At 36.9% G+C, this 71,509-nt stretch overlaps 5 protein-coding genes, 1 long non-coding RNA gene and 1 pseudogene across 6 annotated transcripts; 5 read left to right on the forward strand and 2 right to left on the reverse strand.

The window, feature by feature from the left end:
- The first annotated feature begins 4,658 nt into the window (after positions 1–4,658).
- Positions 4,659–10,504, forward strand: LOC122082516 (probable receptor-like protein kinase At1g49730). The gene is made up of 9 exons (XM_042650138.1): positions 4,659–5,082; positions 6,463–7,014; positions 7,961–8,245; positions 8,331–8,592; positions 8,666–8,718; positions 8,808–8,875; positions 9,006–9,095; positions 9,297–9,381; positions 9,468–10,504. The coding sequence occupies exons 1-9, from the start codon at positions 5,004–5,006 to the stop codon at positions 10,010–10,012; spliced, it is 2,019 nt and encodes a 672-aa protein (XP_042506072.1). The 5' UTR covers positions 4,659–5,003; the 3' UTR covers positions 10,013–10,504.
- A 4,620-nt stretch (positions 10,505–15,124) lies between these two features.
- On the forward strand, positions 15,125–17,034 carry LOC122082520. The gene is made up of 3 exons (XM_042650143.1): positions 15,125–15,954; positions 16,078–16,263; positions 16,420–17,034. The coding sequence occupies exons 1-3, from the start codon at positions 15,457–15,459 to the stop codon at positions 16,699–16,701; spliced, it is 966 nt and encodes a 321-aa protein (XP_042506077.1). The 5' UTR covers positions 15,125–15,456; the 3' UTR covers positions 16,702–17,034.
- A 4,456-nt stretch (positions 17,035–21,490) lies between these two features.
- LOC122082522 lies at positions 21,491–21,866 on the reverse strand. Its single transcript, XR_006141333.1, has 2 exons — positions 21,757–21,866; positions 21,491–21,663 (listed from the first exon to the last, which is right to left on the reverse strand). It is a non-coding gene; the product is annotated as an uncharacterized LOC122082522 (long non-coding RNA).
- Positions 21,867–24,339: 2,473 nt separating this feature from the next.
- Positions 24,340–25,262, forward strand: LOC122082521 (annotated as a pseudogene).
- Positions 25,263–30,837: 5,575 nt separating this feature from the next.
- Positions 30,838–32,334, reverse strand: LOC122082519 (mitogen-activated protein kinase kinase kinase 20-like). Its single transcript, XM_042650142.1, has one exon. It carries the CDS (start codon positions 32,235–32,237, stop codon positions 31,125–31,127), a length of 1,113 nt encoding a protein of 370 aa, XP_042506076.1. The 5' UTR covers positions 32,238–32,334; the 3' UTR covers positions 30,838–31,124.
- An 11,228-nt stretch (positions 32,335–43,562) lies between these two features.
- On the forward strand, positions 43,563–45,164 carry LOC122082189 (BOI-related E3 ubiquitin-protein ligase 1-like). Its single transcript, XM_042649666.1, has 4 exons — positions 43,563–43,798; positions 43,910–44,007; positions 44,107–44,417; positions 44,567–45,164. The coding sequence occupies exons 1-4, from the start codon at positions 43,563–43,565 to the stop codon at positions 45,092–45,094; spliced, it is 1,173 nt and encodes a 390-aa protein (XP_042505600.1). The 3' UTR covers positions 45,095–45,164.
- Positions 45,165–67,249: 22,085 nt separating this feature from the next.
- Positions 67,250–69,102, forward strand: LOC122081056 (heat stress transcription factor B-4-like). The gene is made up of 2 exons (XM_042648009.1): positions 67,250–67,719; positions 67,813–69,102. The coding sequence occupies exons 1-2, from the start codon at positions 67,471–67,473 to the stop codon at positions 68,662–68,664; spliced, it is 1,101 nt and encodes a 366-aa protein (XP_042503943.1). The 5' UTR covers positions 67,250–67,470; the 3' UTR covers positions 68,665–69,102.
- Positions 69,103–71,509: the final 2,407 nt, after the last annotated feature.

Raw genomic sequence — 71,509 nt, forward strand, 5'->3', positions numbered from 1 at the left:
AGATCTCCCAGAACTTCCATCCCAAGAATTCTGAATCTGAAGCATGTTTTTTAATAATTTTTTTATTTTTATGTTAAAAAAATAAAAGAGATTATTGAGCATGCCTAAGAGCTAGCAAACTCATTCAAAATTAGGAATAAGGTTTTTCATTTAGCTGGTGGTGAACTCTCTCTCTCTCTCTCTCTCTCTCTCTCTCTCTCTCTCTCTCTCTCTCTCTCTCTCTCTCTCTAAGTCCACCCTAGGCTGCTGGGGTTTAGTTCAAGCTTGGGTTCAACTTAGGTTCAAACCCGTCAAGTGTCAAGCTTAAGATGGGTTAAACATGACTTTGTTTTTATCAATGTTATGTTATTTTTAACATTTTTAAACATAAATATGTATTTTTTAATTCAATGTAAATCCCAATCGTAGCACAATATGTAGATTGAAAGCCTAATTTATATCTTTAAATTTCAAATGAGTTTCGGATGACTTCAAACTCACTGGGTCAAACTTGCACGAGTTTCGGATGAGTTCAAACACACTGAGTCAAACTTGCACCCTATTATAAACATATGAATCTATAATTTCAATTTATTAAAAAGGACCTATGATTTTCTTTTTTTAATGAACGCGTGAAGGCTAAGAACTTACATGGAGATCAGGAGCTTTAAAAAATCCTTTTTGAAAGATATATAAAATCTCCCACCCCCATCATCCAACACGGGAAGCTTTATAAAAATAATAATAAAAAAAAAAAGAAGCTCATTCTCTAAATACTTGTGATTTGGCAGTTTATTATGATAAATTAGGTGTACAATAAAAAAAATTCTTATAAGAATATAAAAAAAGTTTTAAGAAGTATTGAAACCTTGCAATGCCAAAATTGTGGTATGATTGAAATGATAGTTGGTCTATAAAGGATGTTTCAAATCTAACCCACGGACAGTTTGTTTTATATTCAATTCATCTGATTGACAAGTGGCAAGGGCAATTGAATAGTTCGAGATGGATTCTTTGCGGACACAAATTTGTGGGGAGGACATAAAATGTCGATGTGAATCTCACAACTTATATGTGAGATCGTGTTGGATGGAATCGGCACCCTATCGTCCTCGAGATTTTTATTTCCTCAATATATTTTCATATTTATTATAAGATTGAGGGATCGCTTTCCAATCATGTGGTTATTGTGTCAACATGTGGATCAATGAGAGAGTGCACGAAGGCATTGACCACTGATGGTAGGATAATTTTTTAAAGCTTGTGTCTGGGTGTAGGGGTACACAATTAGGTGAGTTCAAATCCTCTGCACGTGTGAATGTACGCCTATGTGCTGACACATGTTATTTTGTTTCCATAAATATCCTTTTCACCATTTAAATGATATTAAGTAGAACATGTGTTGGCATCTAAAGTGTGCGCTCAGGTGAATATACATACAGGAGATCTCAACTTTGACCAGGTGGTGTTTTTTTTTCTCTTATTTAAAAAAAATAGCCTTGCTTGATGTAACGACAGATGATTGCAAGAAGTTTGGCACCAAGCCAATTTTGTGGCTTTGGTTCAGTGTCTAGTGTGCCACATAAGATGGTGACTACTTATTGTCACCTCCCATCATGGTTTCAAGTATTGGTCTCGTATTGATCGTATCAGCTGTATCGGCTGTATTAGGTTGGTATCAATTGAGATTGATCCTCAATCCTTGATCGATTCGGATCGAGTATCCATATCGTTTTAGAGGTAAAATAGTAAAAAATTAATATTAAAAAAAAAAGAACAAAACCAACCAATCCAATTCAATCTAGATCTGCCGATATCGTCCCCTAAATCCATGCTTCCCATGGTTGCTAAGAGTATCATATCTTTTCTTACCAAAAAAAAGAGAAAAGAAGTATCACTTTCTTAATCAATTTTAATTAATGAATGTTTAGTTTCTTGCATTAAAAAAAAAATGATAAAGTGTATTTTGAAGAACCATCACCATTTGGGACTTACATGAAAGTATGAACTACCTATATTTAAGGTGAAAATTTTCCTTCAATCACAAATCTATAATCATTATTATTCTGAATGAGATCCTCTTCAGTCGCATTGGGTGTTTGACACGCATTCAATGGCTAGGAACCCCTTGGGATGTTCATCCATGTATTGAGATGCATATCCAAGTACTCCCAACGGTTTGATATGCATTAGACAATCAATACGCAAGTAAGAACTGAATCCTTATTCCCCTCTCTCAAATATTAGGTAAAAAAAACCATCTTATATTTAACTATCTATTTCTTAAGGATAAGACTCTCTAAGCCTAAAACGTATCTTACACATATACACACATTCTTATATTTAGTATTTTCTATTTTCTTAGATAAATAAATAAAAATAGGAATGCATGTAAGAATTGGAAAAAACCCTTTACCTCTTCTTTTTGTTTTTATTTATTTTTTTCCTTTTGCTTTTGTGAAAAAACTAACCTTTGCTTTTCAATTAGATTGTCTTTTCGCTTCCACCTTTAAAATTGGTAAGTCTTACTTTCCTCATCGGTATTGAAAATTAAGCGCATGCATATGTAAAGTTCAGTTTAAGAATAAAGTCGTCACACAACATAGAATATATTATGAGATTAGTCAAGCTAGGAGCATTGGAACACGAAATAGGAAGAATTGGATGTTACCCACCCCTTACATCACCCTTCCATGCACCAAAGTTACAATCTCCAATAACATATTTGTTGAATATTGTGGGAAGAGAGAAAGAGAGATAAGGGAGGTGTTAACGTGTGGCTCTTGTGTCTAGACATATGGCGGCGAAATGATTAATCCACCCTCATAAAATGAAATAAAACAACTCTATAGATGCTTTATCATGTGCTCCCATCAGGCCTCGAGACACGCACATAACCGCTTTCTTCATAATAATATAACATGAGTTTATAGTAATCAGAAAAAGAAAAAAAAAAAAACCTATAATGTATACTGGCCTTGGGATAGACCAAACTTAAATCCACAATCCAAAACACATTTGTTCCAAAATCTGGCTGGGATTTCTAAACCCTCCCCACCACCCCCACATCCCGAAAAAAAAAAAGGCAGGCTCCAGCCTGGTTTCAGGTTTTTCTAGGCCCAGATTGCTCCTAGTGGTGCCGTCTTCGATGTAAGGGAAGATGGAAAAAATAAAAAATAAAAATACAACAGTTATGGTGATCGAGATTATGAGTATATATATCGATTTTTCTCCTTAATTAATTTCAATATGTTTTTTATTGAATCACTTTTATGAGTAAAATAGGAAAAGAAAAGCAAAATAGAGGGTATATATTTACGATTTGTTAAATATAGGGCGGGCTTTATGTCATTTGTGTGTTCTAGAACTCCAAACCATTGTGTCGTTACTTGGTCAATAGATCAAAAAAACTTCTTCCATAATTGATTTATGGGTTTTTTTCTCTACAGTTTCACTTTTTTTTTTTTTATTATCATTTATTGATCTCCAAACATAGCCAAATAGGAAAACTTACAAAGAGGGTTGAAATATGCCATGTATTAGCCAGCTTAATTAGGCATTAAAATTCTAAACATATACCCTTAGGCTATGTTGTGTGAAAATTGTCTACAACATTTGCATCAATGCAATGAGCATTGAATGGTTGGGAGTTTCTTGAAGTGCGTGTCTAGATACTCTCGATCATTCGATACTCATCACACCTCATCTTTTACTGCAGAGGATGTGAACTCACCTATCTTAAGTTGTTAAAAAATGAGAAAAAAATAATAATTTAAGGAGAGAGATGGGCAATCATTTAAACAAAGGGTTCATCATAATTAATGGACAGCAATAAACTATAGGAAGTGAGATAAATGGTGGGCCACTTTGGATCTTGTTGACAAGGGCCACCAAATTTTGACTTATCCCATTAATTCTTATGCGGCCAAGCAACAACCAGCAGGGTCCATTGTTTCAGCAGCTTGGACGGGATCTACTGTGTCAAGGGATAGCAAATTATGTTACCAGTTTATTTCCAAAGTGTTACAAACCCACTGGGACAAGAACTTTCTTATGTCTAGCGGCGTAGTCATCTCCGTACTTAAATCGGATCATCAGATAGATTCGTTTCGCATGTTAGCTAGTTGTGGATGTATATGCTATGTAAGGCTTAACTATAAAGCATTGATATAAGCCATCCGATTTATTGTATTATTTATTGAGTGCTTAGTGGGTGCTAAGCACTGGGAATGAGTGCTCTCGTTTAATAGGTACTACACATTGTATCGACACAGTGAGTGACATCTCAGTTTCAACTTAAAAAAATTGTGTGTGCGCGCTCTTAATTGTAGGTGCAGTTAAAAATAGTGTCTTAAGTAAATACAAAACCTTTACCGACACTACTTTAGGGATGTAGGTAAATTATCGAATATCGTAAAAACCCTGTATTGTGAATGGTTGTTATTTGCATTTTATGTTGATTTTAGTAGCTTCTCAATTCTCATCCGGTTGTCTAGTCACTATAATAAATGAAGTAAAGAACCTTGTCGATGCCTTGGTACTACGTTTATTATTCAGATTCCAATCCAACGGTGAATCCCAGAAGCTGTGGGTCCCTAATTTGTATCCATTGCGTTTGCCTCTGCTATCGAGATAAATGAAGAAGGCTGTGCCAGGGGAAGCATGCTCCCTGGCTCCGATGGCTCCGACACCCAATTTAGCAAAGGCTTTGGCCTCTCTCTCTCTCTCTCTCTCTCTCTCTCTCTCTCTCTCTGTGTCTGGATACTCTATAGTCTCACATATTTTTGTCAGGTTGCCTTGTGTTTTCTGCAGGGTTTGGAAAACTTGAGACTTTCTTGAATGGACCCACCACTCACAGAGTCACAACTCTTATTGGGTACAGTACCACAGCTGTGTCCTCAGACCGGATTCTCTCGCACTAATTCAGGAGGAAGTGGGTTTGTATTCTGTAGCTACATCGGAGATGCTCCTCCTTTAGTTCTTCTCTTCAAGCCCTCTTAGCTCCTACTCTCTCTGCCTCGGCAATGGTGGTGCACGGAGGAGCTGTCGTGCTCTTGGGTTTTCTAGTTTTCCTCAAATTGCAGCAAATAGTGATGGGTGGAGGTTAGTTTTTCTCTTCTTCGTTCCTTTCGTTTTTAAGTTCTATTTTACTCTGTTTTTTTTTTTTTGGCTTTTAGAGGAAGCAAGGCTGTTACGGGATGGAAAAGAGGGAAAGAAATGGCTAAAATGTGCTAACCCCTGTAAACGTTAGCTATACGATTACTCATTTCTTTAGTTTAACCTCAGTTTGTTTAAGCGAATCAGTTACATTTTGGAATTGTTGGGCTTATTGTGGGAGGACATGGTGAAATTGGGGAATGGGTGTTGGTGGGTTGTTTGGCATTTTAGAAGTAAGTTCTTCAGACTATTTGTTCACTCTTAAACTAGGGAGAAAATTTTACTTTTCTATATATATATATATATATATTTATTTTTTTTCTTAAACTGTTGGGGTTTTGGCACTATCATTTGGTGGTGTAGTGAACCGAAAAGTGTCTTCTGTTGCATTTAGTTGTATATTAGAAGGGGAGTTCCCCGACTATTCTCTGATAATGTCTACTGGTTTCCTTTTCCGTTCAATGGGCGTTTAAGAACTTGTCTTTGTTTCCTGTATGTGGGTTTTGTGATGGAATATTGCTAATGAGGGTGAATTTGATTCTTGGTTTCTATTAGTTTGATTGTATACTTGTATGTTTGATTTCTTGGGATTGAGTTTAGCAGATCATCTGCTATTTCTTCACGTTTTGGCTTAAATTCAGTTCAACGATGTTTGACTCATTCTTTTTTTGAGCGTTTGCTGTCAAGATAAGATGGCTTATTAATATTTTGGTAATAAACCATTCTTCATCTACTTGCTAGTTCACAAGGATTCCTGGGCCGGGGTTCATGGTTCAATTTCACCCTTAAGTGGATACTTGGGACTCAATGTATATGACCAATGTCATTTAGACATATCCATGTTGCTCAGTTAATATATCCCCCCCACCCACCCAATAGTCGACAGGGGCTTTGCATAAAGGATATCAAGTATGTCAACCATACAAGAGAGGTGCTCAATCTAACACAGTGGAATACAATATGGGGGACTCGAGCTGGATCGGCAGCATATTATAGCATTCGGAAACATTGACTTTGGATTTGCATCTCATAAAGTGACATCTGTTAAATGCCGAAATGAAATTTTTTTTATGCAAGTATAATTGTGAATTTAATAAAACAAATAATCCAAAATCTACACAGATTTAAATGTTAAGAACTTTTCTTTAAACTGCGGAATGTCTCTCATAGGTGAATTTACTCATGATCTGACTGTTATTTAATGTGATCTTTACCTTAGGTTTTCTTTGTGTTCTGAATAGCTGCCGAGTCATCTATGTGGCAAGGCAATTCATTTTTGTTACATTGCTGTCTGACAAGAAATCTCTTTCTCTTCCATTTGTGCAGATTGCCCCCTGGACTTAAGTACATCAAATTTTACTTTGGCAGCTTCTGTGTGCTCTAAGAGTGATGACAGAGGGAAGTGCTGCCGTTATGTCAATGCCTTTGTTGCAGTTGCTATTGCTCGTTATGCCAATTTGACAAGCAACCTGGGGGTCCCTTCAGAGTTATCTGAGGTCTGCCTTCATTCCATATCTGGAACTCTAGAAATGCATGGTATCCCTCCAAATGCGACAGTTTTTTGTGCACTTGGTACTAAAATTCCAGTTAATTATGAGTGTGAGGGCCGGACAACTGTCTTGCAAATGCTGCAGTCTCCAAAGTTCGGTAATGTCACAGAGAATTGTAAGTTGCCACTTTCCGCGGAGAGTAGTTGTAGACGGTGCATAAATGCTGGAATTTTATACCTTCACCACCTGGTAGGAGCAGACAATAATATGACATTTGGTACCTGCCGGGATGCAACGTTTGCTGCACTTGCAAGTCAAGGTGACAATGAGTCTGCCATTGAAATGGCAAGCTGTTTCTTTGGACTTCAAGGGCTTGGTATTCCTTCAGGTAGGCTTATGTTGGAGGTTATGGGCCTATGGCTGGGAGTTTTTTATGGAAAACTGTAAGAATACTTAATATCCAAATAAATATCCGGTTTTTCCAACAAATCTATCGTTTTAAATCTTGAATGAGTATCATTTTTGGTTTTTGTGTGGTTTTCATCATAGTTGATTCCATTTCTTTATTGGTCTACTTATTCTAAGTGCTTCTGAAATTGAATTTTAATGGGATCCACCCATCGTCTGGGTTTTGTCTAACATTTTATTTATTAATAATTTGAATGGTTAATTATAAATTATTGATGTATAATGGAGCTTATGAACAAATCAGTTTTCATGCCTAGCTGTTACCTGGGAAAAATTAATTAAGTTGGCCCAAATTATTTGTTGCTCAAGTTGCACAAGAAACAATGTAACCCATGAAGTTCTAGTGGAACACATCTTCTATAATGAACGGAAGTCCAATGATTTCGGGAACTTTTTACTTGAGAAGTGTTTTTTAGTTGAAGATGACATTTCTTTGGCAACCAATGGCTCATTTTTGAAGTGGTCCTTGGTGAAAGAGCTTAACTCTAAAATCATTCATCTTCGTCTGAAGCCCAACCAATTGTCTCCTCACCAAGAATTTTTAGTAATTGCTTGTACACACCATAATGTACTGCTTCTTTTTGGTAATGTGTCCAATAAAATCGGGCAAATTTAAAAGATTCCTTAATTATCTGAAATAGTTTACAAGACACTTCAAATTGTGTTAGTTAATCATACTCATGAAGTACTATTGTCGCTTATTGGTTGAAATCTGTTAATTGAACAAAAAATCTTAGGATTTGGTTTTTACCGTCTTTGGTTTTTAGAGATGCTACATCTATTAATTTTCCTATGTTTTACTGTAGTTCAAATCTATGGTGATGATTTATTTTATTTTATCCTTTTTTGTTTAAATGGTATTTCAGAGCCATCCCCACCTTTACTCACACCAGAGGCTTCTCCAAGTACTGTACCTGCTGCTAGCCCCAGTCAGTCGTTAGTTAGAAGACGTTCAAAGGAACATCATCACACCAACCACCTCATGGTAATCCCAGGTGTAGGCAGTGCAGTGACTGTAGTGGCTGTTCTTCTGCTGATAATATTGATACTTCTCATTCGTAGAAAAAGCAAAGAGTTAGAGGATTCAGAAAGTCCTGACAAGACCTCATGTAAAGCTTTACCACATCGGCTGAGCCGAAAATTCCAGGAAGGTTGGGTCATTGAATTCTCTAAGGTCTATATGCTTTCTTGATCCTCGGATACATGAAGTTTCAAATCAGACCATACTGCATGCAGGTCCATCATCTATGTTCCAGAAGATCACCTATAAGGAAATAAAGAAGGCTACAGACAGTTTCAGTAGAGTCATAGGAAGAGGGGGCTTTGGTACTGTCTATAAGGCTCAGTTCTCTGATGGATTTGTGGCAGCAGTGAAGCGGATGAACAAAGTTTCGAAGCAAGGAGAGGATGACTTCTGCCGAGAGATGGAACTTCTTGGGAGGCTGCATCATCGTCATCTTGTGGCTCTAAGGGGCTTTTGTGTAGAAAAACATGAGAGGTAATTTTCTATTGTATTTCTTGCTGACCTGCATGCATGTGGCTATCTAACATTTCTTTCCCCCTTTGGGTAGATTTCTGATGTACGAGTACATGGAAAATGGAAGCTTAAAGGATCATCTTCATTGTATGAATCTCCAGCCTGTTACTCTGGTCCTTTTTTTCCTTCACTATCCTTTAATTTGTTCACTACCTAAGATCAATTCATTCTTTCAGCTCCTGGGAGAACTCCACTGAGTTGGCAAACAAGAATCCAGATTGCCATTGATGTGGCTAATGCTCTGGTAACCAATACATGTTGTCACTAGAACATGTTGATTAAAATTTGACAGCCTGAATCTTTTTGCTGAAACCCAGTTAACATGTTTTCTGGACTTTTTTCACTTGCTGCCCCATTTATGTTCTCTTGTGCAGGAATACCTACATTTTTATTGTGATCCTCCTCTCTGTCACAGAGATATAAAGTCCAGCAATATTTTACTGGATGAGAACTTTGTTGCAAAGGTATTGCACACAGTTTGGCTATAGATCAAATTTTGATCTTGTGTTCAGCTTTGAGGATTTATTGTTACTTCTAGTACTCGACTAATTCTTAATCCCAACTTATTGGGGTTGGCTGAACAATTCTGGTTCTGTCATAATACTATTAAAGCCCTACCCTACTTTTTTGTTTTATTTTTTGCCTTCCACTTGTACTATTTTTAGGTTGCAGACTTTGGCCTTGCGCATGCTTCAAAGAGTGGTACAATTACCTTTGAACCAGTGAACACTGATATACGGGGAACTCCAGGTAAGTGAAGAAATTTGACATTTCAGATTTGATCTCTTTTTATTATCTGTTCAAAAGAGACCTAACTCTTAAAGGAGTGTTTGCAGGTTATATGGATCCAGAATATGTGGTGACTCAGGAACTGACCGAGAAGAGTGATGTTTACAGTTATGGTGTGCTGTTGCTGGAGCTTGTGACAGCAAGGCGAGCGATCCAAGATGGTAGGAATCTAGTGGAATGGTCTCAGGTTTTCATGGCAACTGAATCTAGGCTACCTGAACTTGTAGATCCTGCCATAAGGGACTCCTTTGACTCAGAGCAGCTTCAAACAATTGCGACAATTGTGAGATGGTGCACTCAAAGAGAAGGAAGGGCAAGGCCTTCGATCAAACAGGTTTTGAGGCTGCTCTATGAGAGTTCAGATCCGATGCATAGTGGTTTCATAAAGGCTATGAAAGATGAAGATTATGATGGCATTCAAGGTATGGCAAGGGATAGCAAGGGGAAGGTCCAAAGGGGTGAGTTGATCTTTCACAGTGGGGATGCAAGATATCTTCCTTCATCTTCAAGTACATCTAGGTCCTACTGCAGCAGGAGCTTTTTACTGGAAACTGGCTCACCACAATCTCCTCCTGGAATTTTCTCTGTTTGAACATTGAGAGAGAGAGAGAGAGAGAGAGAGAGAGAGAGAGAGAGAGAGGGGTTGGTGATGGTGTTTCTCTCACTCAGCTGTGCTTCAGCCTCGTTTGTTGTTTTGGCTAAACAGGTGTCACCAGGTAAGGGATCATGTACTTTAGTAGGCTGTTCTCTTTATTGGTTTAGACTTTCATTCTTGAGTATTGGCCTCTATAGATGATTACCAGCAACATCCAAGATGGTGGATTACCATGCTCATCATTTGTGTTACATGGCATTCTTAATTTTGTTCTTCTTTCGTTTTTTTCTTTTGGCTTTGTTCCCCCCCATGGAAGATGAGATAGAGAATATGAGATAAAGTGTTTCAGCTTGTATTATTGAAAATTGTTGTCAAAGTAAGAAGCAGCCCAGTCAAAAAATTGAGATTGATGGTTTGGGTGATATGCTTAGAGGTTGTTTTCAGTGTGAATTTATTTTGTCTAAATGAATTTTTTTGTTGTATCTGTAATTTCTTTTTTCCAACTTCTCCAAATATGAGAGATTACATTTTTAAGGCAAATTAGAGTTAGATTTGATTCAAGCTTGTTGCAATTTCTGACCTGATTGAAAACCTGTTGCAATATTTTTTTTTTTTCATCTATACTTTTATTAACATATCCTCCACAGATCTCAATTGATGACTTGAAGACCAGTCAAAAGTGAAATTGCTACTATAGTCAGTCAGGGCTTGAGACAGTATTCTTGTGTTGATCACCACTCTCCAAGGAACTAGTTATTGGTATCGGTAAGGATTGGTCACTTTTGCCTTGGCTTTTTATTGTTGTACCCCTGAAATGATACGTGCAACGGATGATTGGTGAGGTATCAGTAATGGTCTCAGCCAATACCAATATGGCCGATACTTGAAATCATGCCACTCTCAGATTAATGGGGTTATGCAGCTTGATGCGTCCGGACTTGCTTGGTTCTTGGTTCAATCCTTCATTCTTTAGCTCAACTTGCATTTATAGTTCAACTTTGCAGCCTAAGATAGTTGTTCAGTGGTTTGGGCCTGGTGCCAGCGAACTACTTGGGATGATGGCCCTTGAGATATTCAGGTTTAAATTTAACTACATTGGGTAAGGCCTCAACCTCGGCCTTGATCCAATTCAAATTCGATCATCCAAATAACCCAACTTGGCCTTTGTTGCCACTACTGCCCGAGGGCTTCCCTAATTATATATTGTAGAAGTCATCTGCTTTTGCAGGCTGAGAATATCTAGCACCTATTAAACTCTTTTTTGTGGGCTTTATTGGTAAGTTCATTATTTGCCCTAGGCCAGGCTTGTAGTTGCAGCATGAATTTTTGGGTTGGGCCGGTTAGATATGGGATTTAAGATTTATAACAAGTTTTTCTCAATTCAGCTCTGACGTAAGCCGGGCTTGGCGATATGCTGGTTTCTAAAATCTTTCTAAATAAGCCAGATAGGTTTCACCAAATAATAATAATTATTAAAGTGAAATAGGCAGCGCAACTAGCGTGATTTGTGTTTGGGCGTATGAGGAAGGCCTGAACTAGGGACAAGAAAGGCTTCACGTGGGATGCAATACCAAGTTGCAACAAGCCCTAACTTCTTTCTTTGTATCTTTTATTTTTTGGATTGGTAATCGACTATGAATTAAAACGTGTTGAGCACGTGAATTCGAGTCCGAATCATGTCCTCATGTGTTCTCATATAGGTCTGTGATGGACAACTTGATTCCATTTAGTTATTCTCTTCAATGCATTGGCGGAATCCAGGTGTCAATCATTGGACTTTACAAGAATCTGATCTGAATTCTGTGAAATCAGAATTATATATCAACTGAATTCATGGTGTGGAAGTAGGCCAATTTATCTTACATGTTACAGATAGGGGCTTCTGAGTCAGAGAGTCAATTAAATTAGATCGCATTTGATACATTCCATCCGATTCCAATTGACTCTATCAGTCCAACCGGTTTCGATTGATTCAATCAAATTGGTCCGGTTTGACACCCCTACCACCACATGGGGGTTCACGATTTCATTGGGACGCGGATTCTCGATAAATCCACCGCTTCTTGACCCCACGATCGCAATTCATTTTTTTCTTTCTTTTTCCGTTATTTACTTATTTGGCTTAATTAATTCCTTTGTCCTATTTGGGTTGACTTCCATGATCTGCGGCCTAACACATAAAATGCGAGACGGCTGGGGCGGAGCTGTGGCCCACCCACGCACCGCAGCTTCCGGCCTTCCACTGTTGCCACCGGTCTTTCACTTTTTTTTCTTTTAACATTCTATAGAACTTTCCAAGGGAACTTTTACTCACACACAAGAGGGGAAGGGGCTGATAGAAAAAGAGGAGGGGAATGTATGTGACAGGAGTTGATCCTTAGACCACAAATTTGATACCTATTGTATCATCAGAAGTTGGAACTAGTGCGTTATGCATTGGATTCACATTCAGTAGAGGCCTTCAACGTTTTCTCTTATTTTTTTTTTTTTCCCCATGAAGAGAATTTTCTTTTTAAAATTTTTTCTTCATGATTTTTTTTTTTTTTAATATTTCTGTAAACAAGTTACAAGAGAATGTACTAATAAGGTCATGGCTTTAGGCATCGTTCCCAGCATCCACCAGTGTTACAATATGGAGTCTATGGAACAAAGATAAAAATACCTAGAAAAGTGATTTTTATATACAATAATGAGGTGTAACAATTTTTTTTTAATTACAAAATAATTTCATATATATAAGGTAGTGATATCATTTCGTATGAGAATGTGAGAGAGAGATGCTAACATAAATGAACTAGGGGTATCCAAAGCTGACATATCCTTGTAGGGCTGACCTGAATTGATTGGCTGAATTTTGAGATTGACCCAACTAATTATTAAACATGCTAAGTTTATGCACTGATCGATTATCAATTGGGCATTTGCGGTGCAAGGTAATATAGCTTGATGATCACTCTACTTGAACCGAATAAAAACTTGTGACCAATAGACCTACCTTCTTTAATCATTCAAAATACAACATTAATACTTTTTGAATCTACTCCTATTATAAAGTTTGTGTTATTTTATAGATATTTCCTTAATTAAAGCCTCTTCTTTTGTTACTCGTTTGTGATAGTTTTTATTCTCCCTTTTAACAAGTGGAGTCATTCTCTACAATAAAATTTGTGTCGATAGAGACTTGGGATTGAGTTGCCATTTGAATTAGTTAACACATAATTACGGATAAATTAAGAGTAATAGTAATAGTAGAAGGAAAAATAAATAATAAGTAATCATTTAATTTTTATTTGTTAAAAATTCTACTCTTTGCATTCCTAATGTGTAGCATGTTTGTAGTAGAATAATAAATAAATAAACAATTATTTTATTTTATTGGGGTCAAATGTATACTTTTTCAATTCCTAATGTGCAAAGCACAAGCCATGAATAATGTGATAAATAACACAACTATGTGCACATCGAAAACTTTTTTACTAATACCTTTTTAAAACTTTACTACATGTGTGTGAAAAATTACTACTCTCAATTAATTGTAAAGAGGACAAATATATCCTTGTAGGGTTATTAATGTCATTGCATATGAAGCTATTGAAAGTGATTTAATTAATTATTGATGTCTCCCTTTAAAAAATTGAGTGTTTATTTTTCTTAATAATTTATTATGCATAGGTCATATAAATATACATAATACATTACGTGTAAGTGGTTGGATATTTGGTGATAATTTAAGTTTTTCTGTACAAAATTTTGTGTTCACATAAATTTACGTGTAATTTTGACAATGGATTTGGTCACAATATCATCTTTCTCCCTATTTACATTTAGAGTTGCATACAAATGTCAAAAAAATGCTAATGGTCTGGACACCTTGGTTAACAAAAAACAAAAAACAAAAATATGCTAATGGCTTGATATTACCCTCCTAAGAAATGCCTCACATCTCAAATGGTAAAGTCCATGGCATTTTGTTTTTTTTCCCCTCAGTTCTCCATCACAAATACAACTTGGTTATTAGATCCACAAATGTAATTAACAAGGATAAAATTTTTGCATTGAATTTTTAATGCTTTATTTTAACACTTAGTCAATTATTTTTGGATTTAACTTGAATTAGTGACTATAAAAAATAATTGGTTAAGTGTCAAAATAAAGCATTGAAAATTATGGAGTGAACTTTTGTTGCAGATTTGTCAAGGAATTTCCTTGATGATCCATCTATTCGTGACATGTGGTAATTTTGATTGTTAATTAGATATGATTTATAGATTGATAATATGTCAAATTTTATACCCAAATTCAATTATTACTGTCTTGTATATTATTATTATTATTTTTCTTTTTAAAGTCATTTATCATTTTCAATTATTTTTGGAGTTACAAATTTTGCTTTGTTCTGGCACTTAGCCAACTGTTGGATTGAACTTAAAGTACAAATAATTACCCAAAAAAGCTTAAAGTACAAATGGGTGATCTTAGTGTTCTCCTATGTACAAATTTTTAATCTATCCAACCAATCACATGCCAAATATTTGAACATTATAGAAATACCTTTTGTGTATAAATTATGAATTTCTTTTTCTTTTTTAGGTAACCAGATACAAACTATCTCACTGTCTATAGGTTGGATATACCGTGGCTCCAACCAATGATATATTTCATTGGTTAAAGAAAAGATAGGCCCAGAATTTTCCCTAAAATAATTGATTTTTATGCAAATAATTTTTAAATGATCGACTTATGGAAACCCTTGGCTAGTTAAACAGAACTTAGAAAAGCTACCACGTGACAGGTTCAGCCATCACGGTAGAATGGAATTGCCGCCTGTCTCGGATTCTCTGTCTCTCCTTCCCAGCCTAACACGTGATGGTTAAATATAGTGAGTGGTCTTGCAGTGACCTTAGCCGACGCGTGATACGCGGTATAGAATTTTAAACCGTTGGATTCGTATCCAATTGACGCCTGTAAGGTTGTAACCGAGTGGGGTTTTACGGGCTTTGTGAACTCAATGAATTAAATAATTAAATCCACTTACAGATGATCATAATCTGTTAATTATTGGATTTTTAAGATTTAAAACCTGAGAGAGATTATTGGGATTTGGGATTTGGGATTTGGGATTTGGGATTTGGGAGGGAAGAACTGAGGAGGTTTCTTCTTCTTCTCTCTCTCTCAGACAAAAAACCCCCAAGAGTCAACAAAGCCTCAAGAGTTACACAAGTTAGAAAAGGGTGACCTTTTGCATGACTTTATTCTAAGATCAACATCGACAGCGAGAGAGAGAGAGAGAGAGGTGATGGAATTAGTGGAATTCTTGATCAGATAGCTTGTAAGAAAAAGAAGAAGAAGAAGATCTCTCTATTGTCTACTCTGCTCATCTCTATCTGGGTTTGTATTTTGCGAGTTTTCCCTCTTTGATCGGCAAGTGATCGATCGAAAAAATGCACGCGAAGACCAATTCAGAGGTGACGAGTATGACGGCATCGTCTCCACCGAGGTCGCCTCCTCGAGGACGGCCGGTTTACTACGTGCAGAGCCCATCGAGAGACTCGCATGATGGGGAGAAGACCAATGGATCGGTTCATTCGACGCCGGTGATTAGCCCTATGGGTTCACCTCCTCACTCCCACTCCTCCGTTGGCCGCCATTCTAGGGAGTCCTCCACAAGTCGTTTCTCCGGTTTTCTTAAGACAGGGTCCGGTAAGATCTTACCCAATGATGCCGGCCGTGGAAGCCATCGCAAAGGCCATAAGCCTTGGAAGGAACCCTTTGATGCTATCGAAGAAGAAGGTCTACTCGATGAAGACGGCACCAAAAAGGGCCTTCCCCGTCGATGTTATCTTCTTGCTTTTGTTCTTGGATTCATCTTTCTATTCTCTCTTTTCTCCTTGATTTTGTGGGGAGCCAGTAAGCCTCAGAAGCCCATTGTCACCATGAAGGTACAAAATTGAATTCCATTCTCAAACCCAATTTCAGTTCCTTTTCTGTTTCACCTTTCCCCCTTCTGGATTTCAGCGAATCGAAGAACATTTGTCTGAAATGGCTTTTGGTTAATTTTGCAGAGCATTACATTCGACCATTTCTCCGTTTCAGCGGGCTCGGATGCCTCTGGAGTGGCAACCGAGATGGCCTCCATGAACTCCACCGTCAAGTTTACGTTCCGCAACACTGCAACTTTTTTTGGGGTCCATGTAACATCAACACCGCTCGATCTAACCTACTACCAGCTCACCGTGGGCACCGGAACGGTAAGCAAACATTCATTCTCCAAACTCTTTTCTCTTAATACTATGATATATAGCTTAAAAATTACTAAAAATCAAATCAATTTTATCGAAATTTTCTTCTGGGTTCCTCACATTTTGTTCTGATTTTATGTTTTTGGGTCAATTGGGTGGTTGCAGATGAATTATTTTTATCAATCAAGGAAGAGCCAGAGAACGGTAGCAGTGGTGGTATCCGGAAACCAGATCCCATTGTATGGAGGTGGAGCGAGTCTGAGTAGTTCGGGGGGAAACCTGACGACGCCGGTGTCTCTGAAACTTGACTTTAAAGTACGTTCAAGAGCTTACGTTCTGGGTCAGCTGGTTAAACCAAAATTCTACAGAAACATCGACTGCTCAATCATCTTTGATCCCAAGAAGCTCCAAGTCCCTCTTCCTCTTAAGAATTGCACATACAATTAAATTTGTTTTTCAGTCTCAGATGTAGCAAGCCCCAAGAAGCCAATACTTGTCTTCCCTGTAGATCAGAACTGAAGAGATGACAGAGAGAGGGAAAATCACTGAATCATTTTCCATAAATTAATTAATTTTTCCTTTTTTTTTTTTTTTTTAATTACTGTGGCAAGGTGGAGACAGCTAGACGGGCAGCTTTGGGGATGTCAGGGCAGGGGTTGCGTGACGCGGTTTTGGTTGCCCGGATTTGCCCGAATGAGTAAAGACAGCTTTAGATTTGGTTGTTTATTAATAAATAAAAAATATACATATAAGGAAAAATTGAGTTTTGGGTTTTTCTAATCTTTTCCCATTTGCGGATAGAAGGTTCGAAGTGGACCACCATGTTGAGCCTTTTTAACTTTTCTATTTAGGTTGGTGGATACTTTTTTTCGTGTTTTATATGGACTGGGCATCTGTGATTATGTGTAAATTTCGTGCTTTTAGTTATTTAATTATTAGGTTATTGGATTATTATATAGTTGATGAAGGTGATTTAACTGCATTTATAGTTTATTTGCTTTCGTTGACCTTGGATTTGGGCCTCCACGAAGTCCTAAATCATCGCTTCCATTGGGTTTATTCTATGGCCATCGTTTCTGGGCTCTATTTGTCTCTTTTTCTGTGGAAGCTTCTGGGCTCAAATTTGTGGCCCCCAGTTTTGGTATTCATTCTGGAATCTGGGATAGCTGACTTTGACTGGATCTGGATCTGGATCTGGATATGGGTTTTAAATACCTGAGGTTATCTGGGAGGTAAGACATGGGACCTTGCCAACCCAGGCCAGGGTAGCGAAGGGTTTCTGACTTTCGGTAACTGAATTGGGAAACTTGGTCAATTATGCCTGGAAGCTTCCCGTCGCCCTTTATCTGAGTCGAAATCGTACCATCATGGCATGATAAGAACAAAAACACAAGTTGCCACCCTCGCATGTGTGTCATGGTGCTGGGTACAAGCCAGTTTTGGAGGATATTTATTTTTCATTTAGCAGCCTACTTCTTTATTTGTATTTTTAATCCTTATAGCTAAACTTCAAGTGTATTTATTTTATACTTTGGCAGTCTCATTGCTCATTAAATTTGATACAAGATTTAAGTTTTTATCAACAAAGTTAAACTTCAGTAGGCATGCAAATAAATCACCAACCAATTGCTAACCATATAAATTAAATAACGATCAAAATCATAAAATCGACACCGTTTAAAAACAGTGAACTGAAATCGTTTATTAAATGATTTTGGTATCCTAAAGTACAACCGTTTAGTAAATGATTTTGTTTTGATTTCAGTCAAATAAATGTGAATTGAAGCAATTAACACCCTTACCTGATTGTGTGCCTATGTGTGTGCTGAAATCACATGACTAGGTAACGTTTTTCTCTCGTTATATATATATAAAGAGAGAGAGAGAGAGAGAGAGAGAGAGAGAAGTATTGGTACATGAGTTGAATATATGTGTTTTTTTTTTTTGGGATAAATTTGCTCCTAAAGGACTATTCCGTTGATACTAGATCGAGCGGGTAAGTTCGATATTGATATGACTTGGTCGATATGGCTGATCTAATGTATTATTTAAAATCATGATGTATAGAAAATGCGTATAATGCAATAGTGTTTATAATTTAATAATAATAATAATTATTATTATTATTATAATTATTATTATTATTATAATTATTATAATAATAATTATTATACTAATAATAATAACAATCTTTATTATCATTAAGTTCAATACAAAATATATGGCATTGACTAACACTTAGCCTTTATTATTTTTCCAATATCGTGAATTAAATAAACGGGTACAAATTAAAGATGTATAATCTTAGCAAGTGAGATTGTTACTAGGTGCCACACCAAATTGATTACAATAGTTCTCATAATATTGAACACGATCTTGCATAGTTACAGTGTATCCACAATTGCATTCAATTGCACCCTTGATGGCTTGCATAGTTGCCCCAAATTCTTGGCCATAAGTTATGATTGAGTGGCAATTGTTCATCCAGAACCACAATGTTGTCTTGAACGAAGTCACAACATCAGTGGCCACAATTCCAGGATTATTTAGTCCATCAAATCCTATACTATTTCCTGTAGCACCGTAATTATAATTCCACGATAGCTAGAGCGGTCCACGGCCAAAGTACCCTTGGCCGGCGGGTATTGTGTATTTATTGCATCACAATAATCTTTCGAAGCACCATTTATCTCTTCCATGTAACAGAAGGCTGTACATAGAAGAACTAAAAAGTACTTTGACCATGGGCGAGGGATTAATCTTCCTTGACCCATGACCATGGGTGTGGTGAATTCTTAACTTGCCAAAGAACCCATGATCAACCTCCCAAATAGACCCGGCCACATAAGTGTAAGCCAAAGGGAGGATTTATAGTGTGTACTAGTCCGTGTGGGAAGAGATAATGTCCACATCAGTTGTCCACAACAACAAATCTCAGGAGTCGTATGCAGATTGAACAATTCCATATTGGAAAACTGGATTAGTCCATTGATAAAATCATCTGATTGTCTGTTCAATATTAAAGACCTGTTCCCTAGTTTATTTCTCATACTATCTGATTAGTGGGCCCATTTGTAACAGTTGAAGGTCCGGATCAGTATAGAAATACTCTCTCTCTCTCTATGGGCCCGAGGCCCAAATGGCCCGTAAATTAATGGCCCACTTGTGACATCTGAGGGTCCAGATCAGTAAGAAAGACTCTCTCTCTGGGCCGACGGCCCAAAATTCCTCCAAAAAGCCCATATATTGATGGGCCCATTTGTAACAGCTGAAGGTCCGGATCAGCATAGAAAGACTCTCTCTCTCTCTCTCTCTCTCTATACCTAAGCACAAAACTTGAATGTCACTTGTTTATTAATTAGATTGAACACTCCACCAACATTACAAAACTGGTAAAGTTCATTCGGGCAGATTGGTTTCGGTGGCAGGTTAAACTTTAAATGCTTGTTATCTCCCTCAAGAAGGCATGGAAAGTCATTTAAGGATAAATTTAGCCCAGCGAAACAGAGCCTGTCCAGAGCTTGGTTGGGCCTGAGCTTGGTTGGGCCTATGCTTTTCAGCTCATAGGGTGGAGCAAGGTTGACATTCGTAGCTCTGGGCAAAAGTGTATGCAAGAACTCAAAGGTACTTACAGATTAATGAATTTTGTTTAGTTATAAGGAACAGGTAAATAAGTTAGGAAAAAAAACCTTGTCGTTCTAGTGTTGCCTACGTCTAAACACAGGAGGGTACGAAAAATTAATACTGCTCCCTCCCTCCCCTGCACCCTATGATAAAGATGCTCTCACGCGCAAATAAGAACTAGCCAGTATTATTATTTTGATTTTTTCAACTTACCACATTGTGACCATATTTAGGTCAGAACACATTTTCTTATACCAATCAGGGAAATGCCATTACTTCACCTCCATCTGATTTGGTCTTTGCAGAAGCAGCTCAGCGAAACATAACTGATAGGTCATTCTTCTACTCAAGGGAGCTGACCTTTGAATGTTATTTTCTGTATTCTGCATATATGACCGGTCAATAATGTATTCTCATTTGAAACCTTTATGCCATTATTTGTAACATGTACAAGAAGATCGTGGGCTGCATGTTTGGCTGCTACATATAATTAGTCATCTCCTTCCTTGCTTATGGGTGGTGTTAATTTTTCATTTTTTGGTCATCCATTGTTTCCTGTCACCATCTGATTTGTTATCATATCATTCGGTTTCTATAGTTCTTGAGGTTTAAATAGAGACAACTGCTATTTGTTTAAATAAGTTAATTTTAGTTCAACTCTGGAAAGTAGAGAAGTGACTGATTCTCTCTTGGTTGAGAATCAAGAGTCAAGAGTCAAGGAAACTGATACCCTTTCCCTGATATATATATACACTAGTAAAAGGACACGTGGAAATGCATGTGGCCGAGAGAGAGAAAGATGTATTTCAATTATATATGATATCCATTGAAACAATTAGTAATATAAGATGACTATTAAATTTCAAATAATGATAGACAATTACAACATATTTTTAGACAATCAATGATAAGAGAGAGGCCTCTCTTTAGTAAAATGTATCTTTGTCTCTCTCTAAGAGATTTAGTTATAAGCTATCGAGGATCAGTTCTTTAGTTTAGGAACTTTGAATGCGGATGAAAACAACCTTAGAGTCTCTAAAGAGGGAACGACATTGATGCCTTTTCTTTTTAAGCGCTTTCTATAGCCTTAGTTACAATCAAAGAAATCGGGAGTTCAGAAGCTTGTTAACAGTAATGGAATCACAATCACCAATTTCATTATTGTGTAACCAAAAATGATTTTCTTATAAGGTTCATAAAAACAATAATGTAACGATTTTATGGAAGAGAGCATATCACAAAAATAGAAGATCAATTGAACATGATTGAAAGACCAGTAGAACATATTAATTCTTGGTATTAATGGTTTGCTTGATAGTATCAACTCTTTCTTTCATAGATTCCTTTACATGGCAATTTGGGCTCACTTTGCTATAGATATCCAATGTTGAAGGGATCTCTTTTTAGCCATTTCTTTTTTCAGACAGATCTAGAGGTGATCACATGCATCAAGTAGAAAAAGTTTGTCCATTAAGAATTATTAGAGCATCTAATGTAAGTCCTACGTGCTCAATTGAATGTCCAATTAAGCAATGGTTGTTAGGAACTTGGGACTCAAAGAGAAGTAAGAGTTGGTCAAAATACATGAAAATAAAATAAGGGATAGAATTGGAGTGAAACCTGAGTAATTGCAACTCTCAAATACTCAAAATATACAATTTAACAGCATCCAGAAACCTAATTGATACTGTAGTCACTATTACATTTTTAAAACCAAAACCCCACCAATCCCATATAAGAAACAGAATTCACGAGGATCACATTATTGAAAGAATTTATCAACATCTGCGAAAGAAAAACAACAACGTAAATATCAAAACCTATGAAGCAAAAAATCCTCAAAATAAGAATGAGAGAAGCAACGAAGCAAAATCCAACCAGTGGTGAGAGCCTTGATTGTCCCGGCGTGCTTTCATCTAAAATCCTTAAAGACTTCTTTAACCGATCGGGGATTATGATGCCCTAAGCTCCTTTTATACCTGAGACAAGTTAGAGGGTTAACCCAACATTAGATATGATAAACCCATAAATGAATGAAGAAAATCAAACATTTAAAAAGTATGGATTAAAAAAAAAAATGAGATTAAAAAACAAAAAAACAAAAAAAATTTAGAAGATAAGAAGTGCATTATAGGATCAAAGAGTGAAAACGAATACCTAAAATTAAATCAATGGATAGGAAAAGAAAAAACTAAAGAACTGTATAAGAAACCTTACAATAGTTTACCTGGAGCCAAAGGAATAACAGAGAAAGGGTGCTCTTGGAGCTCTCTTAGAGCAGATTGTGAGCCAACTCTCTGATTTTGTTACCTAATAAAGGTGGAGAGAAGAAGGAATATTTTATTTACTAATAAATATGATAAGAGACGTAATAACTACATGGGGGGAGAGAGATTTTATTTCCTAATGAAGGAGAAGGAAGAGGGAAGAGTTTCTTTATTAATAAATATGATAAGAGAAAGATTGGGAACGTATGAGAGAGAGAGAGAGAGAGAGAGAGAGAGAGAAAGATTTCTGGTTTTGCTTTCTAATGGTAAAGATAGGAATGTGTGTGAAAGAGAGAAAAAAAGATTTCTAATTTTGCTTTCTAATAAAAGGGCGAGAAGAGAGAAGATTTTATTTACTGATAAATAAGATAAGAAACATATCAAAAAATTAATAAATACTTGGGGGGAGAGAAATTCTATTTCCTAATGAAGGAGAGGGAAGTGTTTCTTTACTAATAAAATGGATAAAAGAAAGATTGGGAGGAAATATTCTGAGTTATTGTTGTAAGAGATAAAAAACTGAGAAATCCTGAGATATCATAGTTGATTTTTTTGTCTTCTCTGTGGTATATATAAGGAAGAATTCCATGTAGTAAAAACCTTTAAAGTCGATGAAAGATCATTGAAATATACTGTTTTTATGCAATAAATCTCTCCATATTTTTATGCCTATTTTTTTTATCCCTTTAATACGTAATATTTATAATTAATGACACCCCTTTCTCCTCCACGTTTAGAGAGAGTGAGTGAGAGAAAGAGAATTATAGAGAGAAAATACCTCTTTCCTCCATGTTTAGATTTTGTAAGGGATGGAATGAGAGATTTTAGGAGCGATTATTTTTTTTAATTTTTATCGTATATCTCTCTCTATATTTACCTTTTTAATATTTCCATAATTATTTATAATTCTCTTTATAGAGAATCTCCCTCCATTGTGCTCCACGTTTTTTTCAAAGAGGATGAGAGAGAGAGAGAGAGAGAGAGAGAGAGAGAGAGAGAGAGAGAGAGAGAGAGAGAGAGAGAGAGAGAGAGAGATTATATGCCTTTTTTTTAATCATTTTTAATATTTAATTAATTATTACTCTCTCCTTTCTCCTACATGTTTAGAGAGAGAGAAAAATAGAAAATTATGGAGAGTTTATTATTATTCATATTTTTTTTTGGTATATCTCTCTCCATAATTGTTCATTCCATCCCCATTTTTTATAATTCTCTCTATTTCTCTCTCCACTCTCTCCCTTTCCCCTCCACGTTTAGAGAGAGAGAGAGAGAGAGTGAGAATTATAGACTTTATTATTATTATTTGTTACATCTTCCATTTTGAGGGGTGAGAGGATGAGTGGGTTTAGGGTTTATAATTATATGCTTTTTTAATACTTAATAATAATTATAATTATATGGCTTTTTAATACTCCACTCTCCCCCTTTCTCCTCCACGTTTAGAGAGGGAGAGAGTGAGAATTATATAGTTTCTTATTAATTATTTGATTTATCTTCCATTTTTAGGGGTGAGAGGATGACTGGGTTTAGGGTTTATAATTATATACCTTTTTAATACTTAATAATTATAATTATATGACTTTTTAATACTCCACTCTCCTCCTTTGTCCTCCACGTTTAGAGAGAGAGAGAGAGAGAGAATTATAGAGAGTCTATTATGATATTTGTTTCATATTCCATTTTAAGGGGTTTTTGGTCATTTGGGGATTTTTTCCAGTGTTTTTTGATCATTTGGAAAAAAATTTTGGTAGGTGTAAATGGTTTTTTAGTCATTTTGAAAATGTATACCAAATACATGGAGTACATAATTTGATACAGTAGTAAGATAGTATGATATTCTTTAATTATAAAAATGGAGCATTTCAACTATGGCCACAGGCAAGGGATTAATCTTCCATGACCCATAACCATGGGTGCGGGGAATCCTTAACTTGCCAAAGATCCATTATCAACCACCCAAATAGACCTGGCCACTTTTCCAATATTGAATCATTCAATATAATTAATAAACTATACTTAAATTCAAGTTTGTAGATCAGCTAGCTGTTACCTCCACTGTCTGTTACTCCAACAGGGGAGGGGGGGGGTAAGTGTGTACTATAAATCCTCTCTTTCCCTTACATTTCTTTCTCATCCCACTTCCTACAATTTCATATTTTCAAGTCTTAATTCCTTGATTATGGTTCCTTACAAAATGGTACACCTTACAATTAGGAAAATCATATTAGTCATAACTCTGGCTGGAGTTTTAGCCGCGTTGATGCCAAAATCTGTTGTCATGGCTTAAAATTGTGGTTGTTCATTTGACTTTTGTTGTAGTCAATATGGGTATTGTGGAACTGGCAGCGATTATTGTGGCACTGGATGCCAAGCGGGCCCTTGCGATGGGAGTGGGACAACGGTGACTGATATAGTTACACAATCATTCTTCGTTGGGATAATCAATCAAGCTGACTCAAGCTGTGCCGGCAAGAGCTTCTATTCGCGTGATGCATTCCTCCAAGCGCTTAATTCGTATCCTAGCTTCGGCCAAACTGGAACAATTGACGACTATAAACGTGAGATTGCTGCCTTTTTTGCCCATGTAACACATGAGACTGGATGTAAGTTTTTCACAATTTCATCAACGAATCTTCTTCTATTCCAACCTCCTTAATTTTATTGTTCGTGGTATTAAAAAGTTGTATGTGTGTCGTTGTGAACAGCTTTCTATTACATAGAAGAGATAAATGGTGCTTCTAATAATTACTGTAATTCAACAAATACACAATACCATGCATTGCTTTGCAAGGGTACTATGGCCGTGGACCACTCCAATTATCATGGAATTATAATTATGGAGCAGCAGGAGATAGTATAGGATTTGATGGGCTAAATAGTCCTAGAACTACGGCCACAGATGTTGTGATTTCATTCAAGACAACATTGTGGTTCTGGATGAACAATTGTCACTCAATCATAACTTCTGAACAAGGATTTGGGGCAACCATACAAGCCATCAATGGTGCAATTGAATGCAATGGTGGAAACACTGCAGCTATGCAAGATCGTGTTCAATATTATGAGAACTATTGTAACCAATTTAGTGTTGCACCTGGTGACAACCTCACTTGCTAATGTTGTACATTTTTTGAACTAGTTTATTGAACTTCCCAAATAAAGAAAACAATAAAGACCTAAGCGTTAATTTCCCAAATACCTCTATTTTGTCAGGACCATTATATGTTGTTTTATTTTTTTATTCGGGCTTTTTTTGTAATGCCTCATCCTTGAGTTTTGGCTTTGTTGGCCTTAGCTTCTGTGTTTTTAGTACATTCCCTCCCCATTTCTTTGTTCCTTTCTAATATACTCTGATTTCTTTTGTTTATCCTCACTTTCCCGTCATCGTTATAATAGGTGAGCATTGCTCCCAACACAGGTGTATGCCTTCTTCTCCTCCTCTTTCTCTCCCACCATTGCCCGGGTGTTACAAATAGGGGGAGGGGTTGCTGCGAGAGAGGGGAGGATAGATTGGTTCGAGAATGGGGTGGGTAATCAATGAGCAAAGAGGACAAAAATGCTGTCAGTTTGGGGGAAAAAGGGGTTATTATATCCAATTGAATGGCAAAGAGGTAATTATATCCTCTGGTTTATGGTGGATGAAATTTAATATACAATTGATTATATTATTAGGATTAATTGGATTGATAATTAATTTGATAGTAAAAGAAGAGTGAAAGGCATCATGGCCCTACGCCTAGACATACTTTTGCATGTGCTCCTATTAGCTCCCACATTAACTTTCATGAAACTTCTCCCTTAATTTCATTAATGTTCATCATTTTTATTGGTACATTAGTTGATTCCAACAAAAAAAAAAGAAAAAAGAATTGGATAAATTCACTCCTAATAAGGAATGTTCCATAGATATAGGATTGGGGCCTTTGCCTAGTGTGTTTTTCGAAAGGAAAGAAAAAAAACCTACTAGTCTGGTGCAAGAAACGCCCGCATCGTGTTGCCTCATTTGACTTACGCTGAATATTCTTCCATTCACCCTCCCCATTGATCAACTGGTATGATGTTTCCTATAGCAGAGAGATATGTTCTCTCATCATTTTAAAAATAAGGATGTACATAAAATATTCTTAATGAAATAGTATTTATTATCTTGAAAGGAAATTATAAATGTTTAGTATCTTAGAAGATGATGATGTTGGTATGGAATAGAGTACAATCGTAGCAAGTGATACTATTACCAGGTGCCACACCAAATTGATTACAATAGGTTAGATAATATTGAACATGATCAGTTGCTTGAATTTAACTCTGCAGAGTGAACAATTCGATATTGGAAAACTGGACAGGTCCATTGAAAAAACTAGGGAAAATTACTTGATTACCCACTTACGGGTTTCTCTTTACAAAATTATCCACCAAAAGTTTCAGTTAACAAAAATACCCAAAATTAGGTTTTTCTTTACAAAATTACTCACTTAAAGTTTAAGTTAACAAAAATGCCCAAAATTGAGTTTGGGTTTACAAAACTACCCACTCAAAATTTCAGTAATAAAAAAAAACATTCTTATATGTAGAAGATGAAGACTCACTATTTTTGGTAGTTTTGTAAACTCAAACCTTATTTTGGGTATTTTTGTTAACTGAAACTTTGGATGGGTAGTTTTGTAAAACCAAACCCAATTTTGAGTATTTTTATTAACCAAAACTTTTTGTGGGTAATTTTGTAATGGAAAACCCAAAGTGGGTAATCATGTAATTTTTTCAAAAAATATCTGATTTTGTCTTTGCAACATTAAAGAATAGTCTGTTTCTCATACTGTCTGATTAGTGGGCCCATTTGTAACAGCTGAAGGTCGGGATCAGCATACAAATACTCCCTCTCTCTCTCTCTCTCTCTCTCTCTCTCTATTTCTATATGGGCCTAAGGCCAAACAGCCCGTAAAATAATGGCCCATTTATAACATCTGAAGGTCCAGATCAGTATAGAAAGACTCTCTCTCTCTCTAAAGGCACAGGGCCCAGAAGCCGTCCAATAGAATTTTGGGGAGAATTACGTGATTAGCCACTGTTGAGTTTCCTTCTACAAAATTATTCATTTTGTATTTTAATTAATAGTAATACTCAAAATCAGGTTTGAGTTTACAAAACTACTCAAAACAGTAACCTTCACCCAATTAATTGATGTGTCATTTAAAAAGTGATAGCAAAGAAGATGGGGAGGATCGACTGAAAGAGAATTCAAAGAAGTCGAAGAGGTGCAGAGAAGAGATGAGGAAGAGTTGTAGTAGTAGTCCAAATGAGTTGACTCGGAATGCCATATCCCGCTACTTCTACTTGCCAATCACCCAAGCTGCCAAGGAGCTTAACGTTGGCTTCACGTCGTTGAAGAAGCGGTATAGAAGCTTGGCCAGGTAGGCCCTACCAATGGGCCCAGCCCAATTAATAAATGTATTGGGCTCATGCCCAGACCATTTATAATCGATTGTGATCGATGTGAGTGTAAAACCTGTCGCCCTACCAAGACCGACTATGTGGAATGACTTGGTTTTTTTGACCATTTTATCCTATTCTACTCCCAAGTCCCAAGCCATAAACATAGAGAATAAAGACAATTCCCTAACTTAATAGGGCATTCTAAGGACATTTTAAGACCTATCTAAAGCCCATTCTGATGGTATCTCTTTGTAACCACACTTTCTAGACCATTTTTTTGGTATGTCCCGTTAGAGTTAAATAGTCTGGTAGCCTATAAGATTAGGTTAAGGTCTGTTTAACCCAATTAAGACTCGAGCTTGATCAACCGAAAATAAATAGAACCATGCCACACAATGTAAGCCTGATTAGCTAAATGGATTGATAACAGTGCAAGGGGTGTAATTGTTCAAATCCAATTAGGCTCAACCAAGCCCGATCAGTTAACACCTTTACTCTAGACGTTACCATCCACTCTCGCATTTCTGAATGAAAAAAGATAATTTAGATAAAAAAAAAATATATAAAAATGGATGAAAACATTTATTCTGAATGCCCTTTTACCAATGAAAGGTGGTAAAGGTCTCACGACATAAAAGCCTCCTAAATAGCCCAACACTAGGTTCAAAATAATCTTTAGAACAGATCCACAAAAATAAAAAATAAAATAATGTTGAACAGACAAATCCAAATAGTTAAAACATAATTCCCATAACGTACACTTTTGTAAAACCCTTTTTCACATTACATTATAATTAATTATCATGCACGTGACAATTAAATTTATCTAAATTCGTTGATCATGTTATCCACTTAATCGTTAATCACATATTAAACTTCAGATTAATTTAGTTTCTTCATCTATAGTTAGAATACTTATAGAAATTGTTTAGAAGAGTAGAACTACTTGAACAACAATGATCATTGAACAAATAAGGGAAAAACCTCATCATGGTGTAAGTATATGGTTTAGAAATACCCTCACACATGGTTTCAAGTATCGACATCGTATCGGCCGTATTGGCCTTATCGTATCGGTATCAGTTGAGATCGATCTGGATTGGTTACCCGTACCATCTCAGGGGTAAAACAATAAAAAAATATTTTTTTTTTTTTTAAAACAATGGGTGAAAATGATTGATACGCACTAATCCTCTCCAATACCAAGACCAAAACTGAGAACTAAATCCATGCCCTCACATGTAATTTGACATGTGGTTTATCCAAGAAATTTTTTTCTTAAAACATCTGTTATAGTGATATTTTTTCTTATAAACTGTTCGACAATAATTTTGGGTCACTTAAATTAGGAAAAATGGCAAATTTTAAATTATAATAAACCCAAACCTAGCCCCACTCTGATCTAGCTCATTTTGGTGCAAAGTTGAACTCGATTTTCGGGCCCAACCCAACTCAGCATCTTTATTTAAATCTTGAAAGGTGATGAAATATGCTATGGTGATTGATTACCTAAATAATGAGCTAAGACTGAATTAAAAAAAATAAATGACAATTAGACTTTAGGGAAAGGTGGAGTCAAAAGGGAACAAGTACAATGAACCAAATATATGAGGATTAAGACGAAGATGTCAAGAACATAAGAATGAGTACCATTACAAATTGAATGGATATGAATGAAATCAATTCCCTTATTTCAATCTATTCAGTCCCCACTAAGATGACCTTTTAATTTGGTCATTGGTGACAACCTCCAACGCAAGAAGGTCCAATTAGAGAAACTCTTTTTATAAAAACAAGTACTTGTACTTTCGATTTTGACCCAATTAGCTTTTGCATACAAGGATAAGGAAGCAAGATAATTACCGAGCTTATCTCTCTATAGAAATAGTTTAAGACGCATGATTCTAAAGATATCCTATTAGACATTTGGATAAACGAAGCACGTGGACCCTCTTTCCTCTCTTTAGAATTTAGGGTTTTAGAAATCGGATCGATTGAAATTGGAATAAATTGATTTGGATTAGAATTGGACATGGTTGTTCTTGATTCAGAACATTTCAAAGTGATTGATTCTAGGGTTTTTGGGAGATTATCGTTAGATTTTCAGATCTAAGAGGCTGATTCAACTATGAACATTCTTGAATCCAGACATTCCAAAGCTGCCAAATTGGCCATGATCAATTCCAATTCTGTATTTTTCTAAACAGCTAATTCTAGGGTTTTGGGGACGGGATCACTGGGTTTTTAGATCTATTTAGGTTTTTGGACTGATTTCAATCGGATCAAAATTGATATGAACTTATTCAATACTGATTATAAGTTTAAAATCCTTGGAATTGTTGTAGAATCTTGATACAACAACAACAACAATTCAACCTTAACCCAACTAAATGGTATGGAACACTTCTATGATATAGCACACATTTGACCGCTTGGAACCCTTGGGATTTACGCATTCATGGGTAGGAATGTGCACCCTAATGCTCTTAACTGTCAAATCTACGTTACATCAAACCATAGAAGAGTCAGACCTAACTAAATGGGAGTTGATCACATGAATACATGCAAAGACAAAATAAGAATACTAAAACCAAAAAGAAAATAAAACAACCACAACAACTCGTCGGAATAATAATATGTGAATGGCAAAATGGAGAATTATACATATATAATCATTTTTTTTTTTTGGGGGGGGGGGGGGTTTGACCTTGTCCAAATCATGGCAAAGTCTAGTTTGAAATTTGAAAATAATCACCAACAAGATGATGATGTTGAATGTGGTAAAACCCCATTTACAAAATTTGGAAATCATTGAAGTTGCCAAAAAGAAAATGGATGTGAATGCAAAATGGAGAATTATACATATATAATCATTTTTTTTTTTTGCAATTCTTCGCTTGAATATTAAATGAACCGCACAAATGGAATATTCTTTCGAATCAAAAAGGACCATTCAGTAGTCTGTGAGGCCATCAACAGATATTTTGAAATTTGAAAATAATCACCAACAAGATGATGATGTTGAATGTGGTAAAACCCCATTTACAAAATTTGGAAATCATTGAAGTTGCCACTTGTTGAAAGTGGTCAAAGCTTGGATCACAGCTCCAAAGGAAAGAAAGGAAATATTTTATTTATTTATTTCTTTTTTTGCAATTCTTCGCTTGAATATTAAATGAACCGCACAAATGGAATATTCTTTCGAATCAAAAAGGACCATTCAGTAGTCTGTGAGGCCATCAACAGATATTTGGATCTTTTGTTTTCAGATAAAAGAATGCTTCATGTTATAATGTTAAACAAGTTATGGTAACACTGTACAATGGAATCCATTCATTGATCACAACCGTTGGATCGAGCCATGTACCATCAATCAGATGGCCTGTGTGTTCCTCTCTACTAACCTATTTACAATTCTTTCAAAAAAATCGAAGGGAATCGAACCGCTCAATGAACCGGACTGGACTTCTGGTTCGCCTGAACCTTCCCTCCTCTGCTCCGTCTCCTTCAGCACTACTTGAACCCTTCTCTGAGAAAACAGGGGAGCCCTCACCGTACAATGACCCAACTATCTGAGGCTTCTGAAGAATCCCAATTTGGCCGTCTCTCTGTCACGATCTGCCGAATTCGATTGACCGGAGAAGAATAGGAACTCAAATTGGAATCAGGTCGACCAGAATGTTGTTGATCACAAGTATAAGACTCTGATGACGACGACGAAGAAGAAGAACAAGAGATCGAATTCAAAAGGGTCGATTCAGTAGAGCTTCTCCACTCGGGGAAATCGAAAGCACTCCTCGGAGACGGAGAAGGAGATGGTTTGTGAGCTTGAGGCAATGAAACAATGTCTTCCGCTACAAAGGGGTGATTCAATAACATCTCAACCGTCCATCTCTTTGACGGATCCTTCACAAAACATTTTCTCAAGAAGTCCTTCCCCTGTTCCGACATCTTCTCTGGGATCTCCGGCAATTCTTCCCCGAAACCAATCCGAAACAAGAGAGCACTGATGTCTGTGTCGACTCTCCGATTCCATGCCGGTCTACCGATCATCATCTCGGCCACGGCACACCCAAGCGACCACACGTCGCACGGTGCCTCGTGTTCGTTGCAGGTAATGGATTCAGGTGACATGTAAAGAGGCGTTCCCCTCAAATTCAGATTCTCTACTGCTCCTGCCTTCTTCGCCAATCCGAAATCAGCGATCTTGACATCGTCGCTGCCGTCCGGAGCAGAGTAGACTAGGATGTTCTGAGGCTTGATATCGCAGTGGACGAAGCCCCTTTCGTGAATACAATGGAGTCCTCTAAGAATTGACCTTGTATAACGCCTCGCATCCGATTCAACCAAAGCTCCACCAGATTTCTTGAGCAGATCAGCCAGAGTACCTCTGGAAGCGTACTCCAAGAAGACATTGTAAAATCGCTGACCGTTTTCAATGGTGTGGTCATCTCCGAGACAACGAACGATTTGTGGGCAATCTCTGAGATGGGCTAAAATTTCTCTTTCACTTTGAAGCGAAGAACACTCGGAAACAACAGCTGATTTCACCGCCATCAACTGAGGGAACTGCATAACCAGACTAAAATCCCCTGCGGGGATCGCCAAATTCACAGAACAGAAGCTCCCCTGGCCGACGGATTTACCTCTTCTCCACTCCATCGATGGATTCGAATGAACTACAAAGTATTGATTTTGGGTCTTCTTCTTATTCCACTTCTTCGCTTCGCTTCGCTTTGCTGGCTCACAGAGAAGAACCAACACCTCAACGGGTCTTTCGATCATCTCTATAAATAGGGGATTTTAGTTTTTCTTTTTTATTATTATTATTTTTTTTTCAATTAAGCACGTGAGAGTCAAGGGAATTTTTCTTTTCCATTTTCCTTACCCATCCTTTACTAATTCAATGTTCGTCTCATCGCTTTCCTTCGACACGTGCGAGATACTCCTGCTTATATATCCATCTTTGAAATTACCGGGATGCCACATCATTCTTAATTTTTTTTCATTAGAAGAATCCCCAACCCCATGAAGATGGAAAGGATATTTTATTCATAGATTACATGTAGTACTCATGATTGGAGCGTGAAGCATCTCTAATATCCGGATTCGGCTCTTCTCCGTGGCATCCATCATCTAGATCGATCCATAGTTATTTGGGTGAGTGTCATATGATGAGACAATGATCCAACAGTTTAAAAACGGCGTGAAAAGCAAGGTCTTGACAAAGGCTCAGAAAAACGAGGCATCAAGAACCGTTGGATCACTACCTTGTCACATGACACTCAATCAAATAACTGTGAACAAGACCTAGGTGATAGATACTAAGGAGAGAAGCCGTATCCTCAATATTCATGGATTGGAATTTCATCAAATTGTCATACATGTTTTTGTAGATTATATGATTTGAAATAAAATTAAAATGTAATTACATAAGGGTTTATATTTGGAGCTTTGTTAGTAATTCGGCCGAATAATTCGTGAATTATTCGGTCGAACCGAATTTTTTCGAATTAAATAAAAAATTCTGACCGAATCCGAATTAAAAATAAAATTCGGTTAAAAAATGCGAAATTTTACTAATTTGAATTTAAAACGCGAATAATTCGGGCCAAACCGAATTATTCGGTCCACTTAAACAATATTAAAAAAACAAAAAAACAAAAAAACAAAAAAACAAAAAAACAAAAAAAAACAAAAAACAAAACGTCATATTCGCTTTTTTGGCATTTTTTTGACCGAATCCTTAAATTAATCAATCGAATTATTCCGAATAATTCTCCTCCTGCATAATTCTCGAATCCGAATTTGCTAACTATGATTTGGAGTAGTGGCCCACATACTCTTAGGTGGGGTTTCTGATTTTTGTGTATTGTATGAATCAGGGAAGGAATTGGGGGATGAATGCTGGAAAATAAAAGGGGTTTGGTGTGTTTAAAGAAGATGAGTTAACAATGAAGGAGAAAGGTGGAGCTGACATATTGGGTAAGTTAGTTGTAACTAATAGTAATTGAAAAAAGGGTAAGTGGGTTGGGTTACGTAGGCAATTGCCAACCGTGGAAACATATGAGATCTAATAAGTTGATACATCTCTCCCACCCGCCCTTCCTTTAAAGAATAAAGTCTTTTAGTTGGTCCAGGTTGGCTATATAAACTAATAAGGATTCATTAATGAACGGCAACGACATAAAGTGTGGAACTTATTGTGCCTTATTTTATTTTCTTAAAAAAAAAAATAAATAAAGAAAGCAAGCAAGCAAGCAAGCAAGCAAGCTTCATTAATGAAATGCGGTGGTTTTAATTAGTTCCTTTAGGATCTTGGCTCTGATACATGGTTTGAGGAAATGGAATCAGGATCGAAATCAGATAAATGGATCAATATAGAAGAAACCTTAACATGTGCCGAGATTTTTAACATACCCAAAATATCCCTTCTTTTTTTTTTTTTGCTCCTACTCAGGTTACAGTAGCAGTCAAGTTCTATTTAATCATCCCGACTGTAACATGGATCGTTGTTGCTCAAATGCACATGAAGAGGGTCTGCTAATTTATATTTACTATGTTACTAACACGCGTCGTCGCATCTAAGAAAGTGATGAAATGCTTAAGGCACTAAGGATAATATGTTGATATATCTTTTTTTTTTTAAGGTAAATATCTTATATTGATATATCAACGTGTTAGTGATTTAGAGCTGACTGAATATTTGGACCCTCTCTTATCTTAAAAGATATATATATATATATATATATTTAGAGCAATTTTTCTTTTTTAAAATACTGGAACGTAGAATGCAAGGAAAACATTGTTTGGCACGTTTCAATATACAGAAAATATTAAGTAATATTATTTCTAAGATTTGTACCAATTAGTTTCTAGGATCTTACTAATCTCGGCCCCAAAAAAGTTGGAACCAATTCGGAACCATTTGGATTAATTTTGAGCTGTCCCAATTGACTCCCCTAGATCTAGTCTTGGTCTTCGTTCTAATATTGTTTCTAAAAAAAGTTTTTACTAATTATGCTTTATTAGTAACGAAATTAGATTAAATTAAAAAGGGAGCAAGTGTAGCAATGACAATTAAAAATAAAGCATGCATCAGCAACTTAATACTGTTCAAAAACCAATTTCATATTAGTCAGAAATCATATCCAATCTGCAATCAATAGGGTTCCAGATCTAAAATAAGGATTACTAATTAAAGTGCATTCACTTATTTATTTTTAATCTTATTTTTAAGTGTATCCACTCATTGTTTATAACCAACACTCTTAAACGTGCAAGGCAAGGATCACTTCAGCTTAATCCCACTTAGACTTTGTTTAATTCTAACTCCATCCCCAATTGACTCCCAAAGATTTTGATAATTTTTTTTTTACTATTTTGCCCTTACTAGTTCAAGCTCAGGGATTTGAATCCTCTCCAATTATCTAACCATCTAACCACCCTCCAATTAGATTTAGGTACGCATCCCAACAATTAAGAATGTGTGTCCAAACCTTGTGGGCCATTGGATAGATGATTGGAGACTCGTTAGAATTGAAAATGATCTTTTTCCATCAGCTAGGTATCAATATCATAGGGATCGGACAAATTTTCCCCTCACGATTTCATTATGTTTTCGATTTGTTCTATTTTGTTTACTATTTTGCCCTCCTTATTTTCGTACCATTGATTCAATATCAGTCACAACATATGCCAATTTCTTAATACATGAAAAGGACAAATAATCAAGATCACCAAGATATTTGGGGAATATATATTTTAAAAATCTTGAGCCCCAAAAAACGCCACACATTCTACCAAATTGGATGAGATACCAAAGAATATGCTATCTACTTGAATAAGGAAAGATTGATTATTAATTAACAGAAGGGTCTATACACTCCATAATGAATAATCTGGTGAATGACATAAGAAAAGTTGCTATGTAGTCTTCATTTTTTTTTTTTTCTTTAAGTGGAAGAAAGGATAAGAAACCATTAGGATCATAATTAACCTTCTCCTCTCTCCTTTACTTGATTCCTTGTGGGGAAGCAATAAATGGGAGGCGAGGCGGTTATGAAAACCTCACACTTTCTTTTCATGTAATATTCTAATAGCATTGTCATCCGAAACTTACAGTTAAGGTCACGTGTTTTTTTTTTTTTTCCAATCCTTCGAAGGAACTTCCTCCAGCACGTTTTTCTCACTATAATGATTCAATAAAAGAAAGGCGTCCAAAATGTCTGCTCCTCGGACTCCGGACTCGTTCCGTCTTCCTATTTAGTTCATGCATGTATTTAAAAAAAGAAAAAGGATATTCATGGGACCCACAATGGATCCGTGATCCAGGATTGTAGTGTAGATTCCTTTTGGTTGGTCCAACGGATTGTGAAGCAGTCTTTGAGGTTCTAGATTTACGAGTTGGGTTTAAAAAAATTGGAATCGGTTATGAAATCGGGTCTGAGACAGACTTTAGAAACTTCAAAGATAAATTATGAACCAATCAAAGGTGGTTAACAAAAATTGTCAACATTCAATACTGTCTCTTGCCACTGGTCATGGTCCTCGTTCATCGGTCACGGGTCACCGATCACCATTCACGAATTCAAAGCAAGTTCAGCGGGTTCTGATAATATATATATATATATATATATGTATAAAGAAAGGAAAAATATAGAGATAAAGTTTTCTATCGAGAAATACCTCTATAGGAGCCATTGAGTCTAGGTGTAAAGGTTGTTCTTGAATGGTAAACACTTGTCCCAAATGTGTTATGAAAAAAAGAACATTATTCTATTGGTGTAGGAAATGTCTAGAGACAAGAGATTGAATTCACTATTTGTACAATCACGTGATCGACATGTGAACATCTAGCACCTAATCCTTTTGTTTTCAAATATATCCATTTTCAACCATATAATGATAATAAATAAGACAAGTGTTGAATGCTCATCTATACGATATCCATTTTTTAAAAACATTGTGCAAAAAGATATAGGGCAATGAAGATGTTGACACATGTCTTTTGCCACCTCTATATTATGGATTAAATTTTTATACATGATATATAGAACCGATGCTATATGCCTCCACCAATAAGAGCATGTGAAGAAACATCAACAGGGGGCACAATAGTCATTTTATAATTCGAGCGCAGCCCGACGTCCCACGCCTACAAAACACTCCCTCATATATTATTTTATTGAAAACTAAGTAGGGCTTGTCCCGACGTAAAGAGCCCACGTGACGACTCACAGACCCAACCGTTGCGGTCACTTTCAGTTCTTTAGAACCGTCACCGCATGCGTGCGTGCGTGCGTGCGTGCAAATTGCAAAATGCTTGGGCCGGGGGGAATTGGAAGCGATCGCTGATCCGTAACAGTGCACCATTCTCTCTCTCTCTCTCTCTCCACCGGTTTCCTTTCCTTTTCCTAGAAAACAATTCTATTTTTTGCAAGTGCGAACTGTCGCGAGTGTGCGATTCGGTGATGGCTAAATAATAGACATGTGCGTTGCGTCAGGAGTCGGCCCGTCGGTGTCTACAGAGTGAAATGAACCTCAGCCTCTAAAATCTTTTGAGGCCAAGTGGGACTCTGGGACTCTGGGAGGAGTCGTCAAAGGAGCATAATTGATACTACCACCGCTTACGTGGGGTCATACAAGCTCTAAGCTTCTTATTCAACAACTGTATTTGGGTGTAAGTTGCTTTATTAAAAACAAAGTATTTGGGGTCCATGGTCCATCGATGGCCATGACTGATGAGTGATTACAGCATGACATAACTTATTAGCCAGCCTTGTTTGATTTGAGATTGTGAGATTTGGAAAGAGAATTAATTCAAAAGGGTTGACGGCTAACTTTGGTAGCCACCCATGACTGATACTGATTACAGCATGACATAACTTGCTTGCCAACTCGGGCCTTTCACCGTCAGTGCTCTCTCTTCCCTATTAGTGATATGATGTCTTGTATTTTGTTTGTTTTTATTTGTGGAATGATTTTTTAAAGGCTGTTAAAATATGCTAGGACTCAAAAAATTACATGGATATTTCGATATTTTAGGTTATATGGATATTTCGATGATATGTGTCAAGCAATCATCTTACTACCAACATTTTTAAGGAGTTAGAGGTGTCAATCAGTGGGTCCAGTTTAGGTCGGTCTTGGTCAGGTCTAATGAACCTATACTCTTGGGCCATTAGCTACCTATTTAAGAAATGAGTCGGGCTCATATTGGGTTTGATTGGGTTTCAAGCTTTAATTGCCGGGCTTCTCTTAATCAGATTATAATCGAGCCTTAAACAGGGTAATATACTAATAACGCCTTAAACGGGTCTTAAACGGTCTTTAATTGTCTTAGATTTAAGATATTTTAATTTATTTTATTAAATCATCAATTATTTAGAAAATATATTACACTTAATTACATTCAATGATTAATAAAAATATCAATATATACCTTACTTTATAAATTAAAAAAAAAATCAAAATATACATATAAACGGTCAGGCCCAACCAGTCGAGCTTATAAATGATCTGGGCCTAACATCGGGCTAACCCCTTATACCGTTACTACCTGTTTATAAATGAGTCGGGTTTAGGCCCAACATGTTTAATAATCGATGCAGGGCAGACCAATCTTAAATGTTCGGACCTAATCGATCGAATCGGTGCTGACTTGGAATTGACACCCTTAGCTTACACTACATCGTTGGCTGGGTCCTTATACAACTGGGATTGCAGATTTTAGATGGGGGCATGTGTGCTTGTGTATAATAGAATTTCGGTTGATGGTAAGAGGCTGATTCATTTGAATTTGTATTCATATGAAATACCTAACGTTACATTTGTTTGATAGAAAATAGCGAGTCGAGATGATTGTAATATATTTCACATAGGGAAAAGAACACTGTCCCCTTGCGTTCTCCACGCCTAAAGACATGTGACAGCTAGGGGTGAAACGGGGTCAAATTTCTAAAATCCCAGTCCAACCCTAGATCCTCAAAATTCAATTGAGGCCCAACCCAACCCTTCTGGGTTCATGCCAACCCAATTAGCCATAATTATTTATATATTTGTGTTTTGTGTATTAAATAAATTAATAATAATAATCATAATAATAATAATAATAATAATAATAATAATAATAATAATAATAATAATAATAATAATAATAATAAAACATCCATTGATAAAATGATCAATAAACAATTAAAATTATGAAGTGCAATACAATAATAGATGTTCGGAACACCTAACCATAAGAATCAATGACCCATGTTTCATTATTCTAAATAAAAAGATATGATTTTACAAAAAAACATAATATATATAAAAATAAGGATAGGATGACAACCTTAAATTATATCATATAAATTGAAGCAAAAATCGTTTAGGTTGAGCCAGGCCGAGCTGGGCTTAGGCCACAACCCAAGCTCGGTCCAACCCTAATCCAGAGTCAATGTTTTTCAAACCTAACTAGCCTTGAAGGTAAAAAATCTTCGCCCATTCCATGTTCAAACTCAAGGCAGGCCAAGGCAATAAGTTTGGATTATCAGGGCCAAACTTACACCGTCAGACTAGGCTAAAAAAAGACTTCCTGCACTAGACAACCTTCCCCATTGATTTTGGCTTGAGAAGACATAAGTGGACAGAGTTCTTATGCCCTTTTATAAATTTTCAAAAAAATACTTGTGTTTGATTACGTAGAGTGAGAAATTATCATTCATGAATTAAGGAAAACTTGCCTGTCCATGAGACAAATCATTTATCCCACCCCACTTTTTTTCAAAGTTCCACCATTTTGAATAATATCTTCTTAGGAGAAAGAGAGGGTAATGACTTTATTACATGTGAGATCAAGAACATTATTACATGTCATTAGAATTAAAAAAATTACGAAATTACATTGTTTACTTCTCTTTTCCGTTTAACAACAATAAATTCAAAATATTAGAGTTGAAAGAAAATTGCACCAAATAAATAAATAAATGTGTGCCTAATAATTTCTTCTGTTCTACCCCATTTTGCCCACAAAAGAAATGAGGCCTATTTGTCCCAATCTAAGATGGCTAAACAAGTGAAAACGGACACCTCACTTAAAGAGAATTAAGTTTTTATTCCTCAAAATTAAAGAAAGGTAAACAAGTAAATTGGCTGGTTTGATTCGGAGGTTCTTGATGGTCTAATAAATGATTCACCAACAATTTGTCGGTTAATTAAAACCATCACTTTTCCAAGAAGATAACTTTTTTGCTTTTATGGTGAACCAAATAAATAGGAAGACTAAATAAATCTACTCCTGCTGCTAATTTAAACCGGTTTTCAAAACATTAGAATTGAGAATATCTTCATTTGCATGCGCTTGTATGTAGAAGGTTGCATATTAATTATTGAATTGACTTTATTTAACCTCAGATAGCCTTTCTTGGTTGGGAAAATATAATTTTTACTATGGTTTTGATATTTTATTCTCATAATATATTTGGAAAAAAGGTAACTGTAGTGGAATTTGATTCTGCACCCAGGTATATGGGAGGGCAAGATGACCAGTCCATCCTCCATGAATAAAAAAAATGACATTGTTGGGATTCTTTCTTGTATGTTTCAATTGATCCTTACTCATGCACAGGGACCACACTCTCCCACAAAAAATATTTACACATTCGATTGCATTGCATGCATTAACATCTCTCTCCTCACTATTTCTTTTTACTACATTTAGATCAAACCGAAGAGAACCTTGTTATATGAAGGATTAAAAAAAATTATACGAAATAGTTTTACCAAATTCATATTGAGGGTCCTAAAATAGGTAAGGGTAGACCTAAAATAACTATTGTCAAAGCGGTAAGAAAATATATGCATATGATAGGATTGGATTCTGATATGACCATAGATAGACATCTGTGAAGGACAAAAACCCGCATAGCCGATCTCCTGTAGGGGATATTCATGAGAAGCTATTCTACTTTCATTGTTAATTTTGTCTTTTCCTTTTTTTTTTTCTATTTCCTTGTTTGCCTTTTTGTTTTTTTTTTTTTTTTTTTAAAATAATATTAGGGCGCATATAACTGACACATTTAATTAAGATAAGGTATGATTATAATATATTATTTTTGAAACATTTGAAAAAAAAAAAAAAAACTATTATTATTTTTGGGAATGAGATCCACTCATTGTTAGGGTGATAACCATATTTTAAACCATGAGCATAAGAGTGAATATTGTATATTAGTAAGAACCGAAAGGTTGAATGAATGCATTTAGCCGACCAAATGAATTACTTGTTCAATAAAAGGTCTACATCTTAATCTGTTGGAGCATCACTGACTGTTGGGGAGCCGAATCCCTTCTTCTTCTCCTTCTTCTTCTTATTATTATTATTATTATTATTATTATTATTATTATTATTATTATTATTATTATTATTATTATTATTATTTAGCCTTAGAAGTTACATGGACAATGAATCCAACCTCACCTTTTTTTTATTTTTGGATTGAGGGAGAGAAGTGATGTGGATACTGACCTCAATCTCGTGATCAATCTATTGACGAGAGTGGAGTCTGACTCCAACCTACCATATTCCAAACGCTAATGGATTACCAATCTTTTCAAATAGTCACGTGTGAAATTGAATAGTTTAATCCAAGTATTTAATTCTTTTGGTCCACTTTCTGGTTATCGACTTCCCAACCTTTCTCCAAATCATTTACTTTTCAGTAAATATCGTAAGCTCAAACGCAATATGCCGAGTCCTATATCGAGAGATGTGAGCTATACGTCTGTGGTCTGTCTTTATGCCTTGAACACTAACTTAATTGCCAGCTGGCTAAAATTGATCTATGTGGCGAAATTCAGCTACACGGTCCATGTACTAAACCAGTAAAAAAAAAAAAAAAAAAAAAAAAAAAAAAAAAAAATCATATATGGAAAATATTCAACACAATATACAACGAAAATAATACATTAAAGTATGAGAGAATTATTATTCAATTAACAAATAATTTTGGTAAGAAATCTTGTGATCAGTTCGCCCATGGAAATCTTCGTAGTTTGACCATCTAATGTGCCACATGAGAGATGACTTAACGAATCTAATTGTTAAATAGGAAGCTGTTACAATCATGGTTCAAGCTAGTTATTGGTATATCAGGCGATTCGTATCAGTTTTTCAAGTGTTCGATCTTGATATATGGTCGATAATGTATCAGTTGAACGCTACAAATTAAGGGAAAAAAGTCAAAAATTATTTCTTTAAGGTAAAACAAGGGTAAATCTGTCTAATACGAGCAATCTGATATAGATCCATTCTAATACTGTATTGGTTTTTTAGATGACCAATACCTATTCTGATACCATGCTCTAAAACTATTGTTACGATCCCTTATAAGTCATTTGACCCACATTGGTTATGATAGGAATAGGAGTGTTTTCTTTACCAAAAAGAAAAAAGGTTATGATGGGAATAGGTATAGGTAGATATGGTATTGGGTTCTCTCACCTTATAAATCAGTTTTATGGGGCTTAGTTCTCCCAATGTTCATATCAATCATATCATAGCCTCAATCCCAACCCTAGCGTAAAAACGTAGATCCTCCAATCCTCAATCCTAACCCTCACGTAAAAGAGGCGATCTGATACTAGAGTAAGAACAACCCAACACCAAATAAAGACCCTAGAACATAATGGAGTCCTTTAGAAAGGGCTACTTGTATGCAAAATTTGATGAGGTCTAACTATGAGGATTTGATGTGTTACACTCTAACAAGTAACAACCATGATTGTTTACTGGGCTAGAAAGCCCAATTGAGTTTAAGTGAATGGATACCCATTGACACTATCAATATGGCTTTGGAAGGCATTTATTTGGAATTACATATCGTACGCTTCACACTGCTTTGTACATTACCGAAGGATTGGAAGGCTAAAAACATTACTTAGATGAATTTTGTCTCACAATTTTTTTTATAAGCAAGTAAAATGAATTTAGTAATTCAATCCCAAAAATTTAAATCTAAAATTAATTTTTTAATTGTTTTTAATCACTTCTTAAAAAAATAAACTAACTAGATTTAGTTGCTCCCATCATGTTGTTACCACTAAACTATAATTAAGTACCCTAAGAGAACCCTACCCGACCATTTATTGGGTAGGGTCTGCTACGAAAAGCTGCATATCCTTAGACCCGAAGTTGGAATAGAATAACGCCATGGTCTGGGTATATATATCACCCAAATCTACCCCACTATGAAGTGTGTATGGACTATATGGTGACTACTGACCATGGCTTCACTTTCTCTCCTTTTGTGGGTAAAGTCTTGGTTTTTTCAATTGGGTCTTAAGGCCGCCGTTATTGATGGCCTTAGCCAGGTGTTCTTCTTCTCAGATTGCTAAGGTTTGATTCATTGCTTCCATGATAAGTCCTCCCAGTCACCAGTTGAAGCTTCAACTGTTGTGAAGGATATTAGATGTCTTTCTTGGTCTCTTGAGGCTTTTGCTTATTGCTTTATGAATAGAGATGAAAATGTTCATGCCTCATGCTATTTCTAAATGGGCATTGCTCTACCCTCATTTGGGTATGCAGATACACTCCTCTCCAGATAACCTCCTAAGCATTGTAATTTTTTTTTCGGTCCCTTGAGGTTAGTAGAGATGAGAATGTTCATGCCCATGCTATTTCTAAATGGATCTTCACGGTTTAAGGGTTATAAAATAGGGTTTATGATTTAGGATTTATGGTTTAGGAGTTAGCATGTCGGATTTAGGGGTTCAAGTTTAGGATTAGGTTTAGTGGTTAGGGATTAGGATTTAAGGGTTTAGAGTTTTAGGGTTTAGAGGTTAGGTTTCTGGGTTAGGTCTTTTAGGGGTTAAGTTGTTTTTTTTTTTTTTTGGGTACACAGGGTTTAGGGTTCATGGTTGTGATCACAGGTAAATTTGAGGAAACCGAAGGACTAATTCGAAATTTTAGTTAATCATGTGACGTGGCTGAAGGGGAAAATGTACATTTACGACGCAGCCCCTTCTCCATCCGAAAATCGGATCCTCTACCATAGAGAGTCAGACAGACAGACGGACAGAGTAATTGATGCCTCTCCTCTTGTAATTACCTCCTCCATCTCCCATGGCCATGCCTCAACAGCATCAATTCCTACAGCAGCAGCAACATCAACATCAACACCACTAATCGTAACCCTTCAGGGAAGTGAATCAGAAGATGAGCAGAATTCATTCTCGTAAAACCCTAACAAATGCAAACTTTCTCCATTGTTGTTCTTCGATCCTCAATCTTCAATCAATTTCATGTCTGTGCATGTTCAAGAGACTTATTAATTTTTTAATTCCAGGAACTTATTGCCCGTCGATGGTCAGATGTCCACACCGGTCGCCTTCTTCAACCCTCGAAATTTCGCCGATCAATCTCATCCACAATACATCCCTCCCTGTAATCTCTCTATTCTCTGCTTCCTCTTTATCCTAAAATTTTATTATTTTCTATGAAATTCGCTGGCTTTGTTAAATATTTGTTTTACAATTTGTGTAGTTCATGTAGTCGGTTTCGCTCCTGGTGCGGTCCCGGCAATGGATTGCGGTGGGAGCGATATGAGGTGGAATAATGGTTCCGAACCAACGAAGAAAAAATTGAAAGAACAAGACTTCTTGGAGAACAATTCGCAGATAACGTCTGTGGATTTTCTGCAAACGCGATCGGTTTCAACGGGTTTAGGGTTGTCGCTCGACGATAGGCGTATGGCTTCTTCGGCAGATTCACCTGTTTTCTCCCTCTTCGATAATGAGATCGATCAGGAGTTGCAAAGACAGGATGTGGAATTGGATCGATTCATCAAACTTCAGGTCTACATCTTTTTTTTTTTTTTTTTTTTTCTAGCCTGGCTTAGAAGCACTAGCCAGAATTTCCAGGGGAAATGCGATAGTCACCGTGATTTTGTTTTTGGCTATTAGCATTGTCTGTACCTCTTTGTCATTGATTTCCACGTTGACAGGGAGAGCGGATGAGACAAGCGATCTTAGAGAAGGTTCAGGCCAATCAACTCCAGACTCTTTCGTTTGCCGAAGAAAGGATCCTTCAGAAGCTCCGTGACAAAGAAGCAGAAGTGGAAGACATTAACAGGAAGAATATGGAACTTGAGGAGCGAATGAAACAGTTGAGTATAGAGGCTGGTGCTTGGCAACAACGAGCCAAGTCCAATGATAACATAATCACTAGTCTCAAATTTAATCTCCAGCAAGTCTTTGCACAGAGCAGAGACAGCAAGGAAGGGTGTGGTGACAGTGAAGTTGATGATGCGGCTTCTTGTTGCAATGGAGTGGCTATTGATTTTAACCCGGTTTCCAAGGAAAGCAAGGATTTAAAGGAGTTGATGACTTGTAAGGTTTGTAGGGTCAATGTGGCATGCATGCTTTTGTTGCCCTGCAGGCATTTATGCATGTGTAACGATTGTGAGAGTAAGCTTAATTTCTGTCCCCTGTGTCACTACTCAAAGCTTATCGGCATGGAGGTCTATATGTAATGAAACATCTTGGATATCATATGTAAGTTATACGTATCATTCTTGTCTATATTGATGATCAGTTCATGCCTGTTGCTTTCCCTTCCTTTTATATTTTCTTGATTTTTTAATCATATATCTTGCAATCTGTTTGCTTGGTTATGATTTCTTTTTCTAATGAGTGGAAACTGCATTCTTATTTTTTTTGCTTAGTGTAGCAGAATTCTGACATGAGTGCACTTGTCATTCTTGGACTTATTGTTAATAGTGTCATACATATTTCTGTATCCATATTTATTATGGATCATGAAAACATAATCTGGTTTTATTGACATACACAGGTCTTTTAGCTTTTCAGTTGGATAGTGTTAACTCAACTCAACTAATCTTACCCTTTGCTCAATACTTCGGCTCAGATAAACTCTGCTCCTCCACGTCCTCGTGATCTTGGTCTCTGTCTTCTGTTGCATTATAGACAGTTCCTCACTACTCCAGCATGATTCATGTTCGGCGTCACCTGCTCCTTTTGACAACTACAAATTGCAGACTTCTGTGAACATTCAGTTTACAAAATTATGGTTTATTTGCCTTAAATCTAGAAACAGAAGGTTATACTGCTGTAGGTTTCTCTTTTGAATCCTTAAGAATTGAATGCGAAGGCATACTTTCATAGTTGTCATGGCGTCTAGGCGATCCAGCCACCCAGGGCATTGGAGGGGGCCTGGATGCAAGGCGATACTAACAAGGCGGCCAAGCGATTGGACACCTAGGCGATGCCTTGACAATTATGCATAGTTTTTAATTATTCATTTGTCTTGCATGCTGATTTTTTTAGCTTCATTCTATAGTTTCTTTCTACTGTCTGATCTGGCATCTTGAGAGCAAGCTCAATGTATGCTTTATTTAAGCACTTTGGGTATTGTTTGACAAATCACTTTCTTCCTTAGTAGGGTATTGATGTCCTTCGTGATGTGAACCTTTGAGAGTCCTTACAAGAAAATTGAATAACATTCAGCTTTCTTACAATCGCATGCAAGTGGTAAAAAGATGCTTACAAGGCCATGGTCATTCAAGATAAATCAACTATCATTGCATTAGTTTTGGTGGTAGTGTACTCAACTGGGATGCTACTCTAGGCAGCACTTCATTACTTTCAACACTTCAATAAATAATGTATTTTCGAGGACAATCCAAAAAGCCAATGAGGTAGGTACCTGCTTGAATGAACTTGAATATTGGCTTGCAACTCCAATAAAGCTGATGTTATAAGTGTCATATTGATTGCTAAAACTCAAGAACTGGTTTTCTTTTAGTTTATGTAGTCTTTCATTAATAGATTAAAATGCTCATATCTCTCCCTCTCTCCAAGTCATGACATCATGAGCAATAAAAGCTCAACTCTTTTCCCCTTACATCTCTCTCCCAACACCCCCTCTCTGTGTCTCTCCTTAGCATTTATTACCCATCACAACACTTCCCCAATCTCTCTCTCCTCCCCCCTATGTGTGTGTGTGTATTTTGGTATGAAAGAAGATAATTTTGATTTGTTTCACCTTTTGATTTTGGGTATGCCTTTGAGAGCCCCAATTGAGTTAGTGGTATAATTGTCAAGGTGACGCCTAAGCACATTGCACCCAGGCCGCCAATGTCCTGGGTTGCTTAGACGCTGTGACAACTTTGGTTAGAGGTTCTCTAGTGGTGAGAGAGTCCCACACTGAGGGTCCCCAAGAGTTAAGTGGTCCTCTCTGACCCATGTTATCTTACATTCGACTTCTCCAAAACAAAAAAGGGCGTACCCAATGCGTAAGGATCTCGCCACTGCGGCGTCTGGGGAGGGTCATAATGTATGCAACCTTACCCCCCGCTTGATGGAGAGGTTGTTTCCTGACTCTAACCCATGACCACTTGGCCACAATGGAGCAACCTGAACGTTGCACCAAGGTCCGCCTCTTTATAATCAACTTCTCTGTTGTTTTAAAAACTAGTAAGTCTTTTCTTCTTCATTTCTTTCGTTATTTTAGTTCATTTTGCTACTCAATTTAAGCTGCCTCAATCACATCTCTCTCCCAACACACCTCTCTAATTTCCCTTTCGTTTGCATTTATTACCCATCACATCACTCCCCCAATGTCTCTCTCTCTCTCTCTATATATATACATATGTATATATTGGTATGAAAGAAGATAGTCTTGATGTGTTTCACTTTGTAATGTTGGGTGTGCCATTGAGAGATCCATTAGAGTTAGAGGTCCAATAGTGATGAGAGGGTCCCACACTTGTGTGAGTGAGTCCCCAAGAGATCCAAGAGTTAAATGGTCCTCTTTGAACTATGTTATCTTGTATTTGGCGTCTCCATTATTTAAAAAAAAAAAAAAAAAAGAGCAACCCAGTGCACAAGGCTTCCATTACTGCAGGGTGTGGGAGGGTAAATGTACGCAGCCTTACCCTCTGCTTCGCAGAAAAGTTGTTTCCAAGTTTTGAACCTGTGTCGAACATGTTGCAATAGTGCAACTTAACTGTTGTGCTATAGGCTCGCCCACTATTTTTAGTTCATTTGAGTTGCATTCAAGTTGATAAAGCAAGTTCCAATGCTTGTAATTTGCGAGTGCCAAAATGGTTCCAAAGTCAAGCAACCAACTCGATGATGACAACGTAGTCAATGATTGATTAACCGCTCCGGTTGATTGGAGCAAAACCGCAATGTTTGATGAAAACCTGGATATGGAAGTTGTAAAAAACACAACAGATTAGGGAAATTTGAAGTAGGTCTTGCACTAGAAGCGCAACAGAACAAGACCATATTCGTGTCTGGTATAAGCCTTCTTTCCCCTGATCATCGGGTCTCTCAATTCTCCCAATTCAAGGCATTATCATCTTGCAAGCCTTCTACGGATCCAGGGGCCCAACTTTCAGGAGCCATAAGGCCAGTGTAATTGTTGTTTCCAATGGAGGAGGCCTTTCTTGCAGAATACATAAAGAAGATGATGAATAGTATAAGCTCACTCCCAATGGCTCTATCTCCTTTCTCGCGTATATATATATACATTTGTACTTTTGTATAAAAGAAGATATTTCTAGATTTGTTTTTAACTTTATACCATGGGCATGCCATTGAGAGCCCCGTTTGATTTAGAAGCTAGGTTTAATATCTCGATCTCGCCCCTAGTCTCGCTAAACCAAAAAAGAGAGATCTGGTAAGATCTTGTATTTTTTCCCGGTCGACTTGGTGATTGGTCTCGGTGGCCATATGGTCTTTGTAGCCCCTGAAACTTTTCATTTACCCTATTTTAAGCCTTCTAAGTGGAAATATCATATTTTTTAACATCAAATCCAAGATGGTACTTTGACTTCATATACTATGTTAGTCTTCAGATCCTTCACCCTAGGTTATTCCACAATAAAAACAAATACTATTGACTTTGTTTTTTATGAAAGAAAAATGGTTTGAGAAGTTGTTTTTACCTAAAACTATTCTTGAGAAGAAAGGGATCTCCAAAGGTTGATGATGAAGTGATAATCTAATCTCCAATCTCCAAGTGTTGAAGTTGTTCCTCTACAATGTAGAAGAGAATTTGGCAAGAAAAACCACCAAAAGCTCACTTTTTTTTCACATTAGGTCGAGAAGCCGACTTATGTCGAGTTGGGTTGAGTTGAGGGTCAAAATTATGCATATACCCCATGTGATTTGGTCTCGAGTCGATTCGAGACCGAGATATTCACCAAGATCTCGAGATCTTGACCGAGATATTGTACGTTTTATATCTCGCCTCTGATCTCATCTCACCATTTTCAAATAGCGAGATCTAGGTGGGATTCCACTGAGTTCTTAAACCATGGTTAGAGGTCTTCTAGTGGTGAGAGAGTCCCATACTTGGTGAGTGAGTGCCCAAAAGTCCCGTGAATTAAGTGGTCCTCTCTAGCCTTGATATCCTTGTACTTGACTTCTCCATTACTATAAAATTAGCCTTTGTTTTCCACCACTTTTCTCAATTTTCTAGTTTATTTCAATTCAAGCAACACCACTTTTGTATCAGAGCAAGTTCCAAAATCGATCAAAAGTCAATAAGAAAATTTGACGATGGCCAATGATTGATTCATTGCTCTGGTTGATTGAAGCAAACCCTTATTTTTCAACGAATACCTGGATATGGAAGTTGTTGAACATGGTATGCTAGGGAGACTTGAAGCAGGTCTTGCATCAAAAGAGGAGGAGAAATACCATATTTGTGGCAGGCATAAGTCTTCCCTCCCTTACCGCCAGGTCCCTCAGTCCTCCCAGTTCAAAGCATGCATCATCCTACAAGCTTCTATGGATCCTATGGCCCAACTTTCAGCAGTCACAAGGCTAGAGGTCCTTAGTGGTGAAAGAGTACCACACTTTGGTGAGTAAATCATCAAAAGACCCGTAAGTTAAATGTTGTCTCCATCACTATAAAATTAGTCTTTGTTTTCCATCACTTATCTCAATTTTCTAGTTTGCTTTGAATTTCGATTTCAGCTGTATCATGTTGGATGGGGTTTTAGCACGCCAGTTATACTACCATGCTTCAGATGAGATGCTTATACTTGATTAGCCTCTGGTAGATGCATCATGGAACTGGAATTTTTTTTTTTTTTTTTTAATTTCTATAAAAAAATTTCTTGGTGTGTTTCTGTAACAATTGTTTTTCCAACATTATCATTATAAGCAGCAGTTTATAACTCTTGGAGTGGAGTGTTTCCCATTGGTTGTTCCCAGGGCTTTTGTTCGGGTTTATAGAATATGGTGTATTCTGGTGGCAACTTGCAAGTGTATCCTCTAAAGATAGTTCAGTGCACCTTTAGGTAGATGCTGAATGACACTCTTGAGTATTAATGCGTTGCTGGATTGAGAATGTGCAAGAAATCAGTAAAATCCTGTTCAGAATGGTATTACTGAATTGAGAATGTGCAAAAATCAATTATAATTTGTACAGAATACTTTCCAAGGATAGTGTGTTGAAGTGTAGAAATGTCTATCTAATCTCATAGAAAAATGGTTGTCAGATCTATAAGTTGATGAAAGGGGCCCTGGAATGAATCTCTGTTAAGATTTGTTATCTCAAAACTGATCAATGGGCCTCAGAGATGAATTTTCAAGAGAAGTTGAAATGATGGAGTATTTGCTGATAATTTGTTGGAAATTGTGGATCATTACTTTTGGGAGATGCTTGGCAGTAAGATACTGATAAAACAATCCAGATATTAACCTTTTCCTTTTTTAGGTGAGGGACCTTTATTAGAAGTCAATGTTAGAGACTACAAAGCGATGAAAGGGGAAATCACAACTTGCAAGCAATGTTCTCAGAAGGTGGCAAAATCTTTGATGATTCACAAAAAAAGTGGAACAATGGTGATGAAAGTGATCCCTGCTGAAGTTTGCCATTGTGTTGCAGATTTTTTACATGTTTATGCAACAGAATTTGCGATCTTGATCTAGTGGGAAAAGAAAGAGAAAAAGAACTATTATTTCATATCAGATGACAGTGCAGAAAATCGCTTTCTTTACAATGTTGTCTGCTATGCCAATGTGGGGCAGCTTGTGGACCTAAAATTATGATAATTATCCAGCCGCAGGCTGGGGGGAATCTCTATGTTTTGCTATAGAATCTGTTATTAAATTTTACCCAGTGGAGTCCACTGCAGTAGTCTCTCTCTCTCTTGTAGGTATGAGGCAAGTGGTGGAACAAAATGTTGTCATGGTTTGCTAGGCAAGAAATGTTGTTCTAATGCTTAATTGGGTTCGGTTTGCAGTTCGTATTCTGTGGTTTTTAAGGTGAGAAACTGCTGTAAACTGCTGTTATGTTTAGAGTTCTGTTTTGTGCTTTTATTTTGTAATTGTGAGGAGGCATACAGGATCTATATTGTGTGTTTGCATGTTCTTTCATCTGCTTGGTTAGGTGAGGATGCCCTCTCCATCTATTTGGGTGAAGGCAAAGAATATGGGTGCTTTCTTTAGAGTAATGATTCCCCAAACATCGGGGTGATTCTGATATTGTTGTTGGTGTGGGGCTGGCTTCTAAGATCTGAAACTTCCCTGTGCATCATGTTCCTTGGCCGATGTCTAGCTCTAATTTTTCTGACCCCTACTTTTTTTTTTTCCCTCTTCAGTTGCTTAGGAAGTGATTTCTCAAACATTGGGGGTGATTCTGGTGTTGTTTTTGGTGTGAAGAGCTAGCTTGTTAGATCTGAAACTTCCATGTGCGTTGTCTTCCTTGGCCAATGTCTAGCTCTTTTTTCTATCCTTAATTCTTTCATTTCTCTTGTTTTTGTTTTCCAATTTTTTTCCTTGTGATACCATAAAACAAATTCTTGATTAAATAATACATCAAGCTGTGTACTATTCGATGCTTGCATATCCATTATTGCACTAAAACCCATCAGAACTTATTAGTAGATTTTGTTTGTCTACTTTCTGTCCGCAAAGTGATTATTTCAAGTATACGGGCTCAATCATAAATAAAGAAGGTGATATAAAGGATGATGTTTCACAAGGAATTAAATAGGATGGATGAAGTGGAGAGGATCATTCAGTGTGTTGTGTGATCGACGTATTCTCTTAAAACATATACAGAAAATTTTATAGGATAGTCATATGATCGGTTGTGATGTTTGGTGCAGAATGCTGGACTGCTAAGAAGCATCATATAGATAAACTTTGTGTAGCTGAGATGAAAATGTTGAGATGGATGTGTGGCAAATCTAGGAAAGATGAAGTAAGGAATATCAAATTAGATTTGATTTGGGAGTAGCTCCAATACATGATAAGTTATGAGAAAGTCGCTTGAGGCAGCATGGTCATGTTAAACGGAGGTCTTTAGATGCTGCAGTATGGAGGAGTGATTTGATTTAGATTGAAGGAGCTAAAAGAGTCATAGCCAGACCTAAAGTGAATCTGGGTGAAGTGATGAGGAACTTGTATCAAGTATAACCTCGAGTAGAGCCGATTGGAGGGTAAGGATCCATGTATTTGACTACATTTAGTTGGGATAAGGCTGAGTTGTTGGCTTTTATACAGTTTTTGTTGATTTGGTGGATTATGATGTGAGATCTGTAATTTTATTTTTATGTATTTATTTATTTTAGGTGGAACTGAGAAGGGGGGGGGGTGATCTTTGCATTTTACATTGATCTAAAATAGTCTAGTGATATTCGTGTGAGCAGATTATCGACCATTGTCAGCTCTATACAAAGGATATAAGAAAACCATAGTGTGGTGTTAATGCTGGTTTATGCTTTCTCCTGCACACAATAACCTAGAAATTTATTGGGTTTCATTTTCATCAGCACCTCTGCCTTCTTGATCCTTTACCTTTTTCATCACCGACACTGTGACACTACATTCCTATCCTTCCCTTAGTTGCCATCAGCTAGATTTTTCCTCAAACTATACAATCCAGGAGGCTTTGCATTTCTTTCTCGAAGGCTCTGGTGGTGACGGAGATCTTTTGGTGCGTTCCTTCTCCGTGGTTCAAACTAAATGTAGGTGGTGGCTCGCTTGGTAATCCTGGGAGAACTGGGGCAGGTGGACTTTGACGGTGGCTGTTTATGGCGGTTCTGTTCCATGGTGTGTTGGCCAAGATTGGTCTTTCCTTCATCTGTATGTCTTCTATTCAGTAGAAGCTAACACACTGCTATAGGCAGGGCAATGCGATTGCGGATTACGTTGCTCAATCAACTGCAAAACATGCTTCATTGTTTACTATGCATGTCTTTCACCCTCCATTCGTACGGATCTTTTGAAAGATGCAGAATGTAGATTGAGATTTCATATCTCGAGTGGTTAAATTTGGTCGCTGGTTGAGCTCCAGCTGATGGCAATGCCGAAGGTGGGGGCCTTCAACTTTGCTTCCTCTGTTTCATTTTTGTTTGGGTTGTGTTTCATTTCTCACACGTGTCTGTATTTTTCTATCGTACTTTTCTCCATTTTTTTTTAATACATATGACCTTTTAGCGAGATTTAAAAAGAAAAAAAAAATGCAATTTGTTCTCGTGCTGCAATGTTGGTTTTAACTGTTACTGTCTCTGAGTTTAAGTGTTTTATTTTTTGGTAATACCTTCTTACCTCTTTTATTTATTTATTTATTTTTTAATTATGAGGTGGTCTGGAATTTAGGGGGTGGATTTTTTACTGGTTTCTCTTTCCTGAATTTTGAAATTGTTTGCATTTCCTTGTTAAGAGATAGAAAAAGGCTTCTGTTCCACTGCCTATTTCTGAAACTTCAGTGGATAATGTTGTCTTCTGATGGTTGGGTAGGTCTTGAATATTCTATATAGGTCCCATGTTAAAAGAAGCCTCATCTTCTTCCCCTTCTTCCATCAACGTTCGAAGTTATCTAAAGGGAGAGTAGACTTTTTAAGCAGCTCTAAAAGCATACATTATCTTTGTGAACTCATACTGGATGGAAAATTAACAATGATTAGAACATAATGGCGTGAATAACGTCCACTTGTTTTGTGGTTCCTGCTTTCGGATGTGATATCTAAAGTGGGAGGACATGGAAGAATGGTTTTAAAATTCAGATTGGAATCGGTTGAATTGGCTGATTCTCGAATTGATCGAGACAAATTCCGATTAAAAACCCTATTCTATGCATTTTGATTCTGAGTCCAGTGATTCACAGTCAGTTGTGACTGATTCTGGGATGGTTTGATTCAGAATTGATGAAGATTCTTCCTCTACTCAGTTTCGATTTTAATCATTTGAGTTCTACTGTAATATTTCACAACTTGAAAAAAAATTATATTTGTCATTAGCTTTTGAAATTTAGGTCATCGTACTAAGGGGAGTCAAAACTGATCTTGGGAAGCTTGCATTCTACTGCAAGGTACCAACCATCTGTGCTAGCAATTGTCTTTCACAATAAATAGTAAAGAGCAACAGTAAGTATTGGATTCTCAAGGAATGGAATGTCCTTGTGTGGATTCTATTAGTGTGTTATAAATGATCGCAGGACATTGTCAGTGATCAATCAGTATCATTAATCATTAGTTCATTCTCTTCTTTCCCATTAACTTCGTCAGTTCCACTATGGCGATCTGAAATGTTATATAAACTCTATGTCATTTATTTATGTCCAAGTGATTGCTGCCTGCCTTATTGCATGGCTCCTGCACCGGTGTGCGAAGACCAATGAGAGTGCATGGAGAGGCATAACATGGATGGGATTTTTTATTTCATGGGCGTGGGGCAGTAAATTTGCATGCTTTTGTGTCTGGACACAAGTTCCATACGACCAAGCACCCTTCTTTTCCCCTTATTTATGTATTATTTCCCTTATTCTTATGTATTAAAAAACTAATCTATGGAGTAGATTGTATTTCTGGCCTACTAAGAAACTTCTTTCTAAAGGGAAAGTTCAGCTTGGTACTAATAACGATAACCTTTGCTTGAAGAAAATGAATTTGAACATTAGATATTGTGGGTGTCAATAATTCTTAATTCACACAACATAAGCTAATCTAAAGGGAAGTGAGTGATTTGCTCTTTTACTTTGCTGATAATAAATTCCTACAATGACCCACATTGAGAGTATCTGAAACTTGCAATGGAATTGGTTAGCTGGGTGCATGGCTTCTTTATGTAAATAAAAATTAATTAAAAGATGATAGAGATTAAGTGAAGTCCAAGTGTGGATTAAACACTGTACGAATACTTGATACGGACTCCGAATGGACTGCACACTAGCCCCTTCCACGAAACAACTTAATACAATGGCATCTGCCTTGTAATGGGTAGTTGTTGTGGATATCAGACAACAAAATTGTGAAGTTCGCCAAAATCCTAGCCCTGCTTAAAGTATTTGTACTGGGCTTGAACCTGGCCTAGACCCTTTTGTAGCATAGCATGTCCTTGAGCCTAAGCCCCACCCTGAACATTTCATGGGCTTATTTTTTTGGCTGGCCCAAGTAGTTAGTGAAGGAAATTTGAAGTTAAAACCTTTTCCCAACTTTATGAACTTGTCAAGTTTTTCAACTATAGTGTCCTCTCTCTCTCTCTCTCTCTCTCTCTCTCTCTCTCTCCCCCTCTCTCTCCCCAACTGCATAAAATACATGGAAGTAGAATCAAGTTACTTTTAATTTTTTTTTTTTTCAGATCGTTTTGGTGTTAAAAGAGTGGACCCTATTGTAAATCTTTACATCCCTCCTTTTAAATTTCATTTCCAATGAAGCAAGTTCCCTGAAAATTTTTTGTTACATATTTTGTTCGTTCACACATTTGATGAGGAACCTTTAATATTTCACTTTAATAATATGCTTTCCACACACACACTTTACGCAGCAACATTGTTAACTCGATATTGCTACTAACTCCAAATATAAGGAGAGAGAAACTTGGGGGGCCAATCTTAGTGTAGGAAGTTTGGACAAGAGGAGATAGGTAGGAAGAAAATTAGAAATTATACTTTTATTAAGATTGAACTTTTCTTATAATTATGCCTTGAAAAGGAATGACATGGAAGAAAGTGAATATATGGTTCCATGATTAATCCCATCTTCTATCTACTTCCCCACCACCACCACCTCCTCCTCCACCACTACCACCGCACCACCACCACCACCTGCACCGCTCACCCCAGACCAACTCAATCTTCACATGCCATTGCTTTTATGAACTCCTCTTTATTTGAAATGACATGAACCCTTTGTTTTACTCTCTTATTCACTCATTGCCTGTGAGATAGATAGACCAGAGATATTCTTTGCAAATATGGTAGTAATAATAATGTAATTGAAAGACAGAATTCCAGTTTTAACTTGGCTGCAATCCATTCCCTATAAAAAGCACCCTCTCATATTACCCTTTTCATGTGGGCTTTCTCTCTCTCTCTCTCTCTCTCTCTCTCCTTCTCTATAGCAGCTCTTGGCCTTCCCCACCTCTCTCCCACTTGGTTTCTGCTACTGCCTTCTTTTTGAGAAACAGGTGATGCTGTCTGTCCACCGTTTTATTGTTTGGACTCTTAAATGATTGCGTTACATGGCAATCACTTCCCATGTAACAATGACTTATCTGCTTCTTGTTATCATTTTGGTGGGTGACTGAGTGATGACAGTAGCATTCGGTGTGTCATAGCTAACTGGATTGCATCAACAAAGGTTTTCCTTTCTATGTAACCTTTTTTAATCTTTAGTATCACAAATTTGTCTTTGGTTATATAACTATATATAAATGGGTTACATCCATAAATTTACCCAAACACCTTTTAAACTTTTTCTTTGAGACATTATTTACTAAGACACCATCTTTATTGCTTTTCCAATAACAGCACTCACTACCCTCTCTGCACATTATCATAAATAGTGGATCTAGTACAACCCCACAAACACCCAATATTAAATTGTTTCATTGTGTCTAAGATCTGGCTTTGATTAATATCTTGGTTAACCAACAAGTTTAACCTGGAAAGCTTGACACTAAGCAACAATAACCCATCTATCCAATATGGTAAGAAGAACAGTCAAACCAAAAACCATGTTTCATGGAGGAAAGAATATTTGGTTATGGTTGATCTGATGAAGGATGAAAGACGGTGGTCAAGAGAAGAGTCAGATGATGATATGACTAGTAATAACTGGTTCAGAGTGAATGAGGGATATGACCCAATTGGCCATGATAGATATTTATACTATTCCAAGGTCAAGGTGGAAAAAGGTTGATTGCTCCTAGATCGAATCCTAAGTTCTTACAAGCTGAAATCGTCAGTATCGTCAGTCACAGAATCATATCTTTTTGTGGCATGAGTTTGGGAAACTGTGAGAGAGAGAGAGAGACAGAGAGAGGATATTAGTGTCATAATGATCAAAGCACCCTCGGACCAAAAGATGATCAAGGAATGGAGTTTATATCTTCTCCAACACTGTGACCTTTTTACATGGGATTTCATCGTTTATTGGTATCAAATTAGTGTATGAATTTTTTTGACTCATGAAGAGTGAGATCCCATGTGGAGAGAATAACTACTCTCCCCATGTGGAGAGTTGATCCGAACCTCGATAGAAACATCCCATAGTTATGGCCCAAGTAGTGCAGTGGGGAATCTCACCAGGTCTCAGCTCCAGGAAAATAAATATAAACTCCATATTCCGATCCGGCCTTTTCAGATTGAGATGGAAATGGAATACACCCAATGCAAAGATTCCAAGTGCTTCAAAAGATGAAGACTAGTCTCTTTCTCTCTCTACGGATTTTGAGAATAATGATACTACTAATAAAATGCATTACTATAATACTATTATTAGAAGGTAGACGTTTTTTGTCCTCTTCATGGTGGAAGAAACAAACACGCAGAAGAGAGAGAGAGAGAGAGAGAGAGAGAGAGAGAGAGAGAGAGAGAGAGAGAGATGGGTGGGTGGGACTTAGAGGAGTTCTAGAAGCCCTAGTTCTCGATTTCAAGTCCTTGTCAAGAATCCTTCTTAGAAGAACGTCGTAATCCTCTTCTCTCTCTAGCAAAATACACAATGATCTCATAACATGACTTTGTCCTTACTCCACTGTCTTTTACCTTAACTTCTTACCCCAGGTAATGAACCAGTTAATCTTATCTTCTGTAATTCTCATCTTTCCATACACTGTTTAGGCAATATACACAAATCTCTTTTAGGTTAAAGTTTTGGAACTATTAGCTACTCCATGTGTAACTCAGTACTACTGGGAATAAGTACTTAGTTTTACAGAATTACAGTCTGAGATAGAGAAGACAAAGGCAATTAATAAAAACCCCATTTACCATTGAAATCTGATCTTTGATTCCTAGGTACAGTTTTGGTGGCTAATCCTTTAGCACAACCAAAGCAGATCAATAGTTTAAAGTTTAAATTGTCTTTCTCAGTAATGGACATGAGAGGTGGGGCTTGAGGAGCCATGAAATAATGATGGAAGGAGCTATGCTGGTGGGCCCATTAAAGGGGTTTGATCCATGGAATCCCTTGGATTGAGGGCGAAAAATATATAGCAGCCCTGATCAAGTATGGGACCTCTCTCTCTCTCTCTCTACCCCACCTTCTTTGACGTTATTGGACTGTAATAATATGAAAAGAAGAGAAGAGAAGAAGAAAAAGAAAGTGATGGGCATGTGATCCAACAGCCTTTTGTGCTGGGTGTAAAAAAGACATCCTTACGGCCAAATCTGCAAACCACCAATTCCCGTATGTGTCTTTATTGACATTCCATCTCCATCACCCCCACACTTTCTGATCAATCTTCTTTCTTTTTCAAACTCTTAGGTCTTTTACAGCTTACACATACAAAGAGGTTGCTGCACATATACCTGTGGGCCATGGCCCCTCTTCAAATTTACCTATTGAATAATGGTTGTAATGGACCTAACAAGAAGGAATGATACATATTCAAATTGAAGGCAGTGCATTTTTGTGAGACTAAGGTGTGTTTGTATGCATTCTAACTTGATAATGTATCTTAAGATATCATATCAAACGCAGCTTTAATTTAAAAAATAAACTATGTAGTTCTAAATGCTTTCAATATTCAAAATATAACTGTAAAGTTCATACTCTTTGACCACGATTTAGAGTTGAGATCTTCAAAAGGTGGGATGTTCAGAACCCACAAAATGTTGAAGTTGAGAAGATGAGATGATGAATATACATTATATAAATAATGGGTTCAGATGTCCAAGATCATGGATGGAAGACTAAGGTTGTGCTTAGTCTGATCTATTGAAATAGATTATCGACATAGAATGCATACCTAACTTAGTCTAAGGCTTGGTCTACATAGAATGCATACCTAACTTAGTCTAAGGCTTGGTCTATGTCTAAGGTCTAAGTCTATCCTTCATACAAAGAAGAAAAAAAATGCAAAGCTTACTTTAAACAATAGACATGGTCTTCTTCCCTTAACGTATACTTGAATTGGATGTCTTTCAAGAAAGTAATATACTTTAAGATCAAGCAAAAACAGAAAAGAAGGAAAGAAGAAAGAAGAAAGGAAGATGGATTAATTAGGAAGAAAAGACGTCTATTGTTGTTGTTGTTGTTCTCTTCTTTTAGTGTGGCCCAAAAAGTGTTTTAAAAATCGCTTTCTTTTCTGATAAGGAACCAAATATAAACCATAGGTTACGGCCAAGGCTATCTTTCCTTCTCTTTAGTGGGTGGAAACCTGTTTGTGCCTTTGGCAGAGATGCATGGAAGGACTAATCTTGAAGGTGTTTTTTTTTTTTTTTTTTTTTTTTTTTTTTTCTGATGAATCTCTTTCTAGAGGAATAGAAACTTTAAATTTGGCATGCACATAGGCCCTCTATTATTGTGATTAATCTTTGACATATAAATCAATTGTTCTCTTTCAATTAAATAAATGGTTACTTCTTGATTGGATGTCTCAGGCTCTCAGCTATATATTAGGGTTTGGAACCATTATGCATGTCAACATCTTTTGATTTTGAAACCGATGCTTTCCAAATTTTGTAACTTGCTAGGGTGGTCCATCAATGGACTTTCCAAGTTTTTGTTTCACATGATAAAGCTCTAATAGTAATTATTTGCATATTCCATGCTTGGGAAGCCAAATTTTGCTTTCTTTGCAACTAGAAGAAGAGAAGAAAAGAAATCGCAATGTGGTGGGGAAATATAGTAGATATTAAGCTTGCAATAAAGTACCAAATTTGTGGCATGGTCCTCTCTCTCTCTCTCAAAATAAGTAAGAGATTTTAACGAGGGAGCTAGGTTTAAGATGCTAATTATGACTCACATTAGGTAAACATATTATCCACATCATCATCTATCTATTATCAAAATTTTGTATAAATGTGTTATTGATTCACATGCATTACCATAAAGGTTTTAAAGAAGTTTGAAAAAGTCTAAAAGTGAATCCCGCATCAACTCAACAGATTCCATTGAAAAGTTTAGAAAACTACAATCTTGATGGACCATATATATACACATATATTTGGATAGACTACCAAATGTCATAAGTAGCCTATGGAAATCTTGAATCTATCCAACGGTGCTTGTTAAATCATCAGTCCAATGTAACTGAAAAGTGCAAGCATGATAGAAAGGGTTCTAATTTCAGATATGATGGAACATTTTTCTTCTTTATTTGATAGAATAAAAAGAGGGAAGATCTCTGATGGACCAAACCCATGTTGGATTCATCAATCATCAGGACTGGTCGGGCCATTCATCTTTGCCCAATTAGGATCAGATCAGGCCATCATCAGGACCCAACAAATTATGACCAAATGAACCTGGGCCCAGACTGGGCCCAACTAGATCTGAACCGGTAGCAAAAAAATAAGCTCTTGATATGGGCACGCCTACAAGTGACCAGACCCACTCCATTGACACCTCTCTAATGATTAGTGGATTCGAAACTGAAATCATCCTATCTTGCACTAAGACATTTGAGTTTTAAATTATAGAGAAAACATTAGCCCTTAATTATTGTTCAACTTTTCCATTTGAAAAGTTGATTTAAACTTTATGCACAGGAGAAATATATAGCTTACTTTTGTGCTTAGCTTCTTTGAAAATTGAGAAGAAACTAACTCAAATGTAAAAGGGTTAATAATAAAAACCAACATGGACCTATGCAAGTGACTATTTTCTAGAGAGTTGATTGGTTGATTGCCAACAAGATTTCTTTATTTATCTAATGCAAAAGCATTTATGAAAAATCTTCTTCTATAGTGCTTAAGCTGTCCTTTTTTTTTTTTATGACAGTGACATTTTTCATCATGAATCCAATATGAAAAGTTATTTAATTAAAGTATAAAAATACCTTTCAGATGATCTGAAACTGATAGAGGCATTTAAAAGAGCTAGGGATATGGAAAAAAATGATCATAAAAGAAGTTGTGAGGAAAGATATGCGTAGATTAGATCTTGTCTCAAGTATGGTATCGAATAGAGTGGTTTGGAGAGCTAAGATCCATGTGGCGGACCCTTTCTAGTTGTGTTCTATTTTGTTACAATGTTTTCTTTTGCTTCTCTTAGCTTTTACCCATTCTTTTCTTTGTTCTTGTTTGGATACATGTATCTGACTCCATTAAGTTGGGATAAGACTTTGTTGTTGTTGTTATTGTTGTTGTGTAAAAATACCTCTAAAATTTCAAACACTTGCATATTATTATTGAAGTGCTAATAAGAAATACAATTTCTTCAAAGAATAAAATATTGAAGATAACATTATAGACTATTTATGAGAAAGGAAAAAAGGAAGGGGGGGGGGGAGAATAAATAAAGGATATTTTCTTAAGAACAATTAGGTTGTTATCTGATACATTAAGATATTATTTAAGATGTTATAAGGTGACACATTTCAAAAAGGAGGCATACATCCACTTTTCAGAAATAACTCTTAACATAAAGTAGTCTAATGAAAGCATTAATCAAAAAACTAGAAACTACATAAACATAAATGTGTAGCATTTTGTTAAACTGTTATAAAGTACTTTCATCAACTCTAAGAGAAGTAGATTTGGAGAAGGTCGATTGAAATAACCCTTTTAACTTTTTTTCTTTGAATGAGAGATGTTTGGTATCCTATTGTCTAAATATAAAAGTTCATAATACTATGGCATAATACAGAAATAATGTATATCCATTTAGAATCATTTGACATCTTATTTATAATCATTTCTTTTAAAGTTTCTTTCAAGTGAGGAAAACAATTTGACAGACTCCCTCGTCAAGAGGGCCCCTCTTTTTTTTTTGGTTATATCTATGACTAGGAAAATGTCCAAGGGACTTTACTTGCACACATTGGAGGGGGCGGGGTAGGTATTAAAGAAAATGCATGTGACAGGAGTTGATCCCTAGATCACAAACTTGGCGCCTACTCTGCAAGCAGAATCTGCAATTAATGCACTATGCACTAGATTCGCCAAGAGAACCCCTCATTGAGATGTAAGATTGATTGACCTATTTTCACTTTATGACTTTTAGGTGCTTGTAATTTAAAATCCATGTGCAAAACAGAAGGATCAAGAAATGGATATAAACCCTACAGTCATATTTTGTTGATATTGGCAGTTAATGGTCTCACGAATCAAAATAGCACACTAGCTATCCTTGTTCAGATTTTCCTCCATTTGCAGGATCTCTTATCACAGAAACCCATGCAGTAAAAGCATGAGCTGAGCTATTCTAACTGATTTCTTCTAACTTAATTGTCAGTGTTCCATTGCTCAGCTTGGGAGAATTGATACCTTCACGTAAGTCAAAAAACTTCAAACGTGGTTCACATACAATAAATCCATAACAAATGATCCCATCAAAAGAAAATATTAGTGTTATATACTATAATCAATTATAATTTTTTGACCCACTTGTATCCTGTGTTCATGTACATGAAAGACAAACAGGTCTCTTGTCGGATCCATTAAATCAAGATGGCCACCCCCTCGTGACCCCATATGGATTGGTATGAGAGAGAGAGAGAGAGAGAGAGAGAGAGAGAGTACATATATAAATATAGGCAGATACGTATAAGGGGCCGGCAGCTGTTTCTGGCATTGCTCAGGTGGGGATTATTGAAAGAGACAAAAGAGAGTGAGAGAAGAAACAGAAGATAGAACATTGTAGGTTGTGTATGAACACTACAGAGATTGATTCCTTCTTGAGAGATACATATATTTCTCTATTATTATTATTAATATATATTAATATATATGTGTATCAGATCAGACAGTTCTTGGAAGAAAAAAAGAAGAAAGCGAAAGAATTGTTTTTATCCGTATTTGCACTCTGTTTTAAGTTGTCTCTCCTTGGAAACCTCGTTTGGGCTTTAATATTTTAAATCTAATTTAGCTTATCCTGTTATTTTATGTAAATCTCTTTCTAGCTTCTTTCTTCTTTTTATTTGAAAATATTGGCGGTGGTCATGTGAGGAGGTGGGTTCATAGAAATTAGAATAGAATCTTCTTGGGTCCTTCAGTCACTGAGAGGTGGGGGATGGTGGTAGGGCTCAGTAGGATCTGTGGGGGTTACTCACTGTGGCAACAAGTTATATATATATATATATATATAGTGTGTGTGTGTGAAGAGGAAGAGAACAACATAAACTGTCTCCTTGTGGGAGAAGAGGATCCTCCACTCTACCTCCATCACTAACTTTCTCCTGCAGGGAGGAGATTATTTAATAAACCCATAGGCATGCAGCCACCGCATACCACAGGAGGAGCTTGGTGGTGGGTGGGACTCAGAGAGTGGTGGGTTACTGTTAAAGAACTTAAAAAATAGGATATATAAAACAATAAGGAGAGGATCACGAGAATGGTATTATAAACAAAACCCCAACAACACAGTTTCCTTGTCAGCCGCTGCATCTCTGCAGGGACTACAGGGAGGGTGTAAGCTTGTGAGCTGTGAAGGAAGGTGGTAGAATAAAATGGAAGAAGAAAATACAAGAGAAGAGAAGGGATGTGGAACTGTGGAAGGCTGATTTAGAAGGTGGTCCTCTTTAGATTTAGTGAAGCAGTTTGCACCTGCAAATTTGTAATTGAAAATTGGGACTTGAAGATCTGACATAGCCATTTTCTTCTCTAATATATTTTCACATGCGAGGAAGGTAAGGAGCCCTCGTCTTCTGTGCATAGTTGGAAAATCTTGTTTGAGTCAAAATTTTAGAAACTTTGGTTGAGTCATTGTGGACTCAGTCAAGGTAAAAAATAATAAGAGACTCGGTCATGAATCGTTCACTTCAAATAAGACTAGGTCTTTTAATTTACTTGAGTCATTATAAACTCAATGAAATTAGTCATTTTTAAAAAGCTGTAAACCAGTTAACTACTTTAGTAGTTTACTTATAATTTTATTTTTTTCATTAATTTATATATATTTATTGTATTTAAAAAAATAAAAAAAATATGATTCGCCATGATTAAGTTTGACCAAAGCAGTGTCCCTAAAATTCTAAGAAAGATGAGACAAATTTGAAAACCGGATTTTTTCCAACTATGCTTTTGTATACCTCATTTTGGTAGGAACTTGGCCCCTATATTTTATGTAATTGGGTTTAAAGATTTTATATTTCAAAAAAGAGAGCTGGTTCACTAAAGGAAGCAATATAAAGAGGGGGTCATTTCTCCTTAAGTAAAAACAAAAGAGATAAAGAGGGAAGGTACTAGTGTACCCTCCGTTCCTCCCCTAATCCCTTCGAGAATTTTTTTTCCTACAAAGAATTATCAATTTATTACCATTTGAATTTCATTATACAGTTTATAAAGGTGAGAAAATTAAAATGAGCTTCTTCTATATATTTTATATTTTCCCAAAATTTGGGGAACATGATTACTCACCTAATATTTCAAAAGCAGATTGGTTTACTGTAGGTGGAAAGTCTTAGGAATAAGATAAGATATGATTACTCATCTAAGATTTCAAATTTTCATTGAAAGTGGAAAGAAAATGAAAAATAAAGAGTGAGTACTCTAGGGTTTAGGGTCAGTACAGTTTAATCTTTTTCCTTTAATAATTGTCATCATAGACATATCATCAAAATAATCAGTTGGGTATCTTTGTGAAATAATTAGTCATCATTTTTCTAATGTGTTGCTTTGGGCCATGTAATGTCCCCATCTCCACATACAGATAGATAGATAGAGAGAGAGAGAGAGAGAGAGAGAGAGAGAGAGAGAGAGAGAGAGAGAGAGAGAGAGAGAGAGAGAGTAAAAAAATTACATGAAAAGGAAGAAAGAAAGAGTGAAAGTAAAAGCTGAATATTCAGTTATGGTACATGAAACTTTTAGGGTCAATAATTCAATCACCTGAGGTGCTCAAAAGCCAGCCATGAGGGTATGGGGAAAAGGGAAGCCGAGCCGAAAGGCCTTGGTGAGCTTAAAGGAGAGCAAAGAAGCTAAGCTAAAGTTAGAGAGAGTCAGTAAAGGTAGGGTCTCGAAAGCATATCTATGTGATATCGAAGTTTGGAATATACAGTAGTGGAGGAGAAGAAGGAGAAGAAGCAAGGAAGAGAAGAAGACTGGAAGGTTGGAAGAAGAAGAAGAAGAAATGTCATCACCACAGGCTTTAAATCCCATCACGGCCATCGTTGGATGCTGATATCTCTGCAAGTTAAGTAGAAAATGATGGGGATTCCTTAGTAGGGGAGTGTGCTGGGAATGGGATTAAACAATAAAGGGAAAGCTACAAAACGAAGTGTGAGAATACTCGTTTGACATGAAACCACCCACACCCCCTCGCCCCACCTTCAGGTCTCACATCCACATCCACATCAGCATTCACATCTCCCTATTTGTCATTTTATTTATTTTCGAGTTCATTAACTGTCTCTTTTGAGCTATGTTTGGATGCCGAAAAAAAAATTTATATATATATATATATATATTTAAATTTATGCAAAGAGATAACGTATAAATCAATCCTTATGTCATCATTATTTTTATTTTACTACGTACATACAGTTAATATTTTCACTCATATTATAAGCAAAAAATATAAAGTTAAAATTTAGTATCTATTGGTTGTAGGTAAGGCTTTAATTCACAATTTCTCATATAATCCTACACTATATATGCGCAGGCTGATCTAATATTATCATTGTATCATCTTTTATTGCCATCACTAGCATGTATCCTAAGTATGTCTTGAAATATTACCTTTAACTTTTTGAGAAATTATTTTCTTTGAATTTTATTTTATTTTTTTACTGCAGAAAAGAAGCCTTGTACATAATGCACATTAAAACATGACATAATAAAAAGAAGAAACAATCACAAAATTTAAAATGAAGAAAATGGTTTGACAAGATGTCTATGTTCACAGAGAGATGAGAGAAATTTCCATTAATAATAAAGAAAAATTTTAGAAGCTCTCTTCCTCACACCTCTCTGTGTTTTAAAAGAATTCCCAACCATAATAACCTCCATCGTAATAATTTATAGGAAAATGAAGAAAGACAAAATTTTTAAATTACCCCCAAAGCCTATCCACATAATACAAGATTGCAATTCGCAACGCTTACAGAATTTTCTAGAGTTTTGGAACATGTACAAATGTCATTGTCCATGGTTAACATTCAAATTGGTTTGGATCAACAAGGATCGACCTTGAATCAATTTAGAAACAAAACGAGACAATGTAAATTTCCCTTACAAAACGATGTAAATTCCCCTTGAAACTTTCTCCCGTACCTTGGGGGGTCACCCTTCTATCTCTCTGTTTCCCTCTCCCTCCCCATACCCCTCCTCCTCCTCGACTCTCCCTCACCCTCCCTTTCCTCCACCTCTTGTTGTTGGTATTTGGTAATATACCAATTGGAGGAGGAGAAAAGTGAACGATCAAATCTCAACTCCCCACTATTGCAACAATCTCCCATTTGAAGAAGGTTGGCGTCATCTTCAGATGAGAATGAGATCTCCACCCCAGTAACTTTGTTTTTCTCTCCCCTCCTCTCTCTTCCACGACCCCACTCCTTGTTTGTTTCCCTGCCCTCCTCCTCCTTTGGTTATCTCCAATTATTCTTCCACTTTTATCCCTAATATACAAGATGGTGACGCATGTCCTTTAAAATACTAGATATTGGCCACATATTCATCATGGTTGCTGATTTTTTGTCTAAGTGGATCAACTAGATTGAATCAATCCAAAATATCAATCCATTGACTAGGAATCGCCAAATTGATCATATCTTAATTCTTAAAATAGGATTTAAAAAATGAAATGAAAAAGGCTGGGCATACTGCCGGGGTGCCCAACTTATATAAATATTTCTTCTTTCCCTTTGAAAATTACCCAATGTATCTCCCACATCATAGTTACCCCACTGATTGAGCCGTTAACTAGAGGGAAACTAGCAACGTGCTGAACCTTCTTCCCAAAAGAAAATCTCTCTTAAAAAAAACATAAAAAGAATATATTGGCGTGCAGTCTCGAGTACGTACGCATAGGAAACAACCTGGAAAAGTCTTATCAGATTAACGGCCTAGATTTTCACAGGGAGCTGAATCAGCTGATAGTGATATCATTAGCCAATGGAGTATGAAAAGGGGCAGCATGGTCAATATACTACTGTAGCGTACATCATATCTCCGTAGACCGTACGCGCATCCTCATCTGAGTCTGAGACTCTGAGCCTCTGAGTTTTTAATGGTTGTGTGGCGCCGGATAGAGCCAGCGCAGAGAGAGAGAGAGAGAGAGAGAGAGAGAGAGAGAGAGAGAGTCGTCACGGGCTTGTCTTGAAAGTCCCCTACCCTTTTCACAGTCCTAGGCAGACAGACACATATTCTCTCACTACAAAACCGAGGGAAAAAAAAAAGAGGAGAGAAAAACCCCAGACTACAACATCTTTCACCACTAGCAACTCTACCATCAGTGCATCACTCTCCCCTCTTTTCACTCACCCTTGCCCGTCAAACTTCTTCTTCTTCTTCTTCTTGTAGGGTTTGTATTGATCACTGATGGCTCTGATGCTGGACAATTGCGAAGGGATCATACTGTCTCTGGACTCACACAAGTCGGTACCGGCACCCTTCCTCACAAAAACCTACCAACTGGTGGATGATTCCAGCACCGATCACATCGTCTCTTGGGGAGAAGACGATACTACCTTTGTGGTCTGGCGTCCACCTGAATTTGCTCGTGATCTCCTTCCCAACTACTTCAAGCACAACAACTTCTCTAGCTTCGTCCGTCAGCTCAACACCTACGTAAGTCTATATAATAATACCTTGTTAGGGACTTGGATATAACTCTTCCTTAAAATGTACAAGATTTGATTTGGTTTTGGTTTTGTTTCGTAGGGATTCAGGAAGATTGTCCCTGACCGCTGGGAGTTCGCTCACGAATTCTTCAAGAAAGGAGAGAAGCATTTGTTATGCGAGATCCATAGAAGAAAGACATCTCAACCCCAAGTTCCAATAAACCACCACCACCACCCACATTCGCCAATCGGTGGCAGTGGTGGCGGGCCTGCTTTCTTCCCATTCACTAACCGAGTTAGTATCTCCCCTTCCGACTCAGACGAACAAGCCAATTGGTGTGATTCTTCCCCGCTTTCATCTCCTAGCGGAGGTGGAGTTGTAGGAGGAGGAGGAGGAGGAGGCAGTGTCAGTACCAGCAGCTCGGTGATGGCGCTGTCGGAGGATAATGAGAGACTCCGGAGGAGCAACTCGATGCTGATATCTGAGCTGGCTCACATGAGGAAGCTTTACAATGATATCATCTACTTTGTGCAAAACCATGTGAGGCCTGTCACTCCTAGCAACTCTTATCCTTCTCATCATCTTCTTATCTCCAACAATAATTACCCTTCTTCTTCTTCACCATCTACTATGCTTCCTACTCCCACACCAGCCTTGGTGCAAAAGCCTCTTCACCAGTTCCTTGGGTTCTATCACTCGGCACCTAAACAAGTTCAACAAGTGAAGGGTTCGTTCAACTCCTCTAGTACTACTATGGACTCCATAACGATGCTTACTCAAGAAGCCAACAACAACAATAGTACTAGTCGGTTAACGAAGCTTTTTGGAGTTCCTCTTCATTCTAAGAAGAGATTGCACCCGGAACCCACGTCTCCTCCGACGAGCAAAGCTCGTTTAGTATTGTCTACGGATGAGTTAGGGTTAAATCTCATGCCTCCCTCTCTCTGCTAGCTACCTTGTTTCATTCCTTGCCTTCACTTATTTTTCAAGATTTTCTGACCTTTGTTCCCCCTCCCCCTTGATACCCTTCTCCTGTTTATTCTTCTCTTGTTTGCTTAACCCATCTTGTTCTTGTCCTCTTGGGTCTTCTATGCTGTCTCTCTCTCTCTGTGTTCATCTCTTTGTGTGTGTGGGGATTGTGGGTCTTTGTATATAAGTATGATGAAGCCAGTATTTTCTTGTTCAGAGTGAAAAAACACAGCAAGGATAATTCATATCCACAACCATTACTTTCTTATTAGGGTTTGTAGTTTTAGTGAGGAGTGACTACTAATCCAATATATGTGTTTTGGAGACTTGAAATGGAAGATAAGAGAAATATCCATCGTGTAGCTTTTCTGCTGTTTCTGAACTTTTATTATTGAAAGACTGGAGAGGTTATTCAGATCAGACTTTCAGGCTGCAGCCTCATTGCCTATATGTTCTCTAGGTCTTTCTTTGCCTTCCTGATCTCATTGATGAAGATCTACGTACACCCTAGTACTGAAATACTGGGAAAAAAAAAAAAATTGAAAGCAGGGCCAACACCTAATGATAATTTTGTCTCAATTTTTTATTATTACCAGTAATATTCTCAAGCGAAATATATATATTTTTTTGGGGGGTAAAAGAAATATACTACATTCAACCAAAAAAAAGGGGCCCACGAAGGTGATAATCTTATCTTTAGAGAGAGAGAGAGAGAGAGTATTTCAGGAGCCCATGAGTCTGACTTGCTAAAACAATGTGGGTTTATGGGCTCGAAACGTTTCTATCAAACCTTCTCCTTCTCCAATTCTCTCTCTCTCTCGGAGCATCGAAAACCTTTGCCTTTTCCTACTTTAAGTATCTGATGTTCTGATCAAATCCTTCGAACCTGTTTTAAGATCTCTTTTTCTCACTCCTCACAACTTTCACTTACTCCAAATACCTACACACACACGCACACAGAGAGAGAGAGAGAGAGAGAGTCTCAAGCATGTGTATGTGTCTACCTCTTTGACTGTTAGATAAGCAACCTACTTTGCCCAAAGACACATCTCTTCACGGCTTTGCTTAGCTTGTCTCAATCCGCCAGCCCAATACAAGAAAAGCTTTATATGTAAAGTTTGACTAGTCATTTTAAGTGGGCATCTCTTGTTCAATTGTTCTGATCCTTCTCTCTCTAATACTGTCTCTTTTTCTTTATTAAAAATCACCAAACCCAAAGCCAATTGCTAAAGCCATGAAAGGAACTAGGGGATTCTGGGGATGGTGCAAGAAGTCTAGATGAGAAGAAGAGTTTCAGAATTCAGAGTGCAAGAGTGGCGGAAAGGGAGAATGGGTTTCAATCCAAATAGAATACCTAAGGGAGAGACCCCTGAAATGTAAAAATAATATAATACTATGTTCGTGCAATCATTTCGCTACGTTCCAAAAAAAAGAAAACCCTAACCCTAGTTTGAGACCTTCGATCGATACACGTAGCTTTGCTCTTTTGTCTTTTTTTTTTTTTGCAGGGGTGGGGGGGGTGGGGGTTGGCCCAAAGTGAGGGAGAAAGTCGTATGAGTGTGGGCTTTGTACATTGTAAAGGTCGCACAGAACAGATTAGGAGAAAGGTTCTTTATCCTCTCTTTTATCCTTTCTGAGCAATCAGGAGGATGTTTCGACTTTCACTTTCACTTTCACTTTCCACAGAGGTGTTGCGCAACAGCCGTCTTGAACTATGCTGGAGTATTTTGGGGTTTCGAAGAATATTGAATTTGTAGAAAGGGCTTAACAGTAAATAACTAAGAGAGAGAGAGAGGGGGGGGGTAGCCTTCTCCTTATCCAGACACACTGTCTTGTTTTCTAAGTGTAGGGGCCTTTTTTCGGGATTCGGCTCCTCTCCTTAGTGCCCATCATCTATGTCGGTCCATATTTATTTGGACGAACGTCACGTGGTGAGGCGATGATCTAACGTTTTAAGAGAGAGTGCAAAAAATGAGGCACCAAGAACCGTTGGATCATTGCCTCACCACGTGGCACTCCCCCATGTAGCTATGGGCAAGACCTGGGTGATGGCGCTCAGGAGAGGAGCCGAGTCCCACTTTTCGAGCCTGATCCACACATGGAATCCACTTGTTCTCTCTTTTCTTACAACAGGCTTTCATATTGAGTGAAATCCATGTATGGATCAAACACCATACGTGAATAGTTCTCGTCCAAGGACTTGATCCAAGGTCCCTCTTTTCATAGCCCCTGAAAACATGACGTTATGTCTAGACGTAGAGAATGCAAATAGATAAAGAAGCTCTTAAAAAAATGAGTACTAAACGTAAGTGAAAAAAAAAACCATGAATTTACAATCCCACCATTCATGAAATCAAGAAAACCATATATGTTGATGCTCTTGTACATGATCGATTCATGCTGATGCAGAAGCCATGCAACCAGACAACAACCTTCACTAGGAGTGCCAATAAATAAGGTTAGGTATAGAATTTGTGATGTAGGGCCATAAATTAATAGAACTTGACTTGGAGTCCAAGCCAATGGTCCACGTGAAGCCCATTAAATTAAGATTAGTTTAGAGACTCGACCATGACTTCAATTCTTTCCTTAGACAACAGACTTCATTATTTCCTTTGATGGAGTCAAAGAAGAGACAATTAAACTTCATGCTTTCCTTCAATGAAATTTAGGTGGCACATTAAGAGGTTAACGTCTCCATTTACCCTTTTTTTTTAAATAAGATCTTCGTTTACCTGCCTAGGTAGAGGCATTAGAAAATTATCCACGTATATGTTTCCAAGGCCCATTTATTAGTCCAATCAGTAAAAGTCCATATCTAGTCATC

Source organism: Macadamia integrifolia, chromosome 6 (assembly GCF_013358625.1).
Source record: "Macadamia integrifolia cultivar HAES 741 chromosome 6, SCU_Mint_v3, whole genome shotgun sequence".
NCBI classification, from domain to species: domain Eukaryota; kingdom Viridiplantae; phylum Streptophyta; class Magnoliopsida; order Proteales; family Proteaceae; genus Macadamia; species Macadamia integrifolia.

What these genes read in the sequence shown, in the direction of transcription:
- LOC122082516 (XM_042650138.1), top strand. Translation starts at nt 5,004, where the DNA reads ATGGTGGTGCACGGAGGAGCTGTCGTGCTCTTGGGTTTTCTAGTTTTC. An exon ending in GAGCCGAAAATTCCAGGAAG is followed by an intron (nt 8,246 to 8,330) that starts GTTGGGTCATTG and finishes TACTGCATGCAG; the next exon opens with GTCCATCATCTATGTTCCAG. An exon ending in TGATATACGGGGAACTCCAG is followed by an intron (nt 9,382 to 9,467) that starts GTAAGTGAAGAA and finishes GAGTGTTTGCAG; the next exon opens with GTTATATGGATCCAGAATAT.
- LOC122082520 (XM_042650143.1), top strand. Translation starts at nt 15,457, where the DNA reads ATGCACGCGAAGACCAATTCAGAGGTGACGAGTATGACGGCATCGTCT. An exon ending in AGCCCATTGTCACCATGAAG is followed by an intron (nt 15,955 to 16,077) that starts GTACAAAATTGA and finishes TTAATTTTGCAG; the next exon opens with AGCATTACATTCGACCATTT. An exon ending in TCACCGTGGGCACCGGAACG is followed by an intron (nt 16,264 to 16,419) that starts GTAAGCAAACAT and finishes GGGTGGTTGCAG; the next exon opens with ATGAATTATTTTTATCAATC.
- LOC122082519 (XM_042650142.1), bottom strand. Translation starts at nt 32,237, where the DNA reads ATGGAGTGGAGAAGAGGTAAATCCGTCGGCCAGGGGAGCTTCTGTTCT.
- LOC122082189 (XM_042649666.1), top strand. Translation starts at nt 43,563, where the DNA reads ATGTACATTTACGACGCAGCCCCTTCTCCATCCGAAAATCGGATCCTC. An exon ending in GATGAGCAGAATTCATTCTC is followed by an intron (nt 43,799 to 43,909) that starts GTAAAACCCTAA and finishes TTTTAATTCCAG; the next exon opens with GAACTTATTGCCCGTCGATG. An exon ending in ATCGATTCATCAAACTTCAG is followed by an intron (nt 44,418 to 44,566) that starts GTCTACATCTTT and finishes CCACGTTGACAG; the next exon opens with GGAGAGCGGATGAGACAAGC.
- LOC122081056 (XM_042648009.1), top strand. Translation starts at nt 67,471, where the DNA reads ATGGCTCTGATGCTGGACAATTGCGAAGGGATCATACTGTCTCTGGAC. An exon ending in TCCGTCAGCTCAACACCTAC is followed by an intron (nt 67,720 to 67,812) that starts GTAAGTCTATAT and finishes TTTGTTTCGTAG; the next exon opens with GGATTCAGGAAGATTGTCCC.